General features: G+C 41.0%; 10 protein-coding genes, 1 long non-coding RNA gene and 2 pseudogenes across 14 annotated transcripts in view; 8 read left to right on the forward strand and 5 right to left on the reverse strand.

Annotated features, from left to right (window-relative positions):
- Nucleotides 1–4,584, forward strand: part of LOC117548559 (hemoglobin subunit alpha-2-like) — a 15,166-nt gene extending 10,582 nt beyond the window's left edge. Inside the window, exon 4 of the mRNA XM_034219927.1 lies at nucleotides 4,558–4,584. The gene's annotated coding sequence lies outside the window, so the exon portion shown is untranslated. The remainder of the gene's footprint in view (nucleotides 1–4,557) is intronic.
- LOC117548568 (hemoglobin subunit beta-2-like) lies at nucleotides 2,292–3,097 on the reverse strand. Its single transcript, XM_034219937.1, has 3 exons — nucleotides 2,951–3,097; nucleotides 2,600–2,822; nucleotides 2,292–2,509 (listed from the first exon to the last, which is right to left on the reverse strand). The coding sequence occupies exons 1-3, from the start codon at nucleotides 3,088–3,090 to the stop codon at nucleotides 2,381–2,383; spliced, it is 492 nt and encodes a 163-aa protein (XP_034075828.1). The 5' UTR covers nucleotides 3,091–3,097; the 3' UTR covers nucleotides 2,292–2,380.
- Nucleotides 3,840–4,633, forward strand: LOC117548572 (hemoglobin subunit alpha-2-like). The gene is made up of 3 exons (XM_034219939.1): nucleotides 3,840–3,937; nucleotides 4,031–4,238; nucleotides 4,416–4,633. Exons 1-3 carry the CDS (start codon nucleotides 3,840–3,842, stop codon nucleotides 4,542–4,544), a joined length of 435 nt encoding a protein of 144 aa, XP_034075830.1. The 3' UTR covers nucleotides 4,545–4,633.
- A 998-nt stretch (nucleotides 4,634–5,631) lies between these two features.
- On the reverse strand, nucleotides 5,632–6,435 carry LOC117548567 (annotated as a pseudogene).
- Nucleotides 6,436–7,135: 700 nt separating this feature from the next.
- Nucleotides 7,136–7,976, forward strand: LOC117548571 (annotated as a pseudogene).
- Nucleotides 7,977–8,970: 994 nt separating this feature from the next.
- On the reverse strand, nucleotides 8,971–9,772 carry LOC117548561 (hemoglobin subunit beta-2-like). The gene is made up of 3 exons (XM_034219930.1): nucleotides 9,626–9,772; nucleotides 9,275–9,497; nucleotides 8,971–9,184 (listed from the first exon to the last, which is right to left on the reverse strand). Exons 1-3 carry the CDS (start codon nucleotides 9,763–9,765, stop codon nucleotides 9,056–9,058), a joined length of 492 nt encoding a protein of 163 aa, XP_034075821.1. The 5' UTR covers nucleotides 9,766–9,772; the 3' UTR covers nucleotides 8,971–9,055.
- Nucleotides 9,773–10,471: 699 nt separating this feature from the next.
- On the forward strand, nucleotides 10,472–11,310 carry LOC117548554 (hemoglobin subunit alpha-2-like). The gene is made up of 3 exons (XM_034219923.1): nucleotides 10,472–10,610; nucleotides 10,704–10,911; nucleotides 11,089–11,310. The coding sequence occupies exons 1-3, from the start codon at nucleotides 10,513–10,515 to the stop codon at nucleotides 11,215–11,217; spliced, it is 435 nt and encodes a 144-aa protein (XP_034075814.1). The 5' UTR covers nucleotides 10,472–10,512; the 3' UTR covers nucleotides 11,218–11,310.
- A 994-nt stretch (nucleotides 11,311–12,304) lies between these two features.
- Nucleotides 12,305–15,196, reverse strand: LOC117548562 (hemoglobin subunit beta-2-like). Of its 2 annotated transcripts, none has more exons than XM_034219932.1 (3): nucleotides 15,090–15,196; nucleotides 12,609–12,831; nucleotides 12,305–12,518 (listed from the first exon to the last, which is right to left on the reverse strand). In XM_034219932.1, exons 1-3 carry the CDS (start codon nucleotides 15,179–15,181, stop codon nucleotides 12,390–12,392), a joined length of 444 nt encoding a protein of 147 aa, XP_034075823.1. In that variant the 5' UTR covers nucleotides 15,182–15,196; the 3' UTR covers nucleotides 12,305–12,389. The 2 variants fall into 2 exon arrangements, with proteins under 2 accessions (XP_034075823.1, XP_034075822.1); XM_034219931.1 differs by lacking the exon at nucleotides 15,090–15,196 and adding an exon at nucleotides 12,960–13,106.
- On the forward strand, nucleotides 13,808–14,638 carry LOC117548555 (hemoglobin subunit alpha-2-like). The gene is made up of 3 exons (XM_034219924.1): nucleotides 13,808–13,944; nucleotides 14,038–14,245; nucleotides 14,423–14,638. The coding sequence occupies exons 1-3, from the start codon at nucleotides 13,847–13,849 to the stop codon at nucleotides 14,549–14,551; spliced, it is 435 nt and encodes a 144-aa protein (XP_034075815.1). The 5' UTR covers nucleotides 13,808–13,846; the 3' UTR covers nucleotides 14,552–14,638.
- A 16,941-nt stretch (nucleotides 15,197–32,137) lies between the features above and the next one.
- Nucleotides 32,138–34,585, forward strand: LOC117548553 (zinc finger BED domain-containing protein 5-like). Its single transcript, XM_034219922.1, has 2 exons — nucleotides 32,138–32,662; nucleotides 33,838–34,585. The coding sequence occupies exons 1-2, from the start codon at nucleotides 32,358–32,360 to the stop codon at nucleotides 34,361–34,363; spliced, it is 831 nt and encodes a 276-aa protein (XP_034075813.1). The 5' UTR covers nucleotides 32,138–32,357; the 3' UTR covers nucleotides 34,364–34,585.
- On the forward strand, nucleotides 32,699–33,676 carry LOC117548575. The gene is made up of 4 exons (XR_004569351.1): nucleotides 32,699–32,802; nucleotides 32,884–32,947; nucleotides 33,038–33,130; nucleotides 33,323–33,676. It is a non-coding gene; the product is annotated as an uncharacterized LOC117548575 (long non-coding RNA).
- A 7,361-nt stretch (nucleotides 34,586–41,946) lies between the features above and the next one.
- On the forward strand, nucleotides 41,947–54,219 carry nprl3 (NPR3-like, GATOR1 complex subunit). Of its 3 annotated transcripts, none has more exons than XM_034219940.1 (14): nucleotides 41,947–42,357; nucleotides 43,029–43,098; nucleotides 46,096–46,134; nucleotides 46,855–46,987; nucleotides 47,861–47,935; nucleotides 49,256–49,409; nucleotides 49,769–49,850; nucleotides 49,933–50,070; nucleotides 51,094–51,250; nucleotides 51,733–51,839; nucleotides 52,164–52,293; nucleotides 52,910–53,099; nucleotides 53,193–53,385; nucleotides 53,866–54,219. In XM_034219940.1, the coding sequence occupies exons 1-14, from the start codon at nucleotides 42,165–42,167 to the stop codon at nucleotides 54,029–54,031; spliced, it is 1,827 nt and encodes a 608-aa protein (XP_034075831.1). In that variant the 5' UTR covers nucleotides 41,947–42,164; the 3' UTR covers nucleotides 54,032–54,219. The 3 variants fall into 3 exon arrangements, with proteins under 3 accessions (XP_034075831.1, XP_034075832.1, XP_034075833.1); XM_034219941.1 differs by having other exon boundaries at nucleotides 49,772–49,850; XM_034219942.1 differs by lacking the exon at nucleotides 46,096–46,134.
- A 250-nt stretch (nucleotides 54,220–54,469) lies between these two features.
- mpg (N-methylpurine DNA glycosylase) lies at nucleotides 54,470–57,079 on the reverse strand. The gene is given in 5 exon segments (XM_034219986.1): nucleotides 54,470–55,093; nucleotides 55,276–55,480; nucleotides 56,286–56,479; nucleotides 56,482–56,523; nucleotides 56,905–57,079. Coding segments are annotated over 5 exon segments (1,068 nt in total). The 3' UTR covers nucleotides 54,470–54,641.
- Between the last annotated feature and the right edge of the window lie 3,869 nt (nucleotides 57,080–60,948).

Here is a 60,948-nt window from a genome sequence, read left to right on the forward strand (position 1 = left end):
AAACGGAGGCTCTGTTTGTGACGCTCCACAAGTACAGAGTTCCTGAGTTTTTGTGATTTTGTAATTATCTTTGAAGCCCTAACACATCAGACACTACTTGTATACTCTCAAGGGTGTGCAATATATACCATCAGTTGGAGTCTGCACCTCCAAGGTGCGCAATACATTATTGCGCAATCTATGCCTGTGTGCGTGCGCGCCTGCACGTGCGCGCGTGCAGGCGCAGGCATGCGTTAGTTTTAAAGACCCCCATAGAGCTCAGTTTATAACTCGAACCCTGCCTGCCCCACCGGGGAGGGGGGGGGGGGGCTGCGATAATAAAAGGGGTTTAGGATACTTAACGCTAACCTGGGTTCCCCAATACGAGCCCTTAGGACAAGTCACGCAGATAAGAATAAAAGGATGGACAGGGACGCGGCCTCAAGTTCAAATGTTTACAAACGTTTATTATATAAATAATCAAGTAAAAGTTCAGTAGTACAAAATGCAGATTAAAACTTATTCAGCTTTCTCAGTCGACACACATAAGTCCCACGATTGAAGGCTGGCTCTGACAAGGAGAGAATAACTATAATAATTACAATATCACACATAATGATAGTTAAAAAGTGATTCTTCTGGCCAACTGCTGAGGGTTTCCCCAAAACCACAATATCACCACGTGTAGCTGTATTCAATCAAACACTCACTACAAATCAACCATATCTGCATGCAAAAAGTGCCCAGCAAACCACATGCTCCACTCCACAGGCCAGGATCGTCACTGAAGAAGTATAAGCACAGAGATAGTATTAGACCTTGTGGGACAGAGTGGGTCGTTACAATGAGGGTGCTGTCGCTTTAAAGATTAAATCACTAGTTTGTACACAATACAACAAACTAGTCAATAAGCAAAACATAGAAGGTAGGCAAAACGGTAGCAAACTAATCCTAAAATAAATGGAGAAAGGAGATTAGAAATTGTATAAAGACTTATATGAATGTCCTTCAGTGTACATACAATTAATCTCCTACCTCTGATGCAAACGCATTCACTCAATTATCACCTCACTGGACACCTCTGCAACGGTGATTCTCTGCACAGTCTCTGCTGGGGCTGTCAAGAAGCCTGGCATTTACAGGCCACATGTTAACAATTCAGTGGTAGGCCTACACTGAATGTTACAAATCCTAACAGCAGCTTCACATACCTCGTATAGGGGGAATACACGCCTATCAGCCAGACAACGATAACTGGAACAAGAACACTCGTAATAGTCACAGCTGATGTGGGTGAGGAGTGAGTGGGCATTTAAAGTGTAGCGGGAGATGCTGAACTACATACAGCTGTGCGTTTTCCTTATATGGAAGGGCCAGCTGACTAAAGAAGGGGGGGGGGTGTCTTAAAGGGCCAGTGGCGGCCCAGCCACGTGAAGAAATGATCTGACAGCTAATCCTCAGAAAACAGTAGCGCCGGCTACATATGCATTGTGAAATGTCTTTTGGTTTGGACAAAGCAAGGCATTTTAAGACGTCACCCTTTTAGGTGAGATTATATATATTTAACAATTAATGGATTGATTTGCAAAACAATGTGCAGGATCGTCAATGATGAAATCAATTGTAAAAATTGTAAAAAAACGAATAGGGTCACTGGGATCAGTTCAAACATTTTCATAATGATTTTAAGAAAACAAAAGTAGAAGACCCATAAAACAGGTAAGTATGTTGTATCAATTTGGCAACATCAATGTTTCTTCAAAACATTGGATTACATTTGATATTGGGTCAACAAAGGATTTCGTGGTGGTTGTAATGAATATTTTTTATTTTAGTATTAACAGCTTTTCTTACTATTATTATAATTATTCTTATAATTATAATAATACTTTTAATTTAGTAATCATTTGTATTAATATTGTTCTTGTTCTTATTATTGTTGTTATTATTACTAATATAATGATGACGATTAGTAGTATTAGTAGTATTATTTATACAACTGTTATTATAAAAAACATCAAAAAAAGTGAGCTACCTGAAAGAAAGAAAAAATATGTAAAGCAACTTTATAGCTCTTCAAGTGACGAACCAGAGACCTCATGAAGAGCATTTAATGACAATAATGGCTATATTTGGTGGAGCTATAATGTAAAGGCTTTCTGTAATAGTAACAACAATAGCAACAAAAGTACTATCATTAGAAATGTTGCTTATTTTATTGTTTATGTTTATCGTACTATTTTCTTTAAGGATTTACATACATTTGTAACACAAGTCAAGAGTGTTAGTTTTTGGTGTAATTACACAACAACTTGATGGATTAGCTAATTGTTTTATTTGCTTTTGAGACAAAAACAGTTTTAAACAAATGCTCAGCATGTGATGGTCTCGCGTCGCAGCTCTAATGGTACTGTCTTCCCAGGGAGGACACCACCACGGCCAGGAACTTCTGGAAAGCTGCCTGCACCTCACCAGTGAACTCTTTACCCAGCTGAGCAGCAACCACGATGGTCAGGCAGTCGGCCAGGAGCTGCAACACAGCAAGCATCAGAACGCATCAGAAGCAGGAAAGGTTGGTAATCTCTGAATATGAATAATTAAATGAGTTCCACAACGGTACCTTGAAGTTGTCGGGGTCCACGTGCAGTTTCTCGGAGTGCAGCACGCTCAGTTCGGTGTAGGTGTTCTCTATGTCGTCCAAGTTCTTCACAGCCCGGTCCAGACCGTGCATGATGGTTGTTCCGTGTTTGGAAACCATGGGATTTCCCTTGATCGCAGCGGCGTTGTAGAGGTTTCCAAAGCCGCTAAAATACCTCTGAGTCCAGGGGTAGACGACCAGACACCTGAGGAAACACGTGAACACGTTCAAATCAAACGGTTACATTAGAAAAAATGTAGTTTAATCCAATGTGTCTGAAAGAAAACATGTCTCTGCTACATTATTTTAAAATGCAAAACTACAAAGACCCACCTGGCAAGAGCTGCAGGGCCCACCACATCATACTCAATCCTGGAGAAGATGTCCTTAATGGTGTCGCGCTCGAAGTCTGTCCATTCAACCATTTTGTCGCTTCCAGTTTGCAGGTCAGCAGATACTGAGTTCTCTGGCATCAGATGCAACCTTTTAAAGCCCTCCTGCTCCCATCCCACAACCAGCGAGTGGGTGGGTGGTGGGCCGGGCAAGTTCTATCTCATGGATTTTCTACAGTGATAAGAGAATTCGGCGAATTTGCTCCACCTACATTATCTCTGAGAGGAAGGAAATAGATTAAAGTAATAATTGTAATACAGCAACAGTAGATATCTTGAACGTATCAGTCACAGCATCAGCACCCTGGACAGAGATCTATAATTAATTATACAAAGACCAACTATACTGAGTAATGCTATAAATTATCATTTTAAATGATGTTTTCAACTTTCTTTGTATTACTTTTAATTTCCCTTCACCATCATAGGTACAGAGACATTATCCAGTTTAAGGTAACAGCCCTAGAAGTGTCTGGTTCCCTTCATACATGTTGGTATAGCCTATGAATTCAGTGCCTTTCTCAATCTCAAATCAGAAGATGGATTGAAACCAGTCAGGTAGTATCTCCAGGCTATACACTAACACAAAGGCTGATGTTTAAACAAAATGTTTTTGTCACTTTGGGGTTTAGTGTTGACATCTTAAACATTTCCAAAGTCACCATGACAAGAATTATCTGGTTTATCTCATGGGGGCTGCAACCCAACACGCCTTGTGCAGCATATCTTAGAGGAAGATCTGGGTGTTTCTATGCTCTGTTACAAGCATAAAAACCCCTCACTGCTTGGGCTGATCACCGCATTCAGCAACACACGTTCAACTGGCATTGATGACCACTCTCACTGCTAAAGACAAGCAAACAGTCAAGGCCTTCTGGGCTAAAGTGTCTGGAAAGTCCGAGGACATCGGTGCCGATGCTGTAGCCAGGTAATGTGACCGAACTGACTGCTGCAACCTGCTCCAACATTTATAAATGCATTTATGTTGGCTCTCACTAACATTTGTTTTGGTTTGACCCAGGATGCTGGTGGTGTACCCACAGACCAAGATTTACTTCTCCCACTGGCCGGACCAGAGCCCCAACTCTCCTGCTGCCAGGAAGCACGGAATAACTGTGATGATGGGAGTTGGAGACGCTGTGACCAAAATCGATGACCTGAAAGAAGGTCTCAAGGAACTCAGTCAGCTGCATGCCTTCACTCTGCGTGTGGACCCTGGTAACTTCAAGGTGCAGAGCCAGAGTGATTCAAAGATAATACCTTGAAATGTACAGGAAGTGTTTCTCAAACTTGGGCCGTTGAGAGGTTTCCAGACAGACAACAGATCCATCTGTTACAACCATGCACAACATGTCCTTATGTTTGATGGGTATATGTAACATCTGTGTCATTTTCTTCTTTCACAGATTCTCTCCCACAACATCCTTGTGGTCATGGCCGTCATGTTCCCCACCGACTTCACCCCTGAGGTTCATGTGTCTCTGGACAAGTTCCTGGCTGCTGTGTCTCTGGCCCTGTCTGAGAAGTACCGATAAGCAGCAGGAGAAGAAGAAGAAGGAGACTGCAGCATGAGATGACATTGTGTTGCATCGTGATTAATAAATGCATTCATGCTAAAAGAAAAGAAACTGTTGTATTCTGGTTTGTGTGTTATGATCATGTCAAATGTCAGAGTTAATCACAACTACAGCACAAAGCAGACTTTATAGTCAACCAGAAGAAACTCAACAGGAAACCACTTTGACCTTATTGTTATTTATTAGGCAGAAAGTCCAAACGTCCTCTTTTGTATGCATTGTGAAATGTCTTTTGGTTTGGACAAAGCAAGGCATTTTAAGACGTCACCCTTTTAGGTGAGATTATATACATTTAACAATTAATGGATTGATTTGCAAAACAATGTGCAGGATCGTCAATGATGAAATCAATTGTAAAAATTGTAAAAAAACTAATAGGGTCACTGGGATCAGTTCAAACATTTTCATAATGATTTTAAGAAAACAAAAGTAGAAGACCCATAAAACAGGTAAGTATGTTGTATCAATTTGGCAACATCAATGTTTCTTCAAAACATTGGATTACATTTGATATTGGGTCAACAAAGGATTTCGTGGTGGTTGTAATGAATATTTTTTATTTTAGTATTAACAGCTTTTCTTACTATTATTATAATTATTCTTATAATTATAATAATACTTTTAATTTAGTAATCATCTGTATTAATATTGTTCTTGTTCTTATTATTGTTGTTATTATTACTAATATAATGATGACGATTAGTAGTATTAGTAGTATTATTTATACAACTGTTATTATAAAAAACATCAAAAAAAGTGAGCTACCTGAAAGAAAGAAAAAATATGTAAAGCAACTTTATAGCTCTTCAAGTGACGAACCAGAGACCTCATGCAGAGCATTTAATGACAATAATGGCTATATTTGGTGGAGCTATAATGTAAAGGCTTTCTGTAATAGTAACAACAATAGCAACAAAAGTACTATCATTAGAAATGTTGCTTATTTTATTGTTTATGTTATCGTACTATTTTCTTTAAGGATTTACATACATTTGTAACACAAGTCAAGAGTGTTAGTTTTTGGTGTAATTACACAACAACTTGATGGATTTGCTAATTGTTTTATTTGCTTTTGAGACAAAAACAGTTTTAAACAAATGCTCAGCATGTGATGGTCTCGCGTCGCAGCTCTAATGGTACTGTCTTCCCAGGGAGGACACCACCACGGCCAGGAACTTCTGGAAAGCTGCCTGCACCTCACCAGTGAACTCTTTACCCAGCTGAGCAGCAACCACGATGGTCACGGCAGTCGGCCAGGAGCTGCAACACAGCAAGCATCAGAACGCATCAGAAGCAGGAAAGGTTGGTAATCTCTGCATATGAATAATTAAATGAGTTCCACAACGGTACCTTGAAGTTGTCGGGGTCCACGTGCAGTTTCTCGGAGTGCAGCACGCTCAGTTCGGTGTAGGTGTTCTCTATGTCGTCCAAGTTCTTCACAGCCCGGTCCAGACCGTGCATGATGGTTGTTCCGTGTTTGGAAACCATGGGATTTCCCTTGATCGCAGCGGCGTTGTAGAGGTTTCCAAAGCCGCCAAAATACCTCTGAGTCCAGGGGTAGACGACCAGACACCTGAGGAAACACGTGAACACGTTCAAATCAAACGGTTACATTAGAAAAAATGTAGTTTAATCCAATGTGTCTGAAAGAAAACATGTCTCTGCTACATTATTTTAAAATGCAAAACTACAAAGACCCACCTGGCAAGAGCTGCAGGGCCCACCACATCATACTCAATCCTGGAGAAGATGTCCTTAATGGTGTCGCGCTCGAAGTCTGTCCATTCAACCATTTTGTCGCTTCCAGTTTGCAGGTCAGCAGATACTGAGTTCTCTGGCATCAGATGCAACCTTTTAAAGCCCTCCTGCTCCCATCCCACAACCAGCGAGTGGGTGGGTGGTGGGCCGGGCAAGTTCTATCTCATGGATTTTCTACAGTGATAAGAGAATTCAGGCGAATTTGCTCCACCTACATTATCTCTGAGAGGAAGGAAATAGATTAAAGTAATCATTGTAATACAGCAACAGTAGATATCTTGAACGTATCAGTCACAGCATCAGCACCCTGGACAGAGATCTATAATTAATTATACAAAGACCAACTATACTGAGTAATGCTATAAATTATCATTTTAAATGATGTTTTCAACTTTCTTTGTATTACTTTTAATTTCCCTTCACCAGAATAGGATACAGAGACATTATCCAGTTTAAAGTAACAGCCCTAGAAGTGTCTGGTTCCCTTCATACATGTTGGTATAGCCTATGAATTTAGTGCCTTTCTCAATCTCAAATCAGAAGATGGATTGAAACCAGTCAGGTAGTATCTCCAGGCTATACACTAACACAAAGGCTGATGTTTAAACAAAATGTTTTTGTCACTTTGGGGTTTAGTGTTGACATCTTAAACATTTCCAAAGTCACCATGACAAGAATTATCTGGTTTATCTCATGGGGGCTGCAACCCAACACGCCTTGTGCAGCATATCTTAGAGGAAGATCTGGGTGTTTCTATGCTCTGTTACAAGCATAAAAACCCCTCACTGCTTGGGCTGATCACCGCATTCAGCAACACACGTTCAACTGGCATGATGACCACTCTCACTGCTAAAGACAAGCAAACAGTCAAGGCCTTCTGGGCTAAAGTGTCTGGAAAGTCCGAGGACATCGGTGCCGATGCTGTAGCCAGGTAATGTGACCGAACTGACTGCTGCAACCTGCTCCAACATTTATAAATGCATTTATGTTGGCTCTCACTAACATTTGTTTTGGTTTGACCCAGGATGCTGGTGGTGTACCCACAGACCAAGATTTACTTCTCCCACTGGCCGGACCAGAGCCCCAACTCTCCTGCTGCCAGGAAGCACGGAATAACTGTGATGATGGGAGTTGGAGACGCTGTGACCAAAATCGGATGACCTGAAAGAAGGTCTCAAGGAACTCAGTCAGCTGCATGCCTTCACTCTGCGTGTGGACCCTGGTAACTTCAAGGTGCAGAGCCAGAGTGATTCAAAGATAATACCTTGAAATGTACAGGAAGTGTTTCTCAAACTTGGGCCGTTGAGAGGTTTCCAGACAGACAACAGATCCATCTGTTACAACCATGCACAACATGTCCTTGTGTTTGATGGGTATATGTAACATCTGTGTCATTTTCTTCTTTCACAGATTCTCTCCCACAACATCCTTGTGGTCATGGCCGTCATGTTCCCCACCGACTTCACCCCTGAGGTTCATGTGTCTCTGGACAAGTTCCTGGCTGCTGTGTCTCTGGCCCTGGCTGAGAAGTACCGATAAGCAGCAGGAGAAGAAGAAGAAGGAGACTGCAGCATGAGATGACATTGTGTTGCATCGTGATTAATAAATGCATTCATGCTAAAAGAAAAGAAACTGTTGTATTCTGATTTGTGTGTTATGATCATGTCAAATGTCAGAGTTAATCACAACTACAGCACAAAGCAGACTTTATAGTCAACCAGAAGAAACTCAACAGGAAACCACTTTGACCTTATTGTTATGTTTTAGGCAGAAAGTCCAAACGCCCTCTTTTGTATGCATTGTGAAATGTCTTTTGGTTTGGACAAAGCAAGGCATTTTAAGACGTCACCCTTTTAGGTGAGATTATATACATTTAACAATTAAAGATTGATTTGCAAAACAATGTGCAGGATCGTCAATGATGAAATCAATTGTAAAAATTGTAAAAAAACTAATAGGGTCACTGGGATCAGTTCAAACATTTTCATAATGATTTTAAGAAAACAAAAGTAGAAGACCCATAAAACAGGTAAGTATGTTGTATCAATTTGGCAACATCAATGTTTCTTCAAAACATTGGATTACATTTGATATTGGGTCAACAAAGGATTTCGTGGTGGTTGTAATGAATATTTTTTATTTTAGTATTAACAGCTTTTCTTACTATTATTATAATTATTCTTATAATTATAATAATACTTTTAATTTAGTAATCATTTGTATTAATATTGTTCTTGTTCTTATTATTGTTGTTATTATTACTAATATAATGATGACGATTAGTAGTATTAGTAGTATTATTTATACAACTGTTATTATAAAAAACATCAAAAAAAGTGAGCTACCTGAAAGAAAGAAAAAATATGTAAAGCAACTTTATAGCTCTTCAAGTGACGAACCAGAGACCTCATGAAGAGCATTTAATGACAATAATGGCTATATTTGGTGGAGCTATAATGTAAAGGCTTTCTGTAATAGTAACAACAATAGCAACAAAAGTACTATCATTAGAAATGTTGCTTATTTTATTGTTTATGTTTATCGTACTATTTTCTTTAAGGATTTACATACATTTGTAACACAAGTCAAGAGTGTTAGTTTTTGGTGTAATTACACAACAACTTGATGGATTTGCTAATTGTTTTATTTGCTTTTGAGACAAAAACAGTTTTAAACAAATGCTCAGCATGTGATGGTCTTGCGTCGCAGCTCTAATGGTACTGTCTTCCCAGGGAGGACACCACCACGGCCAGGAACTTCTGGAAAGCTGCCTGCACCTCACCAGTGAACTCTTTACCCAGCTGAGCAGCAACCACGATGGTCACGCAGTCGGCCAGGAGCTGCAACACAGCAAGCATCAGAACGCATCAGAAGCAGGAAAGGTTGGTAATCTCTGAATATGAATAATTAAATGAGTTCCACAACGGTACCTTGAAGTTGTCGGGGTCCACGTGCAGTTTCTCGGAGTGCAGCACGCTCAGTTCGGTGTAGGTGTTCTCTATGTCGTCCAAGTTCTTCACAGCCCGGTCCAGACCGTGCATGATGGTTGTTCCGTGTTTGGAAACCATGGGATTTCCCTTGATCGCAGCGGCGTTGTAGAGGTTTCCAAAGCCGCCAAAATACCTCTGAGTCCAGGGGTAGACGACCAGACACCTGAGGAAACACGTGAACACGTTCAAATCAAACGGTTACATTAGAAAAAATGTAGTTTAATCCAATGTGTCTGAAAGAAAACATGTCTCTGCTACATTATTTTAAAATGCAAAACTACAAAGACCCACCTGGCAAGAGCTGCAGGGCCCACCACATCATACTCAATCCTGGAGAAGATGTCCTTAATGGTGTCGCGCTCGAAGTCTGTCCATTCAACCATTTTGTCGCTTCCAGTTTGCAGGTCAGCAGATACTGAGTTCTCTGGCATCAGATGCAACCTTTTAAAGCCCTCCTGCTCCCATCCCACAACCAGCGAGTGGGTGGGTGGTGGGCCGGGCAAGTTCTATCTCATGGATTTTCTACAGTGATAAGAGAATTCGGCGAATTTGCTCCACCTACATTATCTCTGAGAGGAAGGAAATAGATAAAGTAATCATTGTAATACAGCAACAGTAGATATCTTGAACGTATCAGTCACAGCATCAGCACCCTGGACAGAGATCTATAATTAATTATACAAAGACCAACTATACTGAGTAATGCTATAAATTATCATTTTAAATGATGTTTTCAACTTTCTTTGTATTACTTTTAATTTCCCTTCACCAGAATAGGTACAGAGACATTATCCAGTTTAAGGTAACAGCCCTAGAAGTGTCTGGTTCCCTTCATACATGTTGGTATAGCCTATGAATTCAGTGCCTTTCTCAATCTCAAATCAGAAGATGGATTGAAACCAGTCAGGTAGTATCTCCAGGCTATACACTAACACAAAGGCTGATGTTTAAACAAAATGTTTTTGTCACTTTGGGGTTTAGTGTTGACATCTTAAACATTTCCAAAGTCACCATGAGAAGAATTATCTGGTTTATCTCATGGGGGCTGCAACCCAACACGCCTTGTGCAGCATATCTTAGAGGAAGATCTGGGTGTTTCTATGCTCTGTTACGAGCATAAAAACCCCTCACTGCTTGGGCTGATCACCGCATTCAGCAACACACGTTCAACTGGCAAGATGACCACTCTCACTGCTAAAGACAAGCAAACAGTCAAGGCCTTCTGGGCTAAAGTGTCTGGAAAGTCCGAGGACATCGGTGCCGATGCTGTAGCCAGGTAATGTGACCGAACTGACTGCTGCAACCTGCTCCAACATTTATAAATGCATTTATGTTGGCTCTCACTAACATTTGTTTTGGTTTGACCCAGGATGCTGGTGGTATACCCACAGACCAAGATTTACTTCTCCCACTGGCCGGACCAGAGCCCCAACTCTCCTGCTGCCAGGAAGCACGGAATAACTGTGATGATGGGAGTTGGAGACGCTGTGACCAAAATCGATGACCTGAAAGAAGGTCTCAAGGAACTCAGTCAGCTGCATGCCTTCACTCTGCGTGTGGACCCTGGTAACTTCAAGGTGCAGAGCCAGAGTGATTCAAAGATAATACCTTGAAATGTACAGGAAGTGTTTCTCAAACTTGGGCCGTTGAGAGGTTTCCAGACAGACAACAGATCCATCTGTTACAACCATGCACAACATGTCCTTATGTTTGATGGGTATATGTAACATCTGTGTCATTTTCTTCTTTCACAGATTCTCTCCCACAACATCCTTGTGGTCATGGCCGTCATGTTCCCCACCGACTTCACCCCTGAGGTTCATGTGTCTCTGGACAAGTTCCTGGCTGCTGTGTCTCTGGCCCTGGCTGAGAAGTACCGATAAGCAGCAGGAGAAGAAGAAGAAGGAGACTGCAGCATGAGATGACATTGTGTTGCATCGTGATTAATAAATGCATTCATGCTAAAAGAAAAGAAACTGTTGTATTCTGGTTTGTGTGTTATGATCATGTCAAATGTCAGAGTTAATCACAACTACAGCACAAAGCAGACTTTATAGTCAACCAGAAGAAACTCAACAGGAAACCACTTTGACCTTATTGTTATGTTTTAGGCAGAAAGTCCAAACGCCCTCTTTTGTAGGCATTGTGAAATGTCTTTTGGTTTGGACAAAGCAAGGCATTTTAAGACGTCACCCTTTTAGGTGAGATTATATACATTTAACAATTAATGGATTGATTTGCAAAACAATGTGCAGGATCGTCAATGATGAAATCAATTGTAAAAATTGTAAAAAAACTAATAGGGTCACTGGGATCAGTTCAAACATTTTCATAATGATTTTAAGAAAACAAAAGTAGAAGACCCATAAAACAGGTAAGTATCTTGTATCAATTTGGCAACATCAATGTTTCTTCAAAACATTGGATTACATTTGATATTGGGTCAACAAAGGATTTCGTGGTGGTTGTAATGAATATTTTTTATTTTAGTATTAACAGCTTTTCTTACTATTATTATAATTATTCTTATAATTATAATAATACTTTTAATTTAGTAATCATCTGTATTAATATTGTTCTTGTTCTTATTATTGTTGTTATTATTACTAATATAATGATGACGATTAGTAGTATTAGTAGTATTATTTATACAACTGTTATTATAAAAAACATCAAAAAAAGTGAGCTACCTGAAAGAAAGAAAAAATATGTAAAGCAACTTTATAGCTCTTCAAGTGACGAACCAGAGACCTCATGAAGAGCATTTAATGACAATAATGGCTATATTTGGTGGAGCTATAATGTAAAGGCTTTCTGTAATAGTAACAACAATAGCAACAAAAGTACTATCATTAGAAATGTTGCTTATTTTATTGTTTATGTTATCGTACTATTTTCTTTAAGGATTTACATACATTTGTAACACAAGTCAAGAGTGTTAGTTTTTGGTGTAATTACACAACAACTTGATGGATTTGCTAATTGTTTTATTTGCTTTTGAGACAAAAACAGTTTTAAACAAATGCTCAGCATGTGATGGTCTCGCGTCGCAGCTCTAATGGTACTGTCTTCCCAGGGAGGACACCACCACGGCCAGGAACTTCTGGAAAGCTGCCTGCACCTCACCAGTGAACTCTTTACCCAGCTGAGCAGCAACCACGATGGTCACGCAGTCGGCCAGGAGCTGCAACACAGCAAGCATCAGAACGCATCAGAAGCAGGAAAGGTTGGTAATCTCTGCATATGAATAATTAAATGAGTTCCACAACGGTACCTTGAAGTTGTCGGGGTCCACGTGCAGTTTCTCGGAGTGCAGCACGCTCAGTTCGGTGTAGGTGTTCTCTATGTCGTCCAAGTTCTTCACAGCCCGGTCCAGACCGTGCATGATGGTTGTTCCGTGTTTGGAAACCATGGGATTTCCCTTGATCGCAGCGGCGTTGTAGAGGTTTCCAAAGCCGCCAAAATACCTCTGAGTCCAGGGGTAGACGACCAGACACCTGAGGAAACACGTGAACACGTTCAAATCAAACGGTTACATTAGAAAAAATGTAGTTTAATCCAATGTGTCTGAAAGAAAACATGTCTCTGCTACATTATTTTAAAATGCAAAACTACAAAGACCCACCTGGCAAGAGCTGCAGGGCCCACCACATCATACTCAATCCTGGAGAAGATGTCCTTAATGGTGTCGCGCTCGAAGTCTGTCCATTCAACCATTTTGTCGCTTCCAGTTTGCAGGTCAGCAGATACTGAGTTCTCTGGCATCAGATGCAACCTTTTAAAGCCCTCCTGCTCCCATCCCACAACCAGCGAGTGGGTGGGTGGTGGGCCGGGCAAGTTCTATCTCATGGATTTTCTACAGTGATAAGAGAATTCAGCGAATTTGCTCCACCTACATTATCTCTGAGAGGAAGGAAATAGATAAAGTAATCATTGTAATACAGCAACAGTAGATATCTTGAACGTATCAGTCACAGCATCAGCACCCTGGACAGAGATCTATAATTAATTATACAAAGACCAACTATACTGAGTAATGCTATAAATTATCATTTTAAATGATGTTTTCAACTTTCTTTGTATTACTTTTAATTTCCCTTCACCAGAATAGATACAGAGACATTATCCAGTTTAAAGTAACAGCCCTAGAAGTGTCTGGTTCCCTTCATACATGTTGGTATAGCCTATGAATTTAGTGCCTTTCTCAATCTCAAATCAGAAGATGGATTGAAACCAGTCAGGTAGTATCTCCAGGCTATACACTAACACAAAGGCTGATGTTTAAACAAAATGTTTTTGTCACTTTGGGGTTTAGTGTTGACATCTTAAACATTTCCAAAGTCACCATGAGAAGAATTATCTGGTTTATCTCATGGGGGCTGCAACCCAACACGCCTTGTGCAGCATATCTTAGAGGAAGATCTGGGTGTTTCTATGCTCTGTTACGAGCATAAAAACCCCTCACTGCTTGGGCTGATCACCGCATTCAGCAACACACGTTCAACTGGCAAGATGACCACTCTCACTGCTAAAGACAAGCAAACAGTCAAGGCCTTCTGGGCTAAAGTGTCTGGAAAGTCAGAGGACATCGGTGCCGATGCTGTAGCCAGGTAATGTGACCGAACTGACTGCTGCAACCTGCTCCAACATTTAGAAATGCATTTATGTTGGCTCTCACTAACATTTGTTTTGGTTTGACCCAGGATGCTGGTGGTATACCCACAGACCAAGATTTACTTCTCCCACTGGCCGGACCAGAGCCCCAACTCTCCTGCTGCCAGGAAGCACGGAATAACTGTGATGATGGGAGTTGGAGACGCTGTGACCAAAATCGATGACCTGAAAGAAGGTCTCAAGGAACTCAGTCAGCTGCATGCCTTCACTCTGCGTGTGGACCCTGGTAACTTCAAGGTGCAGAGCCAGAGTGATTCAAAGATAATACCTTGAAATGTACAGGAAGTGTTTCTCAAACTTGGGCCGTTGAGAGGTTTCCAGACAGACAACAGATCCATCTGTTACAACCATGCACAACATGTCCTTGTGTTTGATGGGTATATGTAACATCTGTGTCATTTTCTTCTTTCACAGATTCTCTCCCACAACATCCTTGTGGTCATGGCCGTCATGTTCCCCACCGACTTCACCCCTGAGGTTCATGTGTCTCTGGACAAGTTCCTGGCTGCTGTGTCTCTGGCCCTGGCTGAGAAGTACCGATAAGCAGCAGGAGAAGAAGAAGAAGAAGGAGACTGTAGCATGAGATGACATTGTGTTGCATCGTGATTAATAAATGCATTCATGCTAAAAGAAAAGAAACTGTTGTATTCTGGTTTGTGTGTTATGATCATGTCAAATGTCAGAGTTAATCACAACTACAGCACAAAGCAGACTTTATAGTCAACCAGAAGAAACTCAACAGGAAACCACTTTGACCTTATTGTTATTTATTAGGCAGAAAGTCCAAACGTCCTCTTTTGTATGCATTGTGAAATGTCTTTTGGTTTGGACAAAGCAAGGCATTTTAAGACGTCACCCTTTAATCTGAGATTGTATACATTTAACAATTAATGGATTGATTTGCAAAACAATGTGCAGGATCATCAATGATGAAATCAATTGTTCATCTTAACATAATAGGTTAAAATAATAGGGTCACTGGGATCAGTTCAAACATTTTCATAATGATTGACAATTTTAATTGTTTTAATGTTTGACATAATGACTGCATTATTGTAAATGCAAAACTACAAAGACCCACCTGGCAAGAGCTGCAGGGCCCACCACATCATACTCCATCCTGGAGAAGATGTCCTGAATGGTGTCGCGCTCGAAGTCTGTCCATTCAACCATTTTGTGACTCTAAGTTTGCAGGTCAGCAAATGCTGAATTCCCTGGCATCAGATGCAACTTTTAAAGCCCTTTAAAGGGTGTCGGCTGCACGTCATAGATTTCCAACAATGATAAGGGAAGATGCAACGCCTAGAATGATCTAGAAAACGAAACAGGTTTATCTCTCTTTGTCCAATATATCGACATACCATTCATATTGATCTCAATGGTGAAGTTTAAAACGAATATGCAAAACGTAAAAAAAGCTATGTGATGCGATTAAACATTAAGCTAATGTTGCATATAGTTCTATCCTTATTTTTTCAAGGCAAGGATGGAGTAAACCATACTTTTGTTGTTAAAATAATTTTTGCCTGATATCTTTTGCAGGAAGAGGCTTGATTTTATCATACTTTGATAGTCTGCTAGACTATACCAATACAGGTTTTATATCACATGTTTAAAGAAGAAGACTGTCTGTCTGAAGACTTTTCTTTTTGCCGCTGCTTTTAATTGAACTATTCATATCTTAAACTGCACTGTAACTTTTATTCATGTATTTTTCTTTTAATGTTTATTTTATTATCTGTGCTTTTTAATCACGGTTTTTAAATGCCATTTTCTTAATGTCTTTCATTTTTGTAAAGCACTTTGAATTGCCTTGTGTTGAAAGGTGCTATATAGGCGTGTGACGCAGTGGGTTGTGCGTTGGTGTTTGGGTCAGGGGAGCACAGGTTCAAACCCCACTGCAGTCAGCATGTCGTTGTGTCCCTGGGCAAGACACTTCACCCCAAATTGCTCCTGTGGGGATTGTCCACAGTATTGAGTATGTAAGTCGCTTTGGATAAAAGCGTCTAACAAGTGACATGTAATAATAATAATAATAATATAAATAAACTTGCCTTGCCTTAAATTCAGAACATCGTTTTATAATGAATTCCATTTTAAAATGCCAGGTTGTTTTCTTTGCATCATTTCATTCTTAGAAATCCTCCGTTTCTGTAGCGGTGTGTTCAGGGTCGGCGTCATGGGGGGTCATTCGCGGGCCATGCCCCCCCAAGTGAGTCACTGTGCCCCCCCAACGCAGGGTGGGCAAGCCTTATTGCCACTTTGCCGTTTTTTTTTTTTTTTAATCATATAAGTTAAAACGTTTCCACCAAAAGTTTTTTGTGTGAAATACATCAGAAATAAAGAATACACATTTGTATTCTTTATTTATTCTTTATATGAAACACAGCCTGAGGTGAGCTCACTGCTGCTCTCTGATTGGTGTGTTGCTTGACCAATGACCCCGACTTTTGTTTTGTTATCATTACGTGGCTGTGTGTTTAGATGAAAGCCCGGTGGCGATCTGTCCATCTGTTACACTGATTATACAGTAAAGCCATCGAAAATAATATGATATACAGTACAGTACAAGTACATGGGTCTCTGTGTTTCATTCAAGCTCGGCGCTGTGTGTGTGGCACGAGCGCATTTTGTCAGTGCGCGAGCGGTAACGTGGAATATTGTTGTTAGCATCTGGTTAGCTAGCTATGCTAACGGATATAAAGAGCTGTTTCTACACCAAGGTGGAGGAGAGTCCTCTCCTGTCAGACTGAGAGGATCTTATAACGTCAGCTCAGTGAGGTAAGGAGTCTCTCAGTGTTTAGATAGTTCACTTTAGTGTAAGTTATCTCAGTGGGTCTCAAACGGTTTGGTGACCATTTATGTAAACAAGTATTTGCGAGGAATAGGCTACCTTTATATGATCATTATAGTCATTAAAGAATAAGAGAATAAATGAAAAACGGGTATGAAATACTATAGGACAATAACACAAGAATACCATTTAAAAGGGGAGTGATTAGTAAAATATCCATAAAGAAAAAGTAAATCTGTGTACAGTTCTGTTTCATATGGATGTTGAGAGATGTATCCATAGATCTCTTCATTTTGCTCTCAAAGTGCACCAGATTGATGCTTTTAACTTCAATATTTTAAAAATAATCTTCCCGGGGGAGCATGCCCCCGGACCCTCCTAGAGGAGGTTAGGTCCACACCCACCTAAAACATGTTCACATGGATAGGATACTAAATACATTTGCACACTTTTCATATGGTGGCCTATGTCCATATGTTTCTGTTTTGGTGGTCGTGCCATAACCGTGCATGTATGCACAGCTCATAGGTGCGCTATACAATAGCACTACACCCTGCAATGTGTGTGAAAGACAATAGACTTTACAGCATGTTTTTTGAAATTGAAGTTGCGTTGGTGTTTGTGTGTTGGTTGTTGACGGCAGTATGTGCCCCCCCTTGGTAAATGATTTCCCCCCCATTTGATTTGTTCTAGAGCCGACCCTGGGTGTGTTCCAGTGAGACTTTTTGGCCAAGACGCAGGAGACGTGAGGCGACACAACAGTCGGGTCCGTCGGGGCGTGTTCTTTGGTGTCAGTTTGGTGTGTCCTGACCATAGACCAGGGGTGCCCAACCAGTCGATCGCGATCGACCGGTCGATCGCGAGGAGATTCCCAGTCGATCGCGAGATGTGTTTAAAAATAGAACAACAACATTCTGTTTTATCGTTAATGTCCTGTAACATAATGTTCCTGTGCCAGAATAATGCACTTGAATGCATCAAAGCTTTGTGATTGGCCGGCGTGACCCCATGTGTTGGGGCGTGGCTGGTGGGCAGTGGGCACTATTTCGCTGACGTTGTCCGTGTTAACAGGAGTGACAGTCCGCACACACACAAGACCGCAATTATGGCAGAAGCAAAAAAGCCCAAAATATATAATTTTTACTCCGAGTGGGAGGATGAATATTTTTGTATCTATTCCAATTCAAAGTCCATCTGTCTCATCTGGGGCCTGAAAGGACAGCTAAATGCACAGCAGTCCATTTTCACCAGGCCCAACAACAAGAGCAAGGCTGCTACCATAGCATCTTATCGCATCAGTCACGTTCTTGCGAAACACATGAAGTCTTTCAAAGACGGCGAAGTTGTGAAAGAAGCATTCCTGGAGGCTGCTGACGCGCTTTTTGGGGACAGTAAAAATAACAGTAGCATTTCAACAGGTTTTTGATAAAAACTCAAGTTAGATACCGTTATTAATCAGCTGTAAGTTTTAGTTTGTTTGAATTTATTCATTATAACTTTTGTACAAAATGGTATAAGAATGCAAACATTAAGATCTGTTCTGTTTAAATTGATTATAGTCTATTATCAATTCAGGTTAAGAAACTAGTGTTGCTTGCATCCTATTTTAAAAAGGCATTTATTTTTATATTCTACTAAAATGCAACAAAAAAATGGTTTGATTCTATTAATTTTGTCTTTTTTATTGCACTTTGGCAGCAGATTCCTGTGTAGCTTCAGATCTGAGTTGTCTTATTAGTAAGCCGAATGTATACTTTTGTAGCAACACTATTTTTATATAATGGCAAAGAAAGGGTTCAGTGTCTTTTCTTTTTTCCTGTATCATATGTGGCAGCACTGTTCAATGTTTCTTGAAAACATTACCCACTGTAGTGTGACGTGTGAATAAACTCCAACTCTGTATCAACAACACTGTTGTGTAACTTCAGTTAAATACTTGTATGTGTGTAGATTAGAAAGAGGTAAGATAAAGGATCTGCAGTATTTTATGAAGTATTCATCGTACAAAGGTCAGTTTTATACAAGTAGAAGTGTGTATTTACCTGGTAGTAGGCTGTCAGTAATGGCTACGCCTCTCTATTTGGACTGGTAGATCTCGGCAGACTGGCAACTTTAAAAGTAGCTCTCGGTTCAAAAAAGGTTGGGCACCCCTGCCATAGACTGTATATATAATGGTCCTGACCTTTAAAGGAATGCTCCACTCATTAGATAATTAATCAAAACTTCAGTATTTAGTGAAACATTATATGTTTAAACCATACCCTGAAGAAATCAGCGATATTCCCCGGTAAATAATGATTTTATAGCTCTTTTTTATCAAAACCTGTATATTCCGTCAGGTCGCTGCCATTTTGCCCATTTTCAGTAGTCACGTGATGGTCGTGACGTCATCCATGCGTTCACTTTGTAAACACACGAAAACATGGCGAAGTTTTGAGCAATATGAAGAGATTGGAAGGGGGAATTCAGCCATACAGGTTCGAGCCTACTTAGTACTACTTAGTAGATACAATGATTTTGATTACTAGATATGTATGCATGTAGTACCACCCTTGCTAGCGATTCCCTCTCTAGTTTAGCATACTCAGCCTCGTTGTCCCTGGCCCTAGAACCACGATTTTATGGGGCCGGAAAAACTGGGGGGAAATACCCACTAGCCGGTACTACGCTATATGGAAAGGCCACCAAAAACTGGCCTGGCCTGGACGATAAAGGACGTTTAAACGGGGCTACCCGCTGCAATGGAAATGCGCCATAACATACCTTATTCTTACTCCGAGCACTACTTCTGGTCCTCCGTCGCTTCACACTTGCAGAGGGCGATTTCTCAACTGGCCGAATTGGTGTCCTGGTCGGTGATGACACCAGAAAGACCGATGGTACTGCATCTCCATTAAGTAATGGTTGTTCAATAAATCCCATGTTATGTTTTATCATACTCATAGTAGTCGTCCGGAAACTTGAAATGTTCGCTGCATACATGCGCCTGTGGATCTTTCGGTTCGGGCCGGCCACATTTCGCTAGCCACTGCCTCCGAACGTACTTCCTACGCTTACATTTTGGCAACAGATGGAACCGAGCATTCCGTGGATTGTTCCTATCAGAATTGTGGCAATGTTTCGCGATACAATGAGGCATATTTGAAGAGAGTAACTACAGTAAATAACATGAACATCAACGTGTCCTCGAAACCAAACGCATGGTTTACGTCACGTCCGGTAAAATGGCGCCGCCCACAGTGTTGATGTTATTTCGGTAATTAATCAGTTTAAAATCACTGATAATGTCATCGGATTAATAAAAAAAAAAAGAGAGACTGGCAGAGACTGGTCTGTTTTATCGGATGATAATTATTTAAAAATGAGTGTCATGAGCATACCATTCCTTTAAATAACACAGAGGTGGACGTCATTTCAGCACCAAGCGCTGTCCATGTTATTAACACGTTTGAGTTGATTTGGGATTTTAATTGTTTAAAGGTCCCATGTCATGGCCATTTCTACTGATCATAATTCCATTGTTGAGCTCTACTAGAATAGATTTACATTGTGCAATTTTCCAAACTCACATTGGTTTCTCATACAGCATCTCTGTATAGTATGTGTATTCACTCTCTGTCCTACACGGCTTGTTGGAGCTCCTGCCCCCCCCTCCCTGTGAGTTCACTGTGCTCTGATTGGTCAGCTCGCCCACTCTGTTCTGATGAGTCCACCACCGTTACAGCGGAACATCAGTGATTATGTGTTACAATAGCCGCTTTCACACCAAGTACTTTGCCGTACTTAGTTCCCAGCACTTAGTACCCCCATGGAACTAAGAGCCGATCGCATTCACACCGGAATAAGTTCCCTGAGGGAAGATTACGCAAATGAAGCCGCTGTCGTCACTTCTTCTTCTTCTGCTTTGGGTTTACTGGCAGGCCGCAAACAACTTCACGGTGTATACTGCCACCCGAAGTCCCCGGCCGGAAGTCCCCGGAGTTGGGGACTGGCTTCAGTAATAATAATAATAATAATACATTTTATTTATATAGCACTTTTCACAACTCAAAGACGCTTTACAGTATGAGGGAGGGTAGACAAACAAGTATAGTAAAATAAGATAAACAAAAAAAGGCAGTCAAGAGGAAGTTGATTGAGAGGGGGGGGTGGCTTATGAGTAGACAGAGTTGAAAAGATGTGTTTTGAGGCGGGACTGAAAGACTGTGAGGGACTCAGAGTCTCGAAGATCTTGGGGGAGGGAATTCCAGAGCCTAGGAGCTGCCACTGAGAAGGCTCTGTCCCCAATGCTGCGGAGTTTGGATGTGGGAATGGATGAGTCCGGCTGCGGTGGATCTGAGGGACCGTGGGGGTTGATAAGGAGTGAGAAGGGTTGTGAGATAAGGGGGGGGGGCAGATGGTGGAGTGCTTTGTAGGTGAGGACCAGAATTTTGTAGTTGATGCGATGGGAGACAGGAATCCAGTGGAGGTCTTTGAGGACTGGGGTGATGTGATGCCATGATTTGTATGCGTGAGGAGACGGGCAGCTGCATTTTGAACCCGTTGGAGTCTGTTGAGGGATGTAGTGCTGATGCCATAAAGAAGTGAGATGCAGTAATCAAGGCGCGAGGAAATGAAGGCATGGATTAGTCGTTCGGCTGCGGGGCGGGTGAGAGAGGGTAGGATTTTTGCAATGTTGCGGAGGTGGAAAAATTAGGTTTTGACTGTTTGGCGGACGTGAGGTTCGATGGAGAGGGTGGGGTCAAAGATTGCCAAGGTTGCGTGCCTGATTGGAGGGGGAAACAATGGTGCCATCGATGGTGAGTGTTATCAAATCAATCAAATCAAGTTTTATTTATATAGCATATTTATAAACGATTTTTGGTCAAGCCAAAGTGCTGAAGTTATGTTAGTGACCTTGCTGAGGGTGGATTTGGAGCCGATTAGGAGGAGTTCTGTTTTGTTGCTGTTCAGTTTGAGGAGGTTATGTTGCATCCAAGTTTTAATAGCTGTCAGACAGGAATCGATGTGGGTAAGGGCGGGGTGGGTTATGGAGGGGTTTGGTGCTGAGGTAGATCTGAGTGTCATCAGCATAGTAGTGGAAGTCCAGGTTGAAGTGGCGGAGTATCTGACCGAGGGGGAGGATGTAAATGAGGAAGAGGAGGGGGCCAAGTACTGATCCTTGAGGAACGCCTTGGGTGACTGAGGCTGTGGCAGTGGTTGGGGAGGGAATAGAGCAGTGTAAGGGAGGGAGAAGCTGGGAAGACTCCCAGCAGCTTCTACTGAAGCCTTCCAAGTAAATCGCCAGAACGCCGACACCTCCTCATCACTCCACTGCTCCAATGTTTTTTTTTGTATTGCCATAAGTTATTCTCTCTCCGTTGGTGCTCAGGGCTAATGCTAATAATGCTAAAGCTAGCAAATACAATGGTGGCTTCAAAAAACATTTCCGAGTTTTACGGGGCGCGGTTTGCAATTCGCCCAGCCAATCAGAAATTGGAACTTTTTTCTCCCTAGGAAAGTACCACCTCTTTAGCAGGCACTAAAAAGGGGGTAAAAGTTCTCTGAACTAAGTTCTCTCTTTGGTGTGAACGCAAAATCCCAGGAACTATCAGAACTATACAGGAAAAGTACGGGGAAAAGTACTCCAGTGTGAGAGCGCCAAATGGCGTTAGCAACCAGAAAATGACACCAGCAATGACAAACAGATGAGAATGCTGCGTGGGGTCTGGGTGCCGTGTTGGCGGGACGTTGCGGGGCTCGCTGCTGGAGCGGACAGTGTGAGTTGGCTTGCTGCGGGGGATCTGCGAGACAGCGAGACACAGCGAAACCCAGGTTGCGTTCCGATAATCCAAACATCAGCTCCTAAATTCTAACCCTATCTCCTATTCCTTGACCTCTGAGTGAAACGTCACGGGGTTAAGGGATAGTGGATAGGAGAATTCAAAAGGACTTAGGAGAAGAGACCGCTGTACTTTAGAGAATCCGAATGCACTTTCCCTATCCGACGTGTTTATGATGCGCCAGCGGACGTCATGAATGTGCGTCTGCTGCTGTGGGGAAACTATGGAAACTACAGTTTTCTATACAGCGGACTACAACATGGATGTTTAATAAGAACGAGGGACTACTGTAAACTCATCTAGAGACTCTGCACCGTGCTCTGATGCTGTTGCTTTATGCTTTATGAACGTGGACAACATCAATCAATCAATCATCAATGTTTATTTATATAGCCCAATATCACAAATGTTACATTTGTCTCAGTGGACTTTACAGTTTGTACAACATATCAGTATGACAATACGACACCCTCTGTCCTTAGACCCTCACATCGTACAAGGAAAAACTTCAGAAGAAAACCCACAGTTTAAAGGGAAAAATGGGAGAAACCTCAGGGAGAGCAACAGAGGAGGGATCCCTCTCCCAGGACGGACAGACGTGCAATAGATGCCGTGTGTAAATTGAAAAGATAATACATTTGCAACATAGGTAGTCCAAATGTTTGGAAATGCATGTGTGTATAATAGGAAGATGAATCCACAAGGATATCCATCCAGGACCTAAGATCCAGGACCACAGCCACGACTCCAGATCCAGGGCTCGCGATCCAGGACAGAGGAGCGCAGGATCATCCATGACTCCGGATCCCGGCGTATATAGACACCAAAAAGAAAGACATTTGGGGAAGCTGGGTTAATCGGAACATGAGAGTACACAGGTATAGACAGAGCGAAGGAAGAAGTAAGATGTCCCCCGACAAACTAAGCCTATATCAGCAAAACTAGGGTCTGAATCTAATCAGCCCTAACTATAAGCTTTATCAAAAAGGAAGGTCTTAAGCGCACTCTTAAAAACGGATAGGGTGTCTGCCGCCCGAACACAAACTGGAAGCTGATTCCACAAATGTGGAGCTTGATAAGAAAAGGCTCTGGCTCCCATTGTACTTTTAGAGACTCTAGGAACAACCAACAACCCTGCATTCTTGGAACGCAATGCCCTAGTAGGACAGTAGGGTATAATGAGTTCTTTAAGGTAAGATGGCGCCTGCCCATTAAGGGCTTTGTAGGCGAGAAGAAGAATTTTAAATTCTATCCTGTGTTCTATAGGGAGCCAGTGTAAGGCAGCCAGAACAGGAGTAATGTGGTCCCTTTTCCTAACTCTGGTTAGTACACGAGCTGCAGCATTTTGAATCAGCTGAAGCGACTTGACTGACTTCTTGGTACACCCTGATAATAAAGAGTTACAATAATCCAGCCTTGAAGTAACAAATGCATGGACTAGTTTCTCTGCATCGTTTTGAGGCAAGATATGCCTGATTTTTGCAATGTTATGTAGATGGAAGTAGGCGGTCCTTGAAATTGATTTTATGTGGGCGTTAAAGGATAAATCCTGATCAAATATAACACCAAGATTCCTTACAGTCTCACTGGAGGCCAAATTAATGCCATCCATAGTTAGTATATCCTTAGATAATTTGTTTCGAAGATTCTTCGGGCCAAGTACAATAACTTCAGTTTTGGTCGTGTTTAACATCAAAAAGTTTAAGGTCATCCACGTTTTTAAGTCCTTAAGGCAGTCTGGAATTTTATTTAGATGATTAATTTCATCAGGCTTGATTGATAAATATAGTTGAGTATCATCCGCATAACAATGAAAATGTACAGAATGATTCCTTATAATATTGCCTAACGGAAGCATATATAATGTGAACAAAATAGGTCCGAGCACTGAGCCCTGTGGCACTCCATGGCTAACTTTGGTTTGCGTGGAAGATTCATCATTGACACGTACAAACTGAGAGCGTTCAGATAGATAGGACCTAAACCAGTCTAAAGCAGTTCCCTGTATGCCAACTAAGTGCTCTAGTCTTTGCAATAAGATATCATGGTCGATAGTATCAAATGCAGCACTGAGATCGAGCAAAACAAGAATAGAGACACGTCCCTTGTCAGAGGCTATTAGAATGTCATTTGTGACTTTAACCAGAGCTGTCTCTGTGCTATGATGTGTTCTAAAGCCAGATTGAAAATCTTCAAATAAATCATTGTTTTTTAAGTAATCACACAACTGTTTTGCGACCGCTTTCTCAAGGATCTTTGAGAGGAACGGAAGATTGGAAATAGGTCTATAATTGGCTAAAACCTCTGGATCGAGGTTGTGCTTTTTAAGAAGCGGTTTTATCACTGCTACTTTGAATGATTGTGGAACATAGCCTGATAATAAAGACATATTCATAATATTTAATAAATAAGTGCTAATTAATGGAAAAACTTCCTTCAACAGCTTAGTTGGAATTGGGTCCAACATGCACGTTGATGGTTTAGAAGAGAGAATCATTGAATTTAATTGTTCAAGGTTTATGGCTGAAAAGCATTGTAGTTTACTATCTAGTGTAATATTAGAACTTACGTTTCCGGGAGCTGTTGATAACACTATACTGGTCAAAAGCAAGAGGTCATTAATTTTGTTTCTAAGAGTAACAATTTTACAACAGAGAAACATATTCCTCATGACCAAAGTTGGAATTGAAATAAAAAAGGAAAGTGAAACTTATGCTCGTCACCCTCTCCCTCCGGTCCACATTAATACAAATGACCCCAATACGTATGATTGTATGAAAATATCTTAAAATCAATACAAATGTATTTATTATAAACGTTAGTCCTTAACATCTATCACTGTGTATATCACCATCATTCAAACATCTTTTAAAAGTTGAACAAACCCCACACAGCTCAGTAAAGACTGTGAGATGTTGACTTTATTTGATCATTTCAGTAAAAACTAACGTTCATATTTCTCTTTTTGATTATAATACTGATGAACGTTCAGAAAAAAGCACTTTGGCAACTTACCACATACGTTTTAAAATGCTTAATAAGCACCGTAACTTTCATGATATCATTTCTCGGTCATAATCGGTTGTTTCCGTGAACAGCCGACTATTGTGATGGCAAATGCTGCGGCTGCAATGCATTGTGGGGCAGCATTTTCTCCTCTCCTTTCGGTTAGGGAGGTCCAGTGGTTCCTAAGCTAAAGGAGGTTATAAATGAAGTTTGAAACCTCATTTCCTTTGATTTGGAGAATTGGAACGGCACTTATCATGGCTGCCAGTGACGTACTTCCGGGTCATTTCACTCCGTTAGGAAGGTTCCTAAGCTAAATGGACTATAGAGAGGCGAAGTCCCTCCCCTTCCGGGAGCCTCCATGGGACCCCGGAAGCGGAAAATTATACATTGAAGTCAATGGAGAGAGAAAAGTTATCTTTTGATCCCGTTTGAATTGTGCCACGAATGACACATATGATGTTTGTCAATTTAAAAGAACATTTTGCAAGTCAAAAAAATAAAAATGTGTCGTGAAACTGTGAAGTTACACATTTTTTCGTGTGAAACCGCTCAGTGAACTACAGGTCTCTAGTCTCGCACAATACGCGTCACCATCACAAAGACGGCCGTCACGTTAGCAAATTTCACCTGTTTCTTTCAGAATGAGGCGAAAAGTATAAAAAGAGGTGAACATCACCCCTTCGAGGGGGCTTCTGCAGTCTCCGACGCCTGATAAGGATGTGTGTGTACAAAACACAACAAACTCTTACTGATATGTGATGGGTCCAGGCTCAAGGGCGTATGGCACTCTCAACTCTTTCCAGGACATGTCGGGGCCCTGCCTGCCAGTAGCTTTGCCGATATCTGTGTTGATAGGTAATAGATTAAGAGCGGTGAATCATAGAAACAGGAAGCGCTCAAACGTTTGTGTGAGTGTATCTAATTTAGCAGTGATTCCATGTCAGCCACAGCTTGTTACAAAAAACATGACTGATAGTGTGTTTAACAAACTTAAACTAGCTTTATTAAATGTCAGGTCTTTGGCAGGAAAAACATTTTTAATCAATGATTTAATCACTGAGCACAATCTCGATTTTATGTTTTTAACAGAAACTTGGATTGAACAAAATAACAGTGCAGCTGTTCTTATCGAATCAACCCCTCCCAACTTTAGTTTTATGAGTCAGGAAAGAATGCATAAGAAAGGGGGTGGAGTTGCTATTCTGTTCAATGATTCCCTTCAATGCAGGAAGACATCGTATGGAAACTTTGATTCTTTTGAATATGTGGCCCTTCGGCTGAAATGCTCCTCTCGAGCTCTGTTCCTAAATATCTATAGACCACCCAAATACTGTGCAAGCTTTTTTGATGACTTTACTGAACTGCTGTCTATAGTGTGTATTGACTTTGACCGTCTAGTCATTGTTGGTGATTTTAACATCCATGTTGACAACCCCCAGGACAGAGGGGCTAAAGAACTGTTTTGTGTTCTTGATAGCTATGGACTGACTCAGCATGTGACGGAGCCCACGCACAATAAGGGGCACACTCTGGACTTAATTATCTCAAAGGGTCTGAATATCTCTAAGGTTGTGGTGACTGATGTTGCACTCTCTGACCATTCCTGTGTTTTCTTTGAGAGCTCTATTTCTGTTCACAAAAATGTTCAAAAAGAGGTAACCACAAAGCGATGTTTAACTGAAAATACTAGGGAAATGTTTACTCAGAATTTCTCTTCCACACTTGCCCCTGCCAACATCTCAGTAAATGAGCTAGTAGATCATTTTAATTCAAAAATTAAAAATGTTATAGATGCCATTGCTCCAACTAAGGTAAAGGAAGTGTCTGGCAAGAAAATATCTCCATGGAGAAAGGCCATGACCGTGAAAACAGAAAAAAGAGAATGTCGAAAAGCTGAACGCAGGTGGCGAAAAACAAATCTCCAGGTTCACTTTGAAATCTATAAAGAGAGACTTGGCCTTTATAATTTGGAATTGAAAAACGCACGACAATCGTTCTTCTCTGACATCATTACCAAAAACAAAAACAACGCACGTGCCTTGTTTGCTACCGTCGACAGACTAACTAACCCCCCAGTGTCAGTAGCCTCTGAATTTCTATCCACCAGGGCGTGCAATGATTTTGCCAACTTTTTCACTGACAAAATTCAGAAAATCAGACAAGCAGTCAGTGCCTCTGCATCAGGAACAGCAAATGTGTTGTCCCTATCTCCACTTAACATCAATTCAGACATCATGACACAATTCCATCAGATTAATGATAAAAACCTAGAGGACATTATTCAACTTCTGAAATCCTCCTCTTGCTGCCTTGATATTATTCCAACAGGATTTTTCAAAGATGTTTTGCCTTGCATGGCCTCAGATCTACTTCATATAGTAAACAAATCTCTTCACTCAGGTATTTTTCCACAGGCCCTGAAAACTGCAGTCATTAAACCGCTCTTAAAAAAGAATAATCTAGATGCTTCAGTAATGAACAATTACAGGCCCATATCAAACCTCCCATTTCTAGGTAAAATCATTGAAAAAGTTGTTTTTCAACAGTTGAGTAATTTCTTGCATTTAAATGACTGTTTTGATGTGTTCCAGTCAGGCTTTCGTCCAAACCACAGCACTGAGACTGCTCTTGTAAAAGTCTTTAATGACATCCACTTAAACACAGACAGTGGCAGAACTTCAGTGTTAGTATTATTAGATCTCAGTGCTGCGTTTGACACTGTTGACCACAGCATATTACTAGACCGACTGGAAAACTGGGTGGGACTTTCGGAAACAGTTCTGAATTGGTTTGAATCCTACTTAAAGGACAGAAACAACTTTGTTTCTATAGGTAAATACACATCTGAGTTGACAAATATGACATGTGGGGTTCCTCAAGGCTCAATCTTGGGGCCTCTTCTCTTTAACATCTACATGCTACCACTGGCTCAGATAATGAAGAACAACAAAATAAGTTACCATAGCTATGCAGATGACACACAAATTTACGTAACAATTTCACCAGGAGACTATGCTCCAATTCAAACACTGAGTAAGTGCATTGAACAAATCAATGACTGGATGTGTCAGAACTTTGTCCAATTAAACAAAGATAAAACTGAGGTAATGGTTTTTGGAGCCAAGGCAGAACGTATAAAAGTTAGCGCTGAGCTTCAGTGTGCAATGTTCAAAACAACAGATAAAGCCAGAAATCTAGGTGTAGTCATGGACTCTGACCTGAGTTTCAACAGTCACATTAAAACTGTTAATAAATCAGCCTACTATCACCTAAAGAATATATCTAGGATTAAAAGACTAATGTCACAGCAGGATTTGGAAAAACTTGTCCATGCTTTTATCTTCAGTAGACTCGACTACTGCAATGGTATCTTCACAGGTCTCACTAAAAAATCTATTAGGAAGCTGCAGCTGATTCAGAACGCTGCTGCTCGAGTCCTCACTAACACTAAGAAAGTGGATCACATCACTCCAGTTCTGAAGTCTTTACACTGGCTTCCTGTGTGTCAAAGAATAGATTTCAAAATACTGCTGCTGGTTTATAAAGCACTGAATGGTTTAGGCCCAAAATACATTTCTGACCTCCTGCTAAATTATGAACCATCCAGATCTCTCAGGTCTTCAGGGACTGGTCAGCTTTCTGTCCCCAGAGTCAGAACTAAACATGGTAAAGCAGCGTTCAGTTATTATGCTCCAAATATCTGGAACAAACTCCCAGAAACCTGCAGGTCCGCTGCAACTCTTACTACTTTTAAATCCAGGCTGAAGACTTTTCTTTTTGTCGCTGCTTTTAATTGAACTATTCATATCTTAGACTGCACTGTAACTTTTATCCATGTACTTTTTTCTTTTAATGTTTAATTGACAGCACTGTAACTTTTATCCATGTATTTTTTCTTTTAATGTTTATTTTATTAGCTTTTCTTTTTAATGACTGATTTTAAATGCCATTTTCTTAATCTCTTTCATTTTTTGTAAAGCACTTTGAATTGCCTTGTGTTGAAAAGTGCTATATAAATAAACTTGCCTTGCCTTGCCTTACAAGTCTTGGCATGTTGAGAGCTGTACATACACGAAAGGGGAGTTAGTCGGTTCTGTAAGAGCCAGCATGCGGGACCGGCTTTACAAGGTTTCGGCGAGTAATATGAGTGCAATGTGTAACGTTAATGTCAGCTAGCTAACATTAGCTAACAAGGTACACTAACGCAGTGGTTCCCAAACTTTTTGTGCCCAAGGCACACCAAAGGACAAGTAAAGATCTCAAGGCACACCTATTGTGCAAAATAGCCCTTATAACACGTGTTATCACTCATATCATGTAAAATATCTGTAAATGTGCATAATTATTTACTAATGCCAAATAAAATGTGACAAAGACAACTATATTACTCATGAAATATTTATTAACGAAATATTTCAGAAATTAATTTGAAACTTTATCAAATTAGGCTTCATCAAAGCAGCAACACACTCATTTAAACCAGACAGGTCACAACATTAAAAATGAGGCAAAGGAAAGTCAGCAGAAATTCAGCACAGAGAACTGTCAATGCAAGGAAGCTGCATTGTCCATGGTCCTGAACTACAAATTATAAATGTAACATTTCAGCAATCAGCATTGAAACATGTGCTATTGTAAATATTTTTGCCGACTTACAAATGAGTGAGATACATGTGCCTGTCGTGGCGCGCATAATTTTTTTATCCTTGGTGACACTGAGGAGAGGGCCACTCGCAAGTCCTGTTCAACAGAGAGCCGTGACCTCCTGTTGTTCTTCATGTAAACCAGAGTAGAGAACGCCAACTCCAGAGATGGGGTCGTTACTAAACTAATGTAATATATTACATATTACTTTTAAAAAAGTAATATATTACACTACTTCGTTACTATCTACATAAAGTAACTCGTTACTTTACTCGCCGAGCACGTACGAACTGCGCATGCGTGAGTGGCAATAACTTTCCTTACCAGCAGGCGGCGGTAGTGTGTATTTGTCATTCAAAACTGACAACAACCGGAAGACAGTGAAGAAGAACAGACTACGTGATATAAACAAACAACAAATAGCGTGTGCGGTAGCTTCACCTTAGTAGGGGTTTCACAACTACCAATATTTACTAGTCGACACGTTTTTCAAAATAGCAGTCGACTAGTCGTTACGTCATAATAAAGACACACAAAGAGAGGTGTACAACTGTATTTTATATTGGAACTCATACAGTTACATTAAACACTGCATTTTAATTTGTGTTACATGGCTGAGTAAATAACAAACAGTAACTGGACTTAGTAAATAACAAACAGTAACTGGACTTAGTAAATAACAAACAGTAACTGGACTCACCAAAATCGACAGCAAAAAACTGTTTACTGAAATGCCACGTAAATCCAGTGCGCAACAGCGCATTGCGCAACACTTTACTCGCTGTCCTCCACGATAACGTCCACCTTTCCAGATGTTTGGTTTGCATTGAGGAACACCAACGCATCGACATGTGAGGGAAGGAGGCTTGACCGCTTTCGGGTGACAGTGTTGCCTGCCAGGGAAAAAACCCTCTCACTCGGGGTGCCTGTGGCTGGAATAGCTCCTCGAAAGCTTGGCTAAACGGGGGACGCGGTGCATATTTTCTGCCCACCACTCCAGTGGGTTATCCATTGTGGGGATATGCAGTGTCCGCTGGCAGTAATCGCGTAGCTCATCATCCGCATCACTGTTGACCCGTTTTTTTGCTGCTCGTCTGCCTCTGTCCTGTGCTGACGCCGGTCCGTTGCTCACTGGTGCTAGCATTACTGCTAGTGCTAGCTGTCGGCAGCGGGTGTCTCATCTTCAGATGGTTGCGCATAGCAGATGTATTTTTGTTGTACTTCAGTACAGCTGTACACAACTGACACTTCACTGTGGAGTTGGTTACATCTTTGTTGAAGTACTGCCATACATAAGAATGTCGGACGTGTTTTGAAGCATTTTGCAGCACCTCGTTTACCTCCATTTTTTTCACGACTAGTCGACTAGGGCCTACAGCGCCGACTAGTGGTAAAGGTAGTCGACTAGTCGATTAGTTGGTGAAACCCCTACAGAGGTGCCCAGTACGTCGACCGCGGGCGACCGGTCGCCCGCGGGGGCAATGCTGGTAGACCGCGAGTCATTCATTAAAAAAAAAAAATCCAGCTCCGTTAAAATAGACAAAACAGGTTTTGAACCCTCCTCCCTTGGCCTCCCTGCCACTTAATTCAGGAGTTTACTTGATTGACAGAAAAAGCGACCTATCGCTTTCCAGTCTGTTAACCCAGAATGCAAAGCGATATAAAATCAGTCAAGTGCGGGAAAACTCAAATTAATGTAAACAAGAGACAAATAACAAAATGAGTGCGGGACCGAGCAAGAAGCTAAAAACATACCACTTCCACCCAGAATGGGAGGAAGAATATTTTTTTTGTGATGTCACATTCAAACGTGATTTGCCTTATTTGTAAAGCAAGCGTCGCTCTGCCAAAGAAATGTAACGTGGAGAGGCATTATCGGAGTGTTCACAAGGCATATGACAGCGACTTCCCTCCGAGTAGCGAGTTGAGAAAGAGAAAGGTGAGGGAACTTAAGTCACAATTAGCTGGACAGCAGTCACTTTTCTTAAAGCCGACATCCACCGCAAAGGCAGCCACTGAAGCATCTCTACGAGTGAGTCACGCTATAATCAAACACAAAAAATCCTTTCAAGATGGAGAGATGGTGAAAGAAGCCTTCGTAGAAGCAGCAGACGCCTTGTTTCGGGATTACACAAACAAAACAGAAATAGTAAACGCTATCAAGGCCGTCCAATTATCACGGAGCACAGTCACACGTCGCTGTGAAGTCATGGCTGAGGATTTGACCCAGCAACTCAGGAAGGACATAGAAGACTGCGAGTGTTTCTCACTCCAACTAGACGAGTCCACTGACGTGAGCGATACAGCACAATTGTGCGTTTTTATCCGGATGGTGTTCACAGACATGACGGCGAAAGAGGAACTGCTGACAATTCTGCCAATGAAGTGTGGGAATCTGACGTCATTGTCACCTGATGCGGTCACATGACCGGTGACCGAGTAAACAGGAAGCCATAAAAAGTTTGCCGTCAGTTCAAGAAAGTCTCTCTTGGCTGCTTGTCACTGGTCTTCTCCCTCTCACAAAGGTAGGAATAACAGTTTTAAGGTGGTTTTATGTTCTTTTAAATTAACTTATGCAAGTGGCTCATTTAGTTTGGTTTTATTAGGGCGAGTGCAAGACGAGAGTTTACCATTGACGGAGGAAAACTCTCCCGACAGGCACAAGACCGGGTCTGTTATGAGTAATTTGCTTTTAAATGGCGTTTTTAAACCGACGTTTTTAATTGTGTTTTTAAGCAACTTATGTATGTGTTTTTACAGAGCTTAATGTACACAACCGGCCCAGCTACCCGGGATATTAAGTGACCATTTCCCCGGCAGGATTAAGCCGAGTTGGAAACCTACTCTGTGGAAGTATGCCTTGTTTTGAACTCTTTCATTTTATATTGAGTTGGTGAATGAGGCTGGCAACTAACATGTTATGTTGTTTCCTTTTCAAAAGGACCAGGCCAGCCACTGTCCTATAGTGTTTCTTGTGTATTTTCTTACCCATTTTCTTCATGTGCAGTGTATGGCAGTATAATCATTTTAATATTTGTGTCGTAGGTTGCGCTCCTCTGCGGCGTAGGCCTGGGCCCGGGTGGAACGCTGCCTGCCTTCAGTGTAGGGACTGCACGGTGTGACACTTTATTTTCTGTATGCTAAATAACTCACTGTTATTATTTTATAGAGATTGTGGTTTAAATATTGCATGCTTATGTTGTTTTGGTGTGTGGCTTTTCTTGTTTTTGTCCCTCACGATTAGCAGGCACTGCAACCCAGCGGACCGGGCCTGCCCAACTGAGGAGGGTAACTTATATATGTATTGAATTGTATTTGCCATTTTTATACTGGACATGAATCGACATTTTAAACTGTTTCCAAACACTTATTAAATAAAGCTGTGTTATGTTTTTGGAATTCATGCCTCTGTCATAATTGGACCGATTAAGGGAAGCTTTAAACAAAGCGATCCACGACTTACATTTAGGGTCCACGGGTTCCTCCTGCCCCTTAGCAGGAGTTGGCGTTGTCAAGTACTAGCTTTACATGTGGCAACCTCAGTCACGGTTACCACAGAAGGAACACACTCGGGGCGAGGACATTTTTCGGACGTTTAAAAACTTTGTTGACAAAACTAAACTCCCCATGTCTAAGTTGAGTTCCATCACAACGGATGGTGCGCCTGCGATGGTGGGCCGGTGTAATGGCTTCATCGCAAAATGCAGAGAGGATGACATATTCCCTGACTTTCTGAATTATCACTGCATCATACACCAGCACGCACTTTGTGCTAAAATGCTGAACATGAAAGAGGTAATGGATGTGTCACTTAAAGTGGCCTGTTCTATTCGGGCAAGACCTCTTCAAAGACGGCTGTTTCGTGCATATCTGGAGGATGCCGACTGTGTTCACACTGACCTCTTACTACACACCGACGTAAGATGGCTGAGTAGGGGCAATTTTCTCGAGAGATTTCGAGTGCTTCTACCGGAGATAAAGGCATTTCTCCATGGCACCAAGCTCGCGGAGTACGCACGTCTAGATGACGAGGAGTGGCTGTTAGATCTGGCGTTCTTAACAGACATTACACACATGTTAAATTAGCTGAACTTGGAGCTACAAGGGAAAGACAGAACTGATCATGTCAACTGTGGTTGACATGATCAGTACTTGTACTTGTACTTGAGATTTCAGGACATGGAGATTGGTTTCTTAATAGAGAGGTTCACATGCCTTTTTAGGTATTTGTTTCTGTAGTTATCCCATGTATAAATAAAACGTGTTATTCAGCCCCTTGCAATTTGAGATTTTATTTTTGGTTGGTAGACCTCGGTGAGCTGGTCATTTCAAAAGTAGCCCACCGGCCCAAAAAGTGTGGGCACCCCTGCCCTACACCTTAGCATGTGTTCTTTGCAGGTGTTTGACGTGGTGTTTACAGCAGTGGATAACAGCTTCTGGCCTGGACACAGTTTGCACCTCACCGTCACATTCCTGTCTATTCTTCGGAAGTACTTTATTGATACCAATTTGGGAAATGTTTGCTTTGCAGCAGCAAAAGACAAGGCATTGTACATAAGACAGTTAAAAGACTAGAATTAAACAATCGAAAATGTAAACATCTCAAATAGAAATAAAATAGCATAAAATATACATAGTGTGCACAGCTATCTTACCTGTTAACATATACATGGTTAAAGAGCCTGTTGCTGTTTATTGCTTTGAATTGTTTAAAACAAATATTATCTTCTTAAACTTGAATGGTAGTCAGGAGCATCACTTCCTAATGTTTGATATATTTAGAGGGAGGGAAGGAATGTTTCAAAATTCTGATTAGATTCATTTCTACAATTTCTTTAATTCATGGTGGTTTCAGTAATCCCTTGGTAATTGAAGACATAAGTAATCTAAATAAGTAATGTCTTCTTTATGACTTTCAGAAAGGACAGGAGACCGACAGGTGCCTATCAATGATTGTCAACTGACAGTAAATAAATGGAATTCAATAAACATTGAATAGCATGCATGCAGTTTGTCTGTGCCTTTTCCTCCGTGTTGTCCTGGCATATAGTCTCCCCCATGGTTTGCTGTGCTGCCGGGGGATGCTCCAATCGCTCAGAGAAAGGAGTACACATGTAAGGTTTCCCCACTGACACAGAGAGGAGGAAAGAATGGCTGGCTCAAGTCAGCAGGAGCAATTTAACTATCACAAAAGACAACAACAGCAACAACATATGTGAGGTAATTGTAGAGGAAACTTCTGTGTAGCTATGCAGTGGGAGTCACCGACTCAGGAAGGAGACACGGTAGGAGCAGTATAGCTTTGATGTCAAACACATGATGGTTTATTTGGAGTTACGGCCGGAGGATTCACATCACAAATCCAAGAGTCAGAGGTTCTGACTTCACGGTAGAGTTGCCACGTCAATTCTGGAGAGCCTCTCTCTTGCCAGCCCATCTAACTGGTTTCGCAGAGAGTAAACAACATATTTGAGAAGATAGCCTAAACAGTGTGGGAACACTGAGCTACTTGCGTCGGACACTTATGACCTCGAAGATTTCACCTTGGAGTCCACAAATACAGAGAAGGAAGTGTCCCAGTGTACCCACAACACAGACCATCTGTGACCCAGTATTGACCGGTCACAGAATGGGAACAATAACATTATTGGCTAAGCAGCCTGTGTCCTTAAAGGAGGTAAACAGACATCAAGGTTTGTCCTGTATGTCACATCTTGGCGTCTATGACAATTATTTCCATAACAGTAATCATATTTTTCACAAAACGAAGACCACACCATCGGGAAGCTTAACGTCTGTTTAATTCAAATAAGGAACAGGGAGAGGCTTGCAAAGCTCTGGGAGTTGAGACTCAGGTGCAGGGTCTCATTGCAGGTCTTCAGGCTCCATTGAATCCCCGTGGGGTTCTTGTGCTGAAAGAGGGAGACAGGAGAAAGGGTTAGATACATTTAGCAACCTATAGGATGGGAAATTGCTGACCTATTTTAAACGTACCTTGTGTTTTCACTCTCACTTAAGTTCCTCTCCCTTTGCCATCAATCCAAAATCAGCTGAGCTGCAACATAATACAGACGGGTTATAATCAACAGAATCACAAAGACATAATATGACTCTGCTAAAAACACTCACCAATCAGTTACGTTTTAGTTTACTGTTTAGAAGTCTCAAATATCCACTCTAAATCCAAATAAATAGCGATGTATCACAAAAATAGCTCTCTTCCTTATTATTGTGTAACGTTAACTATATTATACTAGCTTGAACTCCAAGATGGATATCCTCATTGGTCACCACCTCCACCCACTACAATCACACGCCCCAATGTTATATTTAACAAATATGTAACTCCCTCCACCCCGGATAAAAGCACGTTAAGAAGCCCCTTTTCTCTAATTCCATAACGTTGGAGGAAATAACATTAGGAGAACGGATTAAAAGGCTGTTTGTGGTTAACGTGTGTTGCTAACTTTATCCGGCATTCTGGCCTAATCTGTTATCTGTAAACGTTAAATATACTGATTGAAGGGATAATCCACTAACGTCCTTTAATACACATGTGTAGTTAATTTGATTCAGATGTTCTGATAATATCCGCAATATAAATCTTTAAACGTCTTCTTACCTTCAAAAGTCCATCACGAACGGTCTATTGTGCTGCAACCATAGACTGCTAGCCGCAGATCCTCTCAATCGTTCCCCGGAAGTTAGCTTGCCGCTAACTTCCGGGGAACGATTGAGAGGCTCCACGATCCGCCATTGCTGTAAAAAACTGGTCCATTGGAGTGAACGGAGATGTCGTAACTCTTCTATTATATGGCTCTGGCCTAACTGCCTGTCAGCCTTCCATCTGTGCACAAACTTATCTTGTGCCCTCATTGGTCATGTGCGCGTTCGTGTGTGTTGGAGGAGGGGCTCTGTCAGGAACTCTGAAGGAAGGGGCAGATTTTTTTCGGTTGTGTACTTTCAAATTCTAGCGCACTCGAGCTGGTTTCTCCATTCTTACCTACCTACCTTTAATAAATGCAGGCACATTTTTAGTGCCTATTCATACTAAATCAGTTGTCCCTCCCCCTGGTGCCAGGTCCAACAGATCCATCTTTAGGCTCAGCAGCCCTGTCCCCCCATAAGGCTGAACCTGAACCAACTTTTCTCCCAACTGAAGGAGGTGAGCAGCATTGTGTTGAATGACATGCCACTTAACATATCTGAAGGGAGACTGGAATACAATATATATATATATATATATATATATATATATATATATATATATATATATATATATATATATATATATATATATATATATATATCAGAGGTTGCGTTAACCGAATATTTTCCGTCTATGACGGATTTTTTTTTAACAATGACGGACAAATCTGAAAGCAGTCCGTCATTTTGACAGATTAGAACAAACTTGGAACAGCGCCAAAGTTTCCCCGCAGCGAGGCTCCGGTGTTATGCCGTGTTATGCATGCCCTCCAAAAAGGAAATCATACCGTTTCCAAACCTAACTGTGCCGTACAAATCATTAAAATGTCTGTGAGTTTTGGCTTGACGCTGTGCACGCTCCCGCGAGGTGCAGCAGCCATGCATAACACGGCGCATGTGAACTGTCTCTCCCCCCCCCCCCCCCCCTTGACAGTTCACGAGCATGCTTCCCCCCCTCGTCAGAGTTGTGTAAAGGCCGACGGGTAATTCTGGATTTTGACAGAAGTTTTACGATCCTGTCAAAATGACGGACAGTGAAAAAGTCTAGCGCAACCTCTGATAGGCCTATATATATATTAGGGCTGTCAATCGATTAAAATATTTAATCGCGATTAATCGCATGATTGTCCATAGTTAATCGCGATTAATCGCAAATTAATCGCACATTTTTGATCTGTTCTAAATGTACCTTAGAGGAATATTTTTCAAGTTTTTAATACTGTTATCAACATATGAGTGGACAAATATGCTTTATGCTAATGTTTATTATCATTTGAACAATGACAAATATTCTCATGAATATTAAACACAACAACCATATGAACATTACAAATATTTGCCTCAATTCAACCTGGAACCTCTCTCATACAATAATACAATACAAATGTGTGTGTGTGTGTGTGTGTGTGTGTGTGTGTGTGTGTGTGTGTGTGTGTGTGTGTGGTGGTTCCTAGGGTCCTGCAAGAGACCCGTCGGGGACCCGATGGAGAGAGTAGCGGTTGATGTGGTGGGGCCGCTACCCTTGTCAAACAGGGGTAACCGCTACGTTCTCACGGCCATAGACTACTTCACAAAGTGGACAGAGGCGTATGCGCTCCCTGACCAAGAAGCAGAGACAGTCGCGGATGCCTTGGTGTCCGGCATGTTCAGCCGGTTTGGAGTACCGGAGACCCTGCACAGTGACCAGGGGAGGAATTTCGAGTCCCGGGTGTTCGCCTCCATGTGCTCTCAACTGGGCATTCACAAAACATGCACCTCCCCCCTGCGACCACAGAGCGACGGACTAGTAGAAAGATTTCATCGCACCATGGGACAGCAGCTGGCCATCCTCACGTCGAGGCATCAGCGCGACTGGGACGAGCATCTGCCCCTGGTGCTCATGGCATGTCGGTCTGCAGTCCAGGAGTCATCAGCCTGTTCGCCGGCCCTTCTCATGCTGGGGAGAGAGCTTCGAACCCCTGCGGTGTTGGCGTTTGGTCGGCCACCAGATTCCCTGGACACGCCTCCTGGTCCTGAGTACGCAAGGAGGCTGCAGGACCGGCTTGAGTCCGCTCATGCCTTTGCCCGCAAGCAGCAGAAAAGTGCTGGGGTGAGACAGAAGCGGAACTACGACATCAGGACCAGAGGGCAGCATTTCCGGGCCGAGGAACTGGTTTGGGTCTACAGCCCACAACGAACGAAAGGCCGGTGCCCAAAGTTGGACAGTCAGTGGGTGGGTCCTTGCCGAGTACTGGAGAGGGTGGGGGAAGTGGTCTACAGGGTGCAGCTGCCGCCAAAGGGGAGAAAAGTGGTGCTCCACAGAGACAGGCTGGCTCCGTACAGAGGCGTCGCTTCCCCACAGACCGAAGGAACCTCGGGACACACAGACGTCCCATCGACATCCCTCCGCAGACCCCCCGGCGGACAGAGCAGCAGTCCCCCATCAAGGACTGAGAGTCCCCCCAGTCTTTCGGCGCCTGGGCCAGATCCGGCAACCCCAGCCCCCCTGCCGAGAAGGCAGACACGACCCCCGGGTCGTTTCAGAGACTTTGTGTGGTAGTAAGGTTATAGTGAGACCCCCCAGTTCCTGTAGAGGGCAAGAATGCGCCCTGGTCTCACTGGAAGGGATGGTAGTCCACCCAGCTCTTCCTAGTCAAAGTTCAGTGTGTAGGTGTAGTGTGGGGCTGTGTTTAGTTGTTCCTCGTAGGCGAGGAATTTTGTAGTGGGGGGGTAGACACTATAGAGGGCTGGGATTATGGTGGGTTTTCTGTGTTTTCAAAGGCTACTGGTTTGGTTGGGGACAGCCAGTGGGGTAGTCCCTGCAGTGAGCTGGAGAGGGTGGGGAGAGTGTTTTGTACTGTGTTGTATATGTTCCTCGTGGGCGAGGAACTTTGTAGTGGGGGGTAGTGTAGCGATCCTGATAGTCTACTCAGGGTGTCACTTAGGCATCCCCCGTCTCTCTGCCAATCATAGAGCTGCACCGTGATGGTGGCTGAGGTGCGGGCCTGTGGTTGGTGGAGCGGACGGGGGAGGGCGGGGAGTTGTGACGTATATCTTGTGGTTGGTTTAGGAAATAAGTTAGTGTGCGGTAGAACCCACGAAGTGTACTTGACCTGTTATCATCTGTCTTCAAATACTAGTTATTAAAGCCTAATAACTACAAGCCTGTCTCCGACTCATCTTGGGAACGTTACAATATTTAAACATTTCAATTAGTCTCTGCATATTTAAGTAATGCTAGTTTATGTAACAGATGAACAGATCAATGCAAGATAAGTTAGTTAGCATCCACAACTTTTGTTAATGAATATGTACATCACTGATGTTAACCTTCGGTAGGTCTTGGAGACCTCGAGTGTAAAATAGTGCCATCACGTTAACGTTAGCCTTCTCACTTTGCTCTACCGCTATCTGTATGCTATCTGTATGCTATATATCTATCTATCTCTCTATCTATTTATCTCTCTATGCTATCTATCGCTAGCTATATGTATGCTATCTATCTCTCTCTCTCTCTCTATCTATATATCTATCTATCGCTATCTACCCGCTCAACCACTCCACACCGTAGACCGGAAGTTTACAACCGCACACCCAGCCGCCGGAAGTTGATAGACGCCATCTTGTGCACAGAGCCAATAGAGGTTTCCAAACTTGCCGAAATACCTCTGAGTCCAGGGGTAGACGACCAGACACCTGGGGTGACAAGTACAAATAAATAAACAGATTAATTTTGTTTGTGCATTTATTTTACGATAAATAATAGCCTACCAATAAATAAATACATGTGACTGACCTGGCAAGGGTTGCAGGGCCCACCACATCATACTCAAGCTTTGAGAAGATGTCCTTGATGGTGGCGCGCTCGAAGTCTGTCCATTCGACCATTTTGTCGGCTTTAGATTTGATTCACAAGTCGTGTGCTGGTCTGTAGCAGATGCAACTTTTAAAAGAACCGTTTCACTCCTCCCAAAATGTGCGATTTGAATCCAATTCAATCATTGGATAGAAATAGAGAGTGGGTTGGCCGAGTATTACGCTTTTGCCAAATTGATAAGGAACGGACAAATATGCAATACTTAGATTGTGTCCGAAACCGAGGATATTAAAATGTTGGCGTTTCTCTGTTTATATCAAGATATGGGCCTGCATGATCACACAAAAGAAAACATAAATTGCTTAAGTGCGGTCAAAAGAACACGATAGTGTGTATGAAAAACGAATAGCCTAACTGCTTATGGCTGTCCAGTTTCTTTTTTATGATAATTTCTCAGGAGAATAACCAATTTGACATAACGGTCGTTTCATTGTTATACATTAATTTACCTGCAAGAAATAAGTTTAAGAAAAAGTAAATGATGTGTTTTTTATTATATGATGATAGATGATGATCCATATCATTATCACCGAGAAAGTATAAATCCGGGGCGCTCTTATAGACGCACACGCTCTGACCGCTGCATAACTCCATTTCATGCAACTATTTGCTCATGTGGTGTAAAACCAATTTGCATTATCCCCACTGATACATGCACTCGTTCGAGCTCAATTTAACCTACATTGATCAGACTGTAGGCTACTATGATTGCTGCAATTGATTTCAATTTGACATCATCATTCACGAATTTGAAAGAAATGTCCTGTCGTAGCCTATTTATGGCACTTTAAGTTATATGGATATGGATTCAGATCATGAGATAAATATGAGTAAGTCATTCAACTTAGCATCACATTTCCAGCTTTTACAATAAAGTGATGGAGCCAAACATTAATGCATTTACAACCATAGATATCATACATTCTTTTCAAAATATGCTAATGAAGAATTGGTACTTTTACATTAGGGAAATGTTAAAGCTGACATAATTAAAAGTTAATAATTAAAATAATAATTACATTCTTGTATGTAGACTAACTGACTAGCGGAGCCCTGACATATATGGGAGGGGATCCTCTGGCCGCTCGCTCTGTTCCATCCGGACATCTTTCAACGTGACACATAACAAACGCAGCAGGATGTGCGGTAGGGAGAACAACAGTGTCAGACATTCAAGTTAATTCGAGTTAAACTATTATTTGTTCAGGTATTCATGTATGGCAGAGATGAATGCCCTTGCAACCAGCTAACCGTTACTGCTCGGTCTAGGGTTACAGCTCGCAGTCTCTCAGCTAACGTGAAGTTAGCTAGAATGCTAGCACTATGTTCAACCCATTAGCCGGTTTACCAGATGACCGACAATCCATGTACAGTCAGTCACAAAACAGCGTGTACAAATCTGGCGACAGAACCAGCCCTATTAGCGTCATACTGGTAAGCTCTGGCAGCAGAGGGAACAAACTACTTTTCCGATATCCCTTCCAAAGAGTGGCTGAATGTCCGTCATCTCTGACAGGTAGGTGTAGCACAAGCTAGGTTAACATTAACCAGGATTCCTTAGTTCATCTCCTAAATACTTTATTTAAGAAATAAACCTGAGGTCTCACTTTCACATAATGACACATTTACAAAGCACTGTCAACGTTACAATTATCCCCCAACATAAAATCACAGCCCTGCAACATATTTTATCTGTAATGCTAACACTAAGAAAAGTGTGACTGTAATTTATTTCAGGAAGGGATGTCATGGCCCGCAATGACAACTTTTTCTGTTGTTATGCATTTGTTGTTGTACTTGTTTGTGCTTAGTAAACTGTAATTTACCTATTTGCTCAAATTGAGTGTCATTTTGTAGTTCTTGTTAGTTTGCCCACACCCTGATGAGTCTGAGATCTGACTGTTATGTAAAACTTTCATATCAAAGCTTTCACGGCAACATATGGAAACCTTGGGGTAGTTCCTAAATTATTTCGTAAATACTGGATAACTGCTTAAGCAAAGAACCCAAGTGGTCACACATAACAACAGAAATAAAGACTCAACCAAGAACTATAGCTTTGTTATTTAAACATCTTGTTTTTAGGGCTCTGTAGAACTATAGCATTGTTATTTAATCTCCACCCATGTATTTCTAATTGGCTTTAATAATCTTGTGAACTAATATAATATAATTTATTTCCACAAGCAAAACAGCGAAGTCCATATGCTCTGAACACAACCGGGGAAGGTCTTGACGATCAGGATGGTGATTCAAGGTATTTTATCGGTCTTCATTTAATATTACAGGTCTTTTTTAATGCATTATTAAGAACATGACTAGGTGGACACAAAACCCATTCTAAGATCCACATTCACACCAAATGTCATTAGTTCTTTCCTCCATTTTGCATTGGATCTTATTTTATATGTTCAAGAAAGTTGTCATAGTTTTCAAGAGGAATTAAGGCCTTGCAGCCCCATAATCATTTACATTTATAGAATTGAGTTTCATAAAGCTTTTTTAATAAAAAAAAAGCTTTATGGCTGGTACTGCAAAATATGCTCACAATGTTTCTAAATGTCCCTTGAAATGTTTCATATCACCAGCTGCGGTTTAAATAGGCTCACTTATCTGTACTGGTAATAAACACAAGCCTGTAAACCTTCACTTAAGTTGAATAAAGAAACTAATACAGTGTATCGATGAATCCCATTGTATTCATCTTATCCATTTTTTATTCGTGAAATAAAAGATAAAGGGTTGACTTTTTGTATCCACTGAGGAAAAGAAGAGGAAAACTCAAGTCAGGTTGATCCATGTTCAGATCAGTCGACAGCTAAGTCATGTATTCCACTGTGGTTAATGGTAAGAAGAAAATTATAAAGTGAAAACAAATTAAAGTTATGAGATTAAAGTTATGAGATTCAATTATTTAACGCATTCAAGGGACTCTGTTATATAGCCACAATTAGACAATGAACATTTAAGTGTTAAAACTGAATAATTTGACATAACAGAAAAGAGTGAGAGAAGAGTGAGATATGGTTAAATATATCCTGCAGTGTGTTGGACACCAGCTGGGTGTGTTACACATGTAATAGAAATATAAGATTCAGGTTAGGTGTTAGACTTGTCCTCTGAGCTTTTCACGATTCACGGCTGTGCTTTTAGTACTGACGGTTTTATTCAGCATTTAGTTTTCGTCATGCTTTTACTTAATGGATGGTAATGCTGGCCCCTCATTGGTTGGCAGAAGTTACTTTGGTCACAGGGTGTTAGAAGCAGATAATTACAATTATGTTTTATTAATTCAGCTCACTGACCATGACGAGATAAATCGGTCAGACATTTTTTGTCTTGGGCTCAGTTTTCCCTACTGAAGAACAGGTTTTATACGAGTTACATTTTTACAGCTTTACAAAAATATTTGACCTTAATGACCCTTGAGTGAGTATTATATGTTACTGTGTGCGTTTTTTAATTTTTTAATATAGTCCCTGTAGAGGGATATGAATCTTTGTTTTAGTGACCATTTTACAATGGTTTTCTGAAATATTTTTGCTCTCTTTTATAACACACATGAGTGAGTATTATACTCACTCAAGTCAAGGGTCATAATAGGTAAATAATATATACTGGGATGAGAAAATTAAAGTAGCACAACCGAATCTTATAAACTTATTTTGACTTTAAATTATTATTAGCAGCCATTTTGAACCAGAGTTAAGCTGATTCAGTAGATTTATGAACATCGTTTTTGTCTTATGTAAGACCCGGCCGTATCAGTTTAAAGTCATACACTAGCAGCTTTACAAAGACCAGTATAAGTGGTGTTCATTATATATGTGGCTGGTTATAAGTCACTGCTTACACTAGTTTATCTTTCTGAGGAATGTTTACAGTTTAGGTGTCTTCATGAACATTTTTATTTGGCTTTAAAGATCACTTATCTATTAAAAGGATAGTTGGATATTCTAAAGTGGGGGTTGTATGAGCTACTTTTCCATAGTCAGTGTATATCGTCAGTAGATGGCGGTTGGCCGGCCCCCAGTTTGGAGAAACCAGCTCGTAAGCAATGCATTAAACTGCTGTGGACTTGCAGCATATTTAACCCACGTAAAAACTCAGTTTGAAAGGATGCTTTTTAAGAAATATTGCCACACTTTACCTTACCATCAGACGGAAAACTGAAGCCACTATCTATGCTCTCCCCTAGCCGCCTCCTTCATTGGAAAAAGTATTTCAAACAATTTTTACCTTTCAGATCACAGATGTTTTTTAGTCTACAGATGCTTTGATTGGTTTGTGTTATTGTGTGACTTGTGTTGTGTGACATGGGGTGACATATTTTGTAACACCAAAGTCAAAATAACACAAACAACCAATAGAGGCAGCAGCAGAGCAGCAACTCCTGTGTTCTGTGAGGTAAAAATAAAGCCTTTCTCAGAGGATTCTGGTGACTTTGAGAGATAACTAACGACTATAGATATCAGCTTCAGTTCCCCAATAGAAAGGGCGGTCTCACGGCAAGCTAAAGCAGCACAAGTGCTTCCTGAAAAGTCTGTAAAACCAAATATGGGATCAAATAAAATACTCAATCAATGTCCGAGCAAAGTTAACATCATTCTCTTAGATAATCAGCACTACCGTAAACCACATCATTAAAAAAACATTTATTTATATACATTCCTTTGCTTTCTGGCCCTAACTCCTGCCTGTTTCTCTAAACTGTGGACAAGCTGACCGCCATCTACTGCAGGCATATGGATATGTACCTCACACAGCTACACTCCAAAATCTCCAAATAATCCCTTTATCTGACATGTTTCAATATGAATCAAATAAGGTTCGGTCAGGGTAAGCTGGTGTTTGCTCGAATCGGGCGGTGGTGGCGAAGTCGATAGGGACTTGGCATGGCAACTGGAAGGTCACCAGTTCAAGTCCCGGCAAGACCAAGTGCTACCGAGGTGTGCCTGAGCAAGGCACCGTTCCCCACACTGCTCCCCGGGCGCCGTTCAAAATGGCAGCACACTGCTCCTAACACTAGGATGGGTCAAATGCAGAGAAACAATTTCCCCACGAGGGATTAATAAAAGTCCATCTTAATCTTAATCTTAATCTTAAAAAGAAGACCAGCCTTTTCACATCACAGTGTCACATGTTTGTTCGGGTTGTTTTGATGTCCATTTTATGCATTCAGCCCAACTGTGTGTTGCATTTTCCCTTTTGTTTGCTTTTTTTCTTCTTTTTGATGGCCCAATTCCCATTTCAGAGAACAATCTCCACTAACTGACGAACAGTTGGTAGCAGGGTAAGACCAAATCATTCTAAACCACTTTCCTTCGCTTAGATCACCCCTGTCTTTTTTTATCCCCTTCTTTCCTTTTTGTGTCCTGTACGGATCCCCAACCCTGATCTAAGTCAAATCCTTGTGATGTATTAGTAGCAGATCCAGTGAATCAGAGCCTTGATTAATTCAGAATTGCATTTGTTCTCCTCTTTTATCACCAAAAAATAAAGAAATCCAATAGTTAGACGGTTTAATTAACCTTTTAATTCAAATTGATTCCTCTAGTATGAAGACTCATTACCAAACACAATATAAATCAAATGCAATACAGCCGCTGCTACACAATCTTTTTCAATTGTGTTGCTGAGGTAAGTCTTTTATGTGTTTAATTTTTCTTGAAGTTAACGCCTTGATTTTTGTCCCTTTGATTTCAGCATGAGTAACTTAAGTCAAGCCAGCATGTGTCTTTCACATTCTTCTTTCATACAGCAACTTCACTGTTTCTGCAAGGTGGCCTCTTCCTCTTTCCTCCTCTCCAGTAGCACCACAAGATATTTCATTTCTACTGTCATTGATCGATTACATTACAGGCATCTGATAAACGCAGCCCGTCTTATAGACAGGATAGTGAAAACATTTAAACCAACAGCTAATTTAGACTTTCTTACGTGTCTCAGCTGTTCCTGTGCTTTGACCCCTGATCCCACTTTTTCTAATTGAGTCTTTTCTTCCTTCTTTAAGGTTCTCCGACATCATCCTCGCCACCATCCTGGCCACCAAATCTGATATATGTGGTAAGAAGTTTGAACTGAAGATAGACAATGTTCGATTCGTGGGTCACCCTACGCTCCTTCAGCACCCTCCCATCATTCAGGTAAGGAACACAATGTGTCTCAATAACGTTATTCTGGATTTAAACTTTTAGTGTAAACAAGGTGTAAACAAATAATCAAACCAATCTTAAATAAGGCAATCATCATTAATTATTAAATAAATGCTGAAAAATGGCAACTTTGTTAGCCTGTTCTTTGGTACATGATAGTGTCTGTATATGTTTCCCTCTGCGCTGATCAGCAATCCTATATCCTCCCATCTTTATTAGACACCAAGGATTTACAATATCAATAAAAAGTGCCATTCTTAATATTATTACTGTAATATGTTTCTTGCCTTTGGTCTTGATGGCAATTTCCATTATCAACGAGCCTCAACATATGCAAGCTTTAAACTTTGGCATGATGGTCTGAACAACAGCAGCTCCCCCTGTTGGCACTTCTCTGTGACAATGAAAACAACAACAATGTGAAAAACAATGCACTACAAATAACATATTCTATTAACAACTGCCTCTCTGAAAATAACTGGAACAACTTGCATTACACTGAATTTAAATCCAACTACACCTCCCGTTCTTGACTTATCAGAATGAGTCAAGGCTCAATTCAAAGTAAACATTTCACGTTTTTAAAAAGGTTGTTTTGTTGCAGAGATTTGGTCTGCCGTGGTATAACATTTGCTTGTGCACATTTTATTTTTGATATATTTGTGAATGTAACTGTTTTTTTAAACTAAGTTGATATGTATACATTTTGATGCTGTAGAGATGTTCACTTTACATTGTTTATGTAAATAGTTTCTTTCATTTTTTGTAAAGCACTTTGAATTGCCTTGTGTTGGAAAGTGCTATATAAATAAACTTGCCTTGCCTTTCAAGCATTTTGTGAAAAAAATGCTTTTCTGTCCAAAGGTTTCTAAGACAGATCCTTCCCCTAAGAGAGAAATGCCTACAATGATCTTGTTTAACGTGGTGTTTGCACTGAGGGTAGGTAAAAAACATCATTTCGATTTGAAATATTAATCGTTGAGCCGTCTGCTCTAGATTTTAAATAAACTGTGCATAAATGTTAATATTCACAATACAGATCTAATATATACATTTTTAATTAACGCACAATGAAGTTGGCTGGCTGAGGGTGGGAGACCAATATGAGTGTTAATCTATGTGTGCTGTGGGTGGGAGTGATAATATTCCTGTTACTCTATCTATCTGAGAGAGCATGGGAACTCAGAGGGAAGGGGCCGATGGGGCCTTAATCACGCTGTCCAACACAAAGTGCTCCTCCCATGCTGAGTCACTGTACACAGAAAGACAGTACAGCTGAGGGGGGCGAAAAGTGCTTAGTCATGTTTAGTCAATGCCATCTACCGAGCTACTGTGGTAGTTACCCTGGATATCAGCTGTTAGGGAGTGTATTTGTACATGTTTTTTGATCAAATATATATTCATCATGGGGGGATCATTTTTGTGTATACATTTGCACAATATGTAACCATTTACAATTCAATGGATTGACAATGTAATTAAGTATACCCATTTAATTATTTATATTGTTCATTCCTGAAGATAACCCTTTTTATTTTTAGATGTACTGCAATTCATATCAAATGATGGCAAAGAGACATTGTTGGTCACTGAGCACTCCTTTTATATATTTTGTCCATCCTCATTTACATACCTGAACAAAATATTAAAATTACTTCTTAGTACAACACAACCTCCAGACTTCTGAACTACCAAAGACATAAGGCAATAGCTTTTTAGACAGAGTCTGAAGAATATATGTATATATTTATCATATAAGTATAATTAGAATTTTGCCTTTCATTCATATATTTAAATTGTTCTCTTAGTGTGTTACCAGCTAAGATCTTTACGCCAAATAAAAAAGTTCAAAAGTAATTTAAATATTAGGGATTATACATGTTTGACAGTTTATTCAAATCCATTTGATATGGTTACATTACATTAGGGCTGCTCAATTCATCGTATTTTAATCACGATTACGATTATGGCTTGAAACGATTACGAAAACAATCGAAATAAAAACGATTCTTTTTTATTATTATTATTACTTTTTTTTTTTTTAAATAATTTTTTTTTTTATTGGTTTTTCAGTTGAATTATACTTAAAGTTCAGGGTAATCAACTGTTAAAAACATACTGTTCAAATGTTTTTTCTCCAATAAATGGATGTCAAAAATGAAGGACATCATAGGTTATTATTAAGTTGGAAAGGTATGACATGTTTCTGACAAAAGACAATGTTTCCAAAACGTCTTCCTCTGTCTTTGCTCTCTGCAGGCAAACGCGGACCCCTCCGTCATCAGCTGCATGCACAACCTGTCGCGCCGCATCGCCATCGCCCTGCAGCACGAGGAGCGCCGCTGCCAGTACCTGACCAGGGAGGCCAAACTGATGCTGGCCATCCAGGATGAGATCACCACCATGACTGAGAGTGAGGTCCACACGTCACACAACTCACTGCTGACAGAGATGTAGCTCGTCACATGATTAACACTTTGATTATGTTCGGGCTGCCAATTAAATGTCAGACAATAGTGAAACATTGAAAAGTCCAAGGTGATGTTTATAAATGTTCACATGTATTAATATAATATAAAATAGAGAAAAGAGAGACATCTCTATAATTGAGTTTGTTTTGCATAAAAATGACTTGAACAATTAATTGATTGTCAGAAAAAGTTGCAGATTGTTTTTCGTTCTCTGGAATTAAGATTGCAGATCAAGCTAATGTACTATGGTTAAGATTAGAAAATGTATTTTGACATTTGACATTTGTCTTTCTGGAATTAGCAGAAGCAAGCCCCCAGTCCCCTTTTAGGCAAATTCTTCCCAAATGTAAACTAGCCAGAGACCTGAAGGAGGCTTATGACAGGTGTGTGCATTATGTTCTTCTTATCATGCAGATTGTATGTATATGGCTCATATGTAAGATTCTAATACTCATGTTCTTGCAGCCTCTGTACAACAGGTGTGGTGCGTCTGCACATTAACAACTGGCTGGAGGTGAGCTTCTGTTTACCACATAAGATCCACAGGATTGGCGGCAACCACATCCCCCCCGAGGCCTTAGAGCGCAGCCTTAAGGCTATAAGGTTTGTGTGTTCTTTTAATGTGCAGAATGAAAGGTTTCTACCCTCTTCTATGTGGGTTAAAACTTTTCAAATATCACTTTTGGCAACACTTCAATCATCATTGTGAAACTGAAAATGTCCTATCATAAATAAACACATACCCCACCCAAAGTCCCCCTTCTCAAAGCATACACACATGTAGGAAGTGTTCTTTTTTAAACTATTTCAAACAATTGCCACATTTGTATTCACTATATAAAACATTTATAAAATGTACTTTTAATTGCAAATATAGGTTCCTTCTTTTCTGCCCTCAAAAAAGCAACTATTGCAAGAATAGAAAATGTGTGGTCCCCGAAAGCAGCAGTTTATTCATTGTTAATTTCACAAGGCTAGTCATGCAAAGCTTCTAAATGAGTTTGTTATTGTCAGTTTAGAAAACTCATGACTCTCACTGACTACATAAAGCCAGTCAGCATGCAAAGACATATACATGACTACCAAGTAGCCTAGGATTCTAACAATCCCCTTTCATCTGTGTTGTTTGAATAGACTGCAGTATAAATATATATATATATATATATATATATATACACATACACAAATGTTGTTAGTCACAGAGGGCCCACAAAATGTTGTCTTGCAAGAAGTTGCAGTTCCTAAAAACTGAGAGTATAATCCCCCATCAGTGTGTAATGTGTAAGGGGAATTGTTTTCTCTAAAGGCCGATTAAAGGCTAAGTTTTATGAGTGACTTACTATTCAAAGCATCCAAAGTAAACATCACGTTTTCTTTGGAACATACTGCCCCCTATTGATACTTCATCATACTACATCAGAGTTGTGATCTTTTATTTCTGCCTCTTGACACTGCACAGGGTGAAAATGGTGCTCTGCTGAAAGATGATTTAATTTTCACTGAATTCGACACTCTGTTGTTCTGTGGACTGGCTCTAAAGCAGCTTCCCTCTGGCTTCTATTGAGGACCCAGTCTTGGCCTCTAAAGAAAAGGTCTATTGATACATCATGTGCTCTGCTCCTTCAGGCCCTACCATGCCCTGCTGCTGCTGGAGAGTGAGAAGGCGCTGCTGAACCAGCTTCCTCTGGACTGCTCGCCTGCGATGGTGCGCCTCATCAAAACCTGCTCAGCGGTGAAGAACCTGCAGCAGATGGCACAGGATGCTGACCTGGCCTTACTGCAGGTGGAGAACAGTAGCACTGCCTGCATCACCACTTTTTCTGATCTCACAGGGCATAAAATAAGATTTACCTTCTACTAATTAAAAAATGTGTATAACCATTTAATTATAACCCACACAAGGTGTAATTAAAGGTATACATGTTGTGTTTCATGTAGGAGAATCAAAGGTGATGATTAAATAGGATGTATGTGTCACAGTTTGCTAAACATCTTTTTTTTAAAGTGCAACGCTGGAGCGATATCATACTGCGTATCTGAGAAATTAAAATATGTACCATTCAAAGTTGTTTACCCAGAAAGGTGTTAAAGGTGTCTTACTGTCATCTAGTGGACAATATGTGTATATTCAAAGACAATCTAAAACCACCAGTATAAGAAGTGCTTATATCTTCCTTCTTCATTTGTTTTTCATTTGCAAACCATATTTTTGTTTATTGTCTGATTTCGCATTGCTAATAATATTTGCAAATGAATTTCCCTCAGATCTTTCAAATTGCTGCTCACTTGGTTTATTGGGGCAAAGCGATCATCATCTACCCGCTGTGTGAGAACAACGTCTACATGCTGTCTCCTCACGCCAACATCAGCCTGTGAGTGTTCAATGATTACTGTTGATCTAATAATAATATAGTTAATAATAATAATAATAATAATTGCCTGTGCCATCGCCTCCTACATAGGTACAAAAACAAATCTAATCTTTATTTTTCGTTGATTCAGATTTGTACTTGCACCTTAAGATTTGTTATGAAATTACTGGATCAGGCCATTGGCAGAACATGTCATTTTCTTCTATACACACAATATCTTTACATTCAAATAGCCTTTTCTTTTACACCACTGTTTTAAAAGCTACTTTAATGGGAAATCTTGCTGTTAATGTATCGTAATGTCGGCCTTCTCTCTCTGGATAGATACTCATCATTGGCTGAGCAGTTTGCTCAGCAGTTTCCTGGTCACGATCTACCCTCGATGTTAGCCAAGTTTTCTCTGCCTGTCTCTCTGGCCGAGTTCAGAAATCCCCTGGAAGCTCTCGCACAGGAGGTAGGTCTATCGTACAATAACAAATACAAAGCCAACATTCCCACGCCTTCACACAGTAATAAACATTAAGCCCTACAAAAACAAATAGTATTTAATGAATACATTTTTTAAAGTCTGACAGTCCCCCAGTCTTCTTTTAAAGAGCTGAACAATATAAACATAATTAGAAAATAACTAATGTTTCCATTTTTAAAAACATTAACATATTTAGATTGAAGAATAATAGAGTCAGACATTGTGAACATAATACAAATATTTTTTTATAACAAAATAGAAGTACAATGAAAGCATCCCGGTAAATATCTAGTATATAAAGGGCTTTTTCTGTAAAGGTATACGCTGCGTTGTAAGAGCAGAACCATCTGCTGTTCTCCTCCGACCCGTGTTGTTTTGGCATAGCTGCTTGAGCGTCGGCGCTGAATAATAAATGGAAAAGGGACATCAGCTCCAACGTCTGCAGCCTCTATTTTTCACGAGAACATGATCAGAGCCAGGGCGCTTTATTTTGGCTCTATTTTTGAGCTAGTGTGGTATAAATGGCGGATTTCAAATATTTGACCTGGTTAGGGACATCAGTCTGCTCAGCTTCACTTGTTCTGTGTTTCTCCTCCTCCAGGCCCAGCTGATCCAGATGGTGGTGTGGATGCTTCAGCGCCGCCTCCTCATCCAGCTGCACACCTACGTCTGCCTGTTGGTTCCTCCCAGCGAAGATGAGCCTGGCTTGAAGGATGAAGATCTTCCACTGGCTTCCCGAGTAGGGGGCCGCAGCCTCAGCACCCCGAGCGCCCTCAGCTTCGGTTCCCCTAGTATGTCGTCACTCAGCCCCCTCCTGACTAACCCTTAGTGCTATGACAAGGCAATAGATAATCAATGATTGTCTGTGTGCTTCCTCTTCATAGCCAGCAGTGATGACATGACCCTCACCAGTCCCAGTATGGACAACTCCAGTGCAGAGCTGCTGCCCGGGGGGGACTCTCCGCTCAACAAGAGGATGACGGAGACGCTGCTCGCCAGCCTGTCGGAGCACGAGAGGCAGGTTATCCTAAACATCCCTGCTGCACAAAATCCGGAGGATCTGAGGATGTTTGCGAGGTATTTAGACCCAAGCCAAAGCATATTTTGTGTTTTTTATCAGTGCATTAAACTCTTCTCAGCTCTATGCTTAGATTAAAGACACTCCACAGCCTGTCTGAGACAAAGATTGACAGACTTCAATTCATTAATATTGAACAGTCTGACACCGATTGCGACCAAGGTTTTATTCAACCAATCTCAAACATTGTGAATAAACGCACACAATCGCAGCTGTTGCCCCATCTTAAAGGTCCCAAACAGATGGGATATGTTTTAGTGGGGATTAAGTGAGAGAATAAGAAGTTGTATTAATTGCATTCAAAGAATATTAGAACATTTAATTGGAAATGATCAGCTGGGTAGTTAAGACCAGTTGCCAGCTGTAGGTTCTGTCCATGTTCAAAACAGGAAATGTCTAGAGGAGTAAAGAAAAATGTTGGATTTACCCAGTTGATGATTCAATAAAACTGTTCTGCCTGTTATGTTGACTGTTTCCAGGCTGCTGCACTATTTCCGGGGACATCACCACCTGGAAGAGATCATGTACAACGAGAACATGAGGCGCTCGCAGCTCAAGACCATGTTTGACAAGTTCCGCAGTGTCCTTGTGGTGACCAACCATGAAGATCCCATTATTTCAATCTTTCAGTGCCCCATGGAGTAATGGCTCGGGGACAGTGTGCAGAAGATGTCTGTTAGTGAGCCTGATGTGCTCACAGCTAAGTGCTATTACTCAACAGTGTTGTTTTCAAATGAACTGATTGTTGAATGAATTATCGCAGATTTACATAATTTTTTTTCCCTTATGAGCCAAATGTTTGTTTACAATATTAAATTATTTTGTACATTACAGATATGCCTCAACTCAGATTATTTTGCAAAGTTGTTTAACCCCTGCATGTCCCAGATGTGTTAGATAATCTGTGCCGACCACAGAGCGGCACACTGCGTAACGATCATTCCAGACCTGCTCCCCCTACTCTGCAATCCCAGAGGTGAGGAGAAAAAAAAGCAAGAAAGGGAAGACTCTAAACAGGCTGTTTCTGCTTTGAGAGAAACAGAGCACTCCAAACATCTGTGAAATCACTGAGAAGAGAAGTTCCAAAGTATGAATGTTTATTAAAAACACTGATGGAGCACCAAAAAAGACGTTCTTATATTTGAATTTGTTCAGTCAACCAGTCATGGAGGTTGTTTTACCATCTTGACTTTCTTGTTGAGTTGTTATACCGCCTATGTGGTGAAGTCCACAAAGGTAACAGATGGCAGAGTAGTCACGCCTTTTTGACATTGTGCTGTCCTGTGTGAGACTGCACTTCTGAGGGAGCCAAATTGCTCGTTACATTTCCAGACACTGACTGCCTTTCTGCTTCTTTATTCACTACGCTAACACACGGGTGCCCACGGAGATAAAAACGCCAGGGCTTCTTGGCCCATTCCCCATGGGACTCAATTCCAATGCGTGGTGCTGATACTATGTCATTGGGTTCTGCTGGATTTATGTTGGGGTCCTTCTCCAGCCAAACCTCTGAGTCTGCAGCTAGGTTTCGACGGTCGAAACAGCGGGGTATATTTAGAGCCTGGCACAGCTTGGAGGGCCCATTGCAGAGCTCTTTGTCCTTCAGTAGTCGGGCTCCCTCTCTGCGTCTGGATGCCCTCAGCTGCCTCATGGTGGGCTGACCCTGCAGGGGCTCCAGGGAGCGCAGCAGCACGGCAGCCCCCTCCCCTGGTAATACAGCACACAATATGCAACTGTCAGCAAGGCTCCACCCTGTCTCCTTCCTTTTGCCCTTTATGCATTGGCGATCAAAAACACTGATGTATTGGTTTAATGTTAGATTAATGATACATATTTGGAGGTAGGATTATTGTGTATGCACTAGTAGGCCAAATGGCATATGCTTTTACCTTCACTAGACACGTTCATACAGAGGTAGATGCCATAGATTAGATAGACATAGATCGTGCCAGGCTTCATGAACATGGCTGTGTTCCTCTCGGTGCGTTTGCCTCCTGCTGAGTGTGAAGCTTTATCCTCCCCTCCAAGGTACGCTTCAGTTTCCACTATTCTCCCCCTCAGCTCAGTGCCATCTGCACACCTGCGGACCAACACCTGCAGGGACCAGGAACAAGACAGATTAGATGTTATTAAAACGAGTCACTTAGATCATTAGTCAGCCTACAGAAGATTAATTGTCAACAATTATGATAGTTATAATACATTGCATTTGAGTAGTGCCTTTTAAAACATATTACAAAACTCACCTCTCAATCTGGCTTTTAATGTGTGATTGTTTGTGTATTGCTTGATTTTAATGTGACTTTAACTATATTTATTTGTTGTTCTTTTTTCCACTATCTCTGTAAAGCGACTTTGAGCACCTGTAAAAAGTGCTTACAAAATAAATATTATTACAGTTGCAACAGAAAACACATTAGAAAAAGTAAGTAAAAAACGTATATTAATTAGAAATTAAAAAATGATACAAGGAAAATAGATTAAGATAGTTCAAAAATGTAAAACAATTAATTTATTAGAGGGCATATAAAAATACTTATTTTAAAGACATTTAAATGAGGACAAGATGAGGTGAAGATAAAGCCAAAATGTAAGGCTCCAAGCTGTAATTTTTTTTTTTTAGCCTTCTCTTGATAGCATAAACATATTTTGGTTATGTGTTTTGGGATTGGATTTTTACAAGGTTGTAGTGACCCATGGAGTCTATGGTGTAGCCAACTGATAAAACAATTTAACAGTGACTGGATCTAAGACTACACTGACCTAATGAAGGCACTTGGAAATACAAAGTAGTTTTAAAGGTTTAAAGAGTTTTGAAACGTAGACAAACATGTGAAATGGATAGAGCTTTATCTGGCTTTCCAGAAATCCATCCTTCAAAAATAACGTGCAGTATCACCTTGCCAAGGAATGCTTTTGCCAAACTAATGCATGATTGTTTGAAAAAATCCTCTTCCAGTCTTTGATGCAGGTCATTATTGATGAAGTAGTGGCTGAGCTCCGCCTCACAATTTTGAGCATTTTCAAGAGTTTCACAAGGATTGTTCTTCAGTTTAGCAGGTGAGACATTCAGAGTTAAATCCGTCTGGTTTTATGCTTAACTATTGCTGCTTCTGCATCTGTCTTTCTTTTTCTACCTGCCATTACAAAAGGTTACCTCTAAACCCTTAAAACAAATGTATCCCTTCTACGACCCTCTTGCAGTCTCTTTGTATTGTCAGCAACACTTGTATACAGTATTTAAGTTAATATTTCACAATTAATGTTAGTCCTGAAGTAGATTAATGCTATTGCTAACCTACAGGAAGTAAACGGTTGTTTTGATTCTCTTAAAGGCACCGCGCACCATTTCGGCCTAGCAACTAGTGATTTTGTTTCAATTTCGTGTTTCCTCTTCAGTGTATCTTTTCAGTGTAAGAGCCAACATTTAACTTGTTTAAAAAAACTACTTTGCCACTCAGCATTATCGTTCCTGCTACAAATGGCAGACATAGAAGATAGAACCCACCAACACTGACCTTTTTCCTGCTGCTGTCTTATCTTATCAGCCTCATTTGAAAACACTCCACATAAGAAGTTATAAATAGAGCTGGTGTTCTCTTGCCTGCCTGTGCCCAGGAAGTGGATGGCGCCAGTTTGGCTCCAGGCGCTGTGGTCCATGTGGCTTTCTGGAGGACTAACAGTGTGTGACATGGTGCTATGCCACAGACTACATCTTTATCAGGAGACTACAAGTTTGCTTTGTTGTTTTTCTCAAGCACTGCACTGACACTATTGCTCAAGACTGCATGCATTGAATAGAATAAGAGTAGACATGTAGGCCAGTAGATAGATTGATAGATATATAGATAGATGGTAAATGCAGTGGGGGAGAGTAAATACATCATGACGTTTTTTTAAGGTGCATTGCAAACAGAAACATAAAACTAATGGGAGCTCGGTTTAAACTATTCGGTAACACTGTATATTAAGGTACACAAATTCACCATCAACTAGTTGTTAATTAACATGCATATTCAATATATCAAGGTGTTTGACAGAAAGCCATATTCATACCACCACCATCCTTGAAAAACACTATTCTTTGAGTTTTGACAATTACAAGTCTTTTAAAAGTAATGTTGACATGGACTGCCCCCCCCCCCCCCTTAGGGAATTCATCCACACAAAAATAAACTGGACGCTGCACTAGTTCAGAAACCAGAGGAGACTGTGAAGTCCACCGTAGATGGACCACTTTTGGCCAAAAGGTCCCAACTGAGATACGGGATTGTCCCACACTCAATAGCTTCACAGGTCAACTCAAATAATGGTTGAGAGACACACATTCGTGCAAATCACCGTTAAATGCACTTTAATACAGGGTGGTATCTCCTCTTGCACCGTTTTTTATCCCTTTATATCTTGTATCTTCTCTTGCACTGTATGATGCGTTGCTGCTATATTGTATTACCATGTCATAAATACTTGTGTATGCTGCTCTTGCTCTTTTGCACCTTTTGCATATCATGTATTTTGTTTTTGCTATGTTTGTAAAATGTAAACTTCTTAATGTTTTATGTGAGGGACTGCGGATGGAAATTAGCTCAAAGCTAAATCTGGCACTGTTACGTTTGACACATTTTAATGTTTTAACTGTTCATTACTGTGCATTGTCCCTGCCAAATAAACGATAAAAAAAGAAGTATATTGGCTCTTTATTAGTCAACACACTTATTAATGCCTTATTCTACATGACCATATTCTACAAGTAAAAGGCCATTAGTTGAGAGTTTTTCCTCAATAAACCTCTAATTAGTGCTTATTTATTGCAAGTAAGGAGGTTGTTGTACATGAGTTTTGGTCTGCTCAATATGGGCCTAATAAGGCAGTAGTACCACAAGAATAGTAATTCTCCCATAATAACAAGAATATGTTCCCTATTTTAAAGTGAAGTCTTGTTCATAACCATTAAGCTAGTAATTTGACATTCAAACGAAGTGAAACTATAAAAAAAGAAGTTACAAGGCACTTAATGATCTCATACATACAAGTGTAACATAAACAGATTAACACATAGGTGCGTGTTTATGCGCTGACACATCCTATCTTTACTCTGGAAAGTCTTGGTGCTTTGACTGGGATCATTCTTCTGTCCTCCCTCAGCTGGGTTGGTTCTTTACTGCTGCAGCTTATTGTTCATCTCTTCAACAACAATCTTTTCTCAAAGAAGTCTGTTTTTGGACTTGATTCATTAAAAACTAAGCTCACAAAAGAGTCACTGACTACAGCAAGTATTATTTGCCTTAGTGTCAAATAAATGTTCATTATACTCTTAACACAAAGAGTACAATTGGTTAAATAGAATTGACTGTGCAACTGACATTTGAAATAAATAACATTCCCCCAAGATGTAATGAGTAGTAGAAAAAAGTTATGACTGTGTGTAATCCTGACTGCTATGCAAGAAAACTAATCTCTCTTTTCCGCTTGTTCATACCGTAAATGTAATGCAATTTCTTTGTAAAATGTTTGCCAATAAAGTATTACATTTATTATATCACAGATTTTGATTCATTAATAACGAATAATTTGAAAGAAAAAAATAAAGAAAAATACTTAGCAATATTATTTAAAAATAAAGGTTCTTTAATAACTGCTCCCTCAAAGGCCTCTCCCCTACAGACCGTCAGATTTTTGAAAAGGTGCCAAATAATGCAGCATGCTGGAGAAGTGGCTGCCCTGTGTGTGTGTGTGTGTGTGTGTGTGTGTGTGTGTAGATTCCTGGCAGGAGTTGTTGACTTTGTGATGGCTGGTGGACCAGTGAAGGCCATTGTTTGCTTTGACTGTTTCCACTGCCTGTCAGCAGTGATGCTGAAGTGTGGGCCGGGCAGCTTTCATTGTTGCTGCCACTGATAATCTTAAGAGCCACAGCTTGGGAGTAGCGTTAGATTCTGGATCACTTTCAACTCCAGCAGTTACCGCAGTGATCATGACGCTGAGCAGGGATGCAGAGACTTGTTGTGTGTGCAGATGGACAAGCATAATGCAGGCAGACTGAACATATATTACTCCACCATTAGTCATATAATCTTATTGTTAGGGCTGTACAAGGGCGTGGAACCAAATGCACGATGCAGAGACAAAAAAAGTATCAAAATAAAGTGTTTTAATGTAGACAGGTCATAACACACTGAATACATAAAGCAACAAAACAAAAACTACTAATACACTAATCTAACTCTATGGACGATAACTCTATGGACAATGACAAAAGGATCTTACGCTGGAAGGCTTGGAACACACAAGACAATCTGGCAACGAGACAGGGGAAGACGAGAACTATATATACTAGACAGACAACACCAGGTGAAGACAATTAGACAATCACAACCGTGGGAAAACAGACAAGGCAGGAAACGTACTTTAGACACATGAGGGTAGACAAGACTATCAAAATAAAACATGAACCTATCTGTGAAGCTGACAATTGAGCGGCCCGACCAAGCAAGGAGGCAGAGGCAGAACGTCCAAATACAACCCGGTGTGGGCATTTATTAACTCATGAACACATGACACAGCCTCAATCCTGCTGAACATGTGCACACCGTCACCAACCACAGGGATCTCCCACACACTACCAGCCTCCAAACAGACAGGGCAACAGGGACTAAATACACACACTAATCAACAATTAGACACAGGTGGGGGGGGAGGAGAACACAGGGCACCAGGTGCACACAATCAACAGCCACAGACATGGGGAAAGGGAACACTTTTGACATAAAACCAGCAAACAGAGACAGACAAACTAAAACACATACAGATGCACACACTACCTACATTTCCCCACCAACAAAGCTACACAATCCGTAACGGAGGCCGAGATCTATGGCCCCAGAGATCACCTCCGTTACACTATCTAAACACATAACATGAAACCTAAACTAGGGAACAATCTTAGCAGAGCCGTCTACGCACAAGAGTACATGGTACCTGTCTCTGTAAATAGAGTTTGTAAACTGTACCCTGTACATTATGTTGTTTGTCATCCTTATTGTTGTTCTGTTGTTTTTATGTTACATGTGTAACTAATGTCCTGCAGGTCACCCTTGAAAAAGAGATCTTTTGATCTCAAGGGGCTTCACCTGGTTAAATAAAGGCTACAAACAAGTACCCTCCCCTCTAGGGACGACACCTGACAGCCCTGGGACCTCCGGATGACACCTGTAGTAGTCCTCGATTAAGTCTTTGCCCACGATAAAACTGGACGGGACCCAGGACCGTAGCGCTCCCAATCAACCAGAAATTGACGACCTCGGCCTCGATTTCTCACTGACAGGAGACGTTTGACAGAGTACACCGGACCGCCATCAACAACACGGGGGGGGGGGGGTTTGGAGGGTGGAACCAGGGGACTGTCCAGAACCGGCTTGATTCGGCTGACGTGGAACGTTGGATGAACCCGTAGTGACCTGGGCAGACAGAGACTGACAGATACAGGATTGATTATTTTAGTGACAGGAAATGGACCCACAAACCTTGGAGCGAGCTTCTTTGACAAGACCCTGAGTGGCAGATCC

This window comes from Gymnodraco acuticeps, unplaced genomic scaffold (assembly GCF_902827175.1).
Source record: "Gymnodraco acuticeps unplaced genomic scaffold, fGymAcu1.1, whole genome shotgun sequence".
NCBI lineage: Eukaryota > Metazoa > Chordata > Actinopteri > Perciformes > Bathydraconidae > Gymnodraco > Gymnodraco acuticeps.

Bases quoted from the DNA above. Each gene is read 5' to 3' on its own strand.
- LOC117548562 (XM_034219931.1), bottom strand. From the start codon at position 13,099: ATGCCAGAGAACTCAGTATCTGCTGACCTGCAAACTGGAAGCGACAAA. The intron at 12,832-12,959 runs GTGGGTCTTTGT...GTGTTTCCTCAG, and splicing joins GGCCCTGCAGCTCTTGCCAG to GTGTCTGGTCGTCTACCCCT. The intron at 12,519-12,608 runs GTACCGTTGTGG...GCTGTGTTGCAG, and splicing joins TGGACCCCGACAACTTCAAG to CTCCTGGCCGACTGCGTGAC.
- LOC117548572 (XM_034219939.1), top strand. From the start codon at position 3,840: ATGACCACTCTCACTGCTAAAGACAAGCAAACAGTCAAGGCCTTCTGG. The intron at 3,938-4,030 runs GTAATGTGACCG...GGTTTGACCCAG, and splicing joins GGTGCCGATGCTGTAGCCAG to GATGCTGGTGGTGTACCCAC. The intron at 4,239-4,415 runs GTGCAGAGCCAG...CTTCTTTCACAG, and splicing joins TGGACCCTGGTAACTTCAAG to ATTCTCTCCCACAACATCCT.
- LOC117548554 (XM_034219923.1), top strand. From the start codon at position 10,513: ATGACCACTCTCACTGCTAAAGACAAGCAAACAGTCAAGGCCTTCTGG. The intron at 10,611-10,703 runs GTAATGTGACCG...GGTTTGACCCAG, and splicing joins GGTGCCGATGCTGTAGCCAG to GATGCTGGTGGTATACCCAC. The intron at 10,912-11,088 runs GTGCAGAGCCAG...CTTCTTTCACAG, and splicing joins TGGACCCTGGTAACTTCAAG to ATTCTCTCCCACAACATCCT.
- nprl3 (XM_034219940.1), top strand. From the start codon at position 42,165: ATGTTCAACCCATTAGCCGGTTTACCAGATGACCGACAATCCATGTAC. The intron at 51,251-51,732 runs GTGGAGAACAGT...AATTTCCCTCAG, and splicing joins CTGACCTGGCCTTACTGCAG to ATCTTTCAAATTGCTGCTCA. The intron at 53,386-53,865 runs GTATTTAGACCC...GACTGTTTCCAG, and splicing joins GATCTGAGGATGTTTGCGAG to GCTGCTGCACTATTTCCGGG.
- LOC117548555 (XM_034219924.1), top strand. From the start codon at position 13,847: ATGACCACTCTCACTGCTAAAGACAAGCAAACAGTCAAGGCCTTCTGG. The intron at 13,945-14,037 runs GTAATGTGACCG...GGTTTGACCCAG, and splicing joins GGTGCCGATGCTGTAGCCAG to GATGCTGGTGGTATACCCAC. The intron at 14,246-14,422 runs GTGCAGAGCCAG...CTTCTTTCACAG, and splicing joins TGGACCCTGGTAACTTCAAG to ATTCTCTCCCACAACATCCT.
- LOC117548561 (XM_034219930.1), bottom strand. From the start codon at position 9,765: ATGCCAGAGAACTCAGTATCTGCTGACCTGCAAACTGGAAGCGACAAA. The intron at 9,498-9,625 runs GTGGGTCTTTGT...GTGTTTCCTCAG, and splicing joins GGCCCTGCAGCTCTTGCCAG to GTGTCTGGTCGTCTACCCCT. The intron at 9,185-9,274 runs GTACCGTTGTGG...GCTGTGTTGCAG, and splicing joins TGGACCCCGACAACTTCAAG to CTCCTGGCCGACTGCGTGAC.
- LOC117548568 (XM_034219937.1), bottom strand. From the start codon at position 3,090: ATGCCAGAGAACTCAGTATCTGCTGACCTGCAAACTGGAAGCGACAAA. The intron at 2,823-2,950 runs GTGGGTCTTTGT...GTGTTTCCTCAG, and splicing joins GGCCCTGCAGCTCTTGCCAG to GTGTCTGGTCGTCTACCCCT. The intron at 2,510-2,599 runs GTACCGTTGTGG...GCTGTGTTGCAG, and splicing joins TGGACCCCGACAACTTCAAG to CTCCTGGCCGACTGCCTGAC.
- LOC117548553 (XM_034219922.1), top strand. From the start codon at position 32,358: ATGGTGAAAGAAGCCTTCGTAGAAGCAGCAGACGCCTTGTTTCGGGAT. The intron at 32,663-33,837 runs GTGTGGGAATCT...GTTACCACAGAA, and splicing joins CTGACAATTCTGCCAATGAA to GGAACACACTCGGGGCGAGG.